This window comes from Ylistrum balloti, unplaced genomic scaffold, assembly GCF_031769215.1.
Source record: "Ylistrum balloti isolate Yb309-2 unplaced genomic scaffold, AGI_CSIRO_Ybal_v1 Utg369830, whole genome shotgun sequence".
Classification (NCBI taxonomy): Eukaryota; Metazoa; Mollusca; class Bivalvia; order Pectinida; family Pectinidae; genus Ylistrum; species Ylistrum balloti.
Genome location: NW_026781993.1, coordinates 693,017 through 765,105, shown reverse-complemented (window position 1 = coordinate 765,105; position 72,089 = coordinate 693,017). Strand labels below are relative to the sequence as shown.

Here is a 72,089-nt window from a genome sequence, read left to right as displayed (position 1 = left end):
AATTGGATTATAAGTCTATAACCATAACTCACATGTTCGTATCTTCTTGCTATTTTCGTGAATTTCATTTTCCTCGCACAGTAGTAATTTTATCTAATTTTAAGTAATTGTATAGTTCCGTAGAATTTAGTCAGCATAAACAGTCGACAGAAGGCATGTATGTGAAATAGGAACTACTCAGAAATTCTCAAAAGACTTTCTCAGAGCTCGTCGAGAAGAATTGAAGACGTCCAATTGAATTTCAGAGCAGACGATGATGCCTTCATGCTAATCGCTTTTGTGCCTGAATGCACACTTACAAGCATTTAATACACTTCACGTGACGTCATAGGAACTTAATCAAAGGGTAGAATTCGCTGAGTTCCAGACGAAACGTATTTCAAATATTAAGTCACATTTCTTTCAAACGTTGCACAGCTGTTGAAACACTCTTGAAATGTTAAGATTGGCGTGTTAATCAAAAGAAGGATTCATCAGCTTTGTGATATAATCTAATACCATACTTCCTGATAGTTGGGCATGAATGATACTCACGAGTTTATCATTTGATTTCGTTATTGAATACCTTGTTCTCATTTGAGAACGTGACATTACTTACTTAAATTAACCAATATTTAGATGGCAGGTGTCATCAATGAAGCAGAAGACGCTTACTCTTTCGAAACACCAAGTATTATTTTCCTGGCGTTTTGAGGAGCCTCCGTGTGAATCTTTCTTTTGTGCTTATTTTGACCTTGTTTTATTGAATTTGTGTTTGGATAATGATTATGATGACATGCTGGTATTTTCTTGTTGTGATTTGTTTCTGTACCAACTCAAAGTGAATATCATTAATATAATTTACATGATATATGCAGCGTTTCTTACATAAGTTCTCTATATATCTATTAATAGATATAGTCATGAAAGCAACAGATCGTAAAGCGTAGACTAACAATAAAACAGCTAAGACAATAGGTAGTAAACCTGAACCCATTGAGTCAGATTTGAAGTCGCGTGTAAATATCCAGATCTAACAAAACTCCCGCGTTACCAGAATCCCAACCTTTAATGATGCTATCTGCAGGTTGGACATCGGTAATGGGAACGAGCAAGTTCTGTCCATGTCACGCAAAATCTCTTTAGATCTATAAAAACAGATTAATCTGACAGCACACCTGTTGATTTACAATTGTAGATTTAGAATTTAACATGTATTGATTGAAATTTTACGACAGTTCTGTTCCAACGTAGTTATTTTCTTTGTAATTTGTGGGATTTCCGTTTATTTTTTAAATGGAATGTACTCCAGTCGCCATTGTTGTCCATATCGCGTTCAGGGCGAGATGTTTACGAGACTTGAATAGCAGCTGACTGGTTCCGGGAACTCACCTAAACTACATTAAGCTGAGTTATACCAAGAGAGTAAAAGAGCTTTGATCTCTGCAAAGATAACGCGAATCAATCCTGTATGCAGACACAGAGTTCCTGAATTTTATACGTACATGCAAGCCCACACAGCTAGCTAAGACATATTATTCAGTAACTACATATAAACCGGAACTAGAGAGCATTGTCTCGTTTATTCACGCGCTCTATTGCAAGAAGCATGGATTTATTTCATGATACATGGATATTTATATACAGATCCACGACTTATCAGTTTAATTATTCATATATTTTCAAAAGTACTAGTATGCCCAGAAGCAGTCCCAGAAACACGTTGTCCACAACGTATAGTATAGACATGACAGCTTAAACACAAGTAAAACACCAAGCTCTTTTATTGGATGACTTTTTATCGACGATGAAAAACAAAATTTAATGCTGCCACTGAGAATATGTTTTTGAAGAATTTGTCGTGTTTAAAATGTGAAAGGTCAGAGTGAAGTAGGTTACAAGTTTTATTATGTGTTTACGTATGTCGAAATCTGCTTAGCAGATAAAACTCACCACTTAGCACTGTGTGTGGATAGTTAATATGTACATCAACCAAACCATTGGGAAGTTGCGTTATCGTCAGAGCAATTGAAAGTAATAGTTCAGTCTTGACTGCACCTGTGATATGTGTAACTTGATCAAAATAAGTAGGTCAAAACTGATATATGTGTAAGCCACTGTTTGATACAGCGATCTTATTCCTTAATTGTCCTACATGATCTCCTGTCGGCTATTTTGTTTTATTCTGATCAGTTCCACAATCATACGAGCACAACTCATGAGTAAGTATAACCTCAAAATCAATAAAAAAAAATTCAAAATCCAAATATAAGTAAAAAACTCTCAGTGTGAAAATGCCTCTCTAACATCTTGTCTTCCTAATCAGTTTTAAAATCAAAATAGCACAATTAGGGAGTCAGGGTGACCTACATATGAAGTTTGAATAATGTCCATCCATGCCTGTCGGCCATTTTGTTCTCCTGGTCAGAAAATTAAATAGACACAAAAGGGTACCAAATGAAACCTACACATCAAATTAAAGACATATCCAATCAGTAATTCTCAAGAAATATCGATTAAGAGGATTGATTACGGGCGGATGAAGGACGACCGGACCACGGACGATTTGAAAAGGCCAGCATCTGAAGACGTTTGACTATGATGCAGTGATGTGAAGACAACGAGAAACATTTAAGGTCATCATCAGGATCTGAGTTTTCGTTTTACGATTTGAAGATTGACGTGATCGATTCTTATCATTATGCTTGATGGTTGTACAATATTACCATTACCTTTGTTCTGACTTTGGAAACATTGCATTACCAGATTATTAATACAGATATAGGACAAGAACACACTAATATTTAGAAGAGTATCACAAATATGCCCATATTATGAATCTAACTCTTGAGTACAGCTAAGTAAATCAATGACTCACAACAATGAAATCTAGGATGACAAATGAGTCACCTAAACAGGAGCTAGGATGAACAAATGACTCGCCAAAACTACGTGTTCAGCTAGGATGAATAAATGGGTCACCTAAACAGGAGCTAGGATGAACAAATGACTCGCCAAAACTACGTGTACAGCTAGGATGAATAAATGACTCGCAAAAACTAGTTAAGACGAACCAAGAACTCGTCGTATTTATAGGACAAATCAATGACTCTGTTAGACTGAGTAATGACTCACCTAAACTGTACAATCACTTCATGACTAACCTTAATTGTAAGACCATCCCATACCTCATCTAAACAATAAGACCAACTCATGATTCATCTGAAGTGTAAGACCAACTAAAGGCCAACACGATAAATAACAAGTAGACACAAAAATACAATAGGTAGTGTTGTTTTGTAAGCCGACTCCCACAACTCTAGTGTTTAAATCTCCATTGTCTTATTCACAGTTGGGTCCTATTTTTACATACTGTATGTAACTGTCAGTTGAGACCGAGGTATATCTGTTTGTATACCATATATGTACGTAACTTGTCATTCCTGTCTAAGTCTGGTAAAAAGGTTGCTTTTGATTCAAGAAAAAAAATATCGGCTCACTACTTTCGTAACAAGTGACTATTGTCATGTCCCACTAAAACTTCAAGGGACTAAATAGTTAGCTTTCGTTGTTTTTTATGTGTTTGATTTCGGGCAAGCATTGTGATACTTAATATTAGACTCTTCACAAAATTATAACATTCTCTGAGAGAAATTGATAACGATTATCAACTTCAAACTAACGTTAGTCGGCACTCGCTTTTGTGTCTACCACCCACCGCTGTTTTGATCGGAGATAGCCGAGTTCATCACGTGACCTTTCGGAGCCTCGCTTTAACCTGCCATTTTGACATGATTCCTTACTATGTATACTTATGTCATTAGCCAAAACTTAATTTGCCAGTCATGTTTCAATTCATGCTTTGTAAAATGGTCTAGAAATGAATTAATTTGAATTAATCTTAATTCAACATTGCACGCGCAAAGACACTGTTTACCCTCTCCGAACAATAATGATATGAATTAGCGTTGCGTCGCTCCTATTTTATTTTAATTTTTTGACTTTGTTAAAGAATGGTTATGGTTATTATAATCAACGTAATGTACCCAATTTTAACAGATATTTAAAAGTTATTACGCTTTTTATCACCAATTAAATGAATATCTAACCATTTAGTCCCTATAATGAGTTGTGTGCTAGTCCCTCGCAAAAATATAATTTTAGAATAAACGATCGAATGTATTGTTTTGTTTTGTTTTGTTTTTTTTTTTTTTATTTAAAAAATTTTAATCTTAAAAAACACCTGTTAATCCAGTTCCTGTCGTGTGCTGCCGTAAAACTTTATTCTTCATGACGGACACTCGGCATTTTATCTCATGAATAAATATTGTCAATCCAGCCTATATAAACCATTTGAGGAAGCAAAACAAGGTGGCCGTTATTGAGAGGGGCCTTGGCATAGATGTTCCATAGTTACACAAAACAAGGTGGCCGTTATTGAGAGGGGCCTTGGCATAGATGTTCCATAGTTACACAAAACAAGGTGGCCGTTATTGAGAGGGACCTTGGTATAGATGTTCCATAGTTACACAAAACAAGGTGACCGTTATTGAGAGGGGCCTTGGTATAGATGTTCCATAGTTACAGAAAACAAGGTGGCCGTTATTGAGAGGGGCCTTGGTATAGATGTTCCATAGTTACACAAAACAAGGTGGCCGTTATTGAGAGGGGCCTTGGTATAGATGTTCCATAGTTACACAAAACAAGCAGTAAAAAAGTATTCTTTATTGACAGGTTGCTAAATCCTATTATGTCTGGTCTTGGTTAGGTATCTGTCTTAAAAGTGTTCAAAATAAACACAAGCAAATTTAACAATTTAATACAGATTTAGAACTAGACACAATAAAGACAACTAATGAATTTAACTGCATCGTAATGCTGTCTCGTGCTTCAAGTCTTCTTCTCATCATCGATTTCGAAGGTCTAAATTTTTCAAACTTCTATCTCAAAATTGAAAAAAAACGGTAGGTTGGTTTCACTGGTAAATGTCCTTTGAAAACAATTTGAAGGTAGATGCCCTTTTTCAATGAGGTCGACATAGAAAGAGGTTAAAGTGTCTTCTCACAGAAATGTCAATTAAAAGTCACGGAGACAGGGTATCCCTTCAGGTCGACTAGAATAACGTCGAAATTTCCAATTAAGCTTACTTCTACTACCTACAAAGGCATGGTTTATAAACATTCTCAATTTTTAATGTTGTGATATTTTGAACACCATACCAGCTTTAAAGGTCATATAGATATCAAGGGTGGTTTGTCCTACTAACTGCTTTTAGCCATGCAGAATGGCTTTTGGTATTTTACCAGGTTTAAATATAGATACTTTAACAAACGAAAAATACAGGATATCGGATCAAAATATAACCTTCGATTTCTAATTTTGTTTTAATTTTGGTTTGCTTGTTTTTGTTTTCGTTTTTTTTTTTTTTTTTTTTTTTCTATGATTTGCACTGATGGCATTGTAATGTGACATTTTACTCTGGTTATAAAACATTTTCAAAATTTAATTTCCTCAGAAAAAAATACGTCACGAAGACGAACTAGTCTGGTTTAAAAAGAGCCGGCACTGGCAGTGAAATGATTTGGTGATTCCTCGATGATTAAATCAGAGAAAATGTTGTTTCTCAGTGGTGTGTAATTGTTAGCAATCTTTAGGTTTCCTCGCTGCAGCTCCAGGAGATTAGAAACCCCGCTGTAACAGGTGAATACGTCAGCTTACAAAACATGACACAAAACATGGTTTTTGTGTATGTGTTCTTTTTTCAAAAACCGCTTTAAACTATTTTACTATTCTACAAATCAATGGGAACCCTGTTCAGAAGTTTTTAAATATCACCCTTTGAAAAATTGATTTAGCTTCGCACGTGGCGAGTCTTTTTAAAGCCTGTGACTGTACATGGTTTTGCACGAGATTGCAGTATAATGAGGTTACAAAGGTCGTAATAGCATCTCTGTATCGATTGGCTAACCTCTGTGTGGTGCATACATGTAGACTGACGTGAATGGTGTATAACACCTTAAGTGAGATGATATTTACCTGGACAATGTTTGATATTAGAGAAGTGTTTGAATGCTTACTGGGGGCTAGTCTTTTTGGTATCACTGTGTAACATCTGTACAAATATGTTGTCTTATCAGACAATATTGTCACGAAGTCACGTGGTATCCGCGTTCTAGTGATATCATTATGTTGTTGTATGACAATTTCATTTTCAAGCGATTTGCTACTTTCATCTTTGGTAAGAGTCGTATAAGAGCAACATCCGATACGTGTGGGCATCGTCCTTATTTGTGATAATGCTGATACTGTATTATTTGTCAAATGTACAAGATATACAGGAAAAACATGATCAAATGGGCTTAACCATGGAAGTTATGTATATATATATATATATATAACCATTGTAAAATAATAGCCGCAATATACCGCTCAGCTAGACAGTATTTCTCCTGAGCTCGACCGTTTGAGCATCAGGCAAGTAAGCAAAGGTCCTGGGTTCGAATCCTCTGTTACATAAGCCCCCATGTAAATGCTTAGCATTGCTTTCACAAGCATAACTGTAACCCCTAGAAACTATTTCCTGGAGGGGTGTAAGCCTGGTAAAGTACTAACCGCGTTTAAACAATTAATGACTTCTATTATTCAGCAGATTGAAGGATATTGATAGAGGGTAGCTAGACATCTCGCTCCGTGAGAATGGTCCGGAGTTATTACACAGGCGAAGTATATAAGTATTATGCATACCCCAGAATAAATGTAATCGCCCAATTTAATATTCAAGGTTCAAAGTTCAACTTGACAGGTCATTTCGGTCGGTGTATAAATATATAAAATGATTATAAATAAAAGACACGCAGCAGAAGGTACTAAGTTACATATTTAACGTCCCCTGTGTCACAAAATAGAATTTATGGAGAAAAAAATGCAAACGTTTGACGTCAATACACGATCCTTTCTGTGGGATAAAAAACTTTATAAACTCAATATAACAAACCCGTTAAAGGAACACCATACGAAGCCGTATACTATGCAGCACATTTCAATATAGCAACATGAAGCGGAACAAATTCCTATAATTTCAAAACTATGAATTTGAATAATAATATCTTTGAGAACCAAATGAACCCGTTCTCGATAGAAGACGTTAAACGTTAAAATAATTCGTCTTTTATATCAAAGTTAAAGTTGCATACTCTATCACCAGACCTTGACAATTCACCGTTTCAATAACTAAAACAGTCAAATGTAATTTTTCGTTTTAATTTTTTCTTATTTTCCTGTATTTGTAGTTAACATGAGTAAGTCACTGTTCTTGACATTATTTTTGTTAATATAATTGTAATCGTGATTTGACGTCAAAAGTACGGGGCTAGAATACTTGAATAGTTCAAAGCGAAACCTCACAATATACCTCCGCCTACTAGGAAGTAAGAGCTATTGAAGGGGAGTGGGACTAAAGTGGTTGTGTAGTTCAATATGTTGGTAGTTGTTTCCTTGTCCTTCATTTTATTTGATTAAACGACCATGGGCTTCCCGCTCCAACGGTTTTCACGTAACCAGTCCTGTCAAACCAACGCTCGCTTCCTCTCACTCCCCAGAACTCCTCGTGTCTACTCCCACTGTTTCCATATTTAGAACATGTTTTTTTAACAACTTGTAATGACAGAGAATTGATTGTATTGATGACTTCGTTATTAAATGTGATCTCGATGAAAACATTGATTTAGTTTGTCATAGGCCATAGCAAAGATTTGTTAGCTTAACGATTTGTAAAGTGAGACGAATTGACAACTGTATGTTCTCAATGTCAAACTTTTACAAAGATTTGATAAGAAAATATTATTACACCGAGGACACGTGATGCTATTAAATGTGTGTCTTTCTGGCTTTAACTTCTAGAAGATTTTCATGTTGGTTATTTAGATTAAGTTGTATTAAGATGTGAGCTCATTATTCTTTCCAAAAATAGAAAATGACTGTGAAATTCGATCAAGAAAAATGAAAGTAAAAAAGATCGGCCAGAAGAATTGACTGGGTCACAATTCAAAGCATGTAAATTAGCTGGAGAGACGAGTTATTTTAAGTGGAATATAAAAAGACAGGTAAATATTTTAATGCGAGAAGGGAGAGAAGCGACGAAGCGAAGCAAACAGACCACGCGGGATTTTTACAACGTCGAATGCTCAACAAAGAACAATTTTGACAAAACAAAACCATTATGTGTTCAACACCCGAATCATCAGCATAAATACTATGGTTAATATGTGACAACGTAAATTACAGAAGAAAAGTCGGAGGTAGATTTGTATCATATTCCAACCTTCATTGCGATATCAATATTTCTTATAACGAGTAAAACGGAACGTGTTTACCCCGTGAACAGCCAAAGCAATTTATTTTATTGTAGTAATCGGTAGCTACCTTATTTATCAACAAGCGAGAGGGCCATCGCGCGCTTTTCTGAGTAGCTGGTAAAAAGTGTCATACCAAAGGACACAGCCACTTCAGTACAGATTGTTCCAACCCTCAGCTTACTGAGAAACACCGCAGTCGCACCACACACCTCGGATGAAACATACAGATATATACCTACAGCATGCCTTTAATAAGAAATGTCTATATGAAACCTCATTTCAGATTCATTGGAGGAGTAGGGTTGGGTCTTCGTTCACTAGTATATTCTGGGGACGCACGTCTAGCACGAGCCGAATCCCTACCCTAGACATGTGATCAGTACCTATCAGTCATAAATATAGTGACACATGTTCCTATTTTTTCATTCAATACAATGTCCAGTCCAACCTGACTATACAATGTAGTCTTCTGCAGACAAGAATGGTGGGTTGAAGGAAACTTTGACGTCATAAGTCACTGGGTGTCTAATTATAACTGGTTTCTACAATAAACTCTGTTATTTATATATTAAAGAGATAGACAGAATTTACTTGTCTGTTCCACGACTTACTTTAGAAATAAGCCCGTGGGTATTTGTATCACAAAGCACACCACAGGAATTCAATGTTTATGATCTTTTTTCATACTTCAGTTTGTCTTTTTTTCAGTGAAAAAATGATAGACAATTTTATTGCGTGTATTTTTACGTTATGTACGCATTAAACATTACAATCTGGTTAGTGTCATTCTTAAAAAAATAACGATCATTTTTATTTACGAAAAAAAATCTGATTTTAGTTGACGTAGGGTGAACTTGGTGTCACGTTCATTCCTGCTGCTATTTTTGAGTTTAATATGCGTCGCAGTGTAACCCCACAGTGATATATGTTTGCTAACAGAAACATAGAACGACAGTACCGAAATCCGGTATTGTGCGACAATAACATCCGGTATCACACAGACCTTACATCCGGTATAATACCATACTGATATTCGATATAGTGCTGTTACATCCTGTGTAACACGATACTGATATACTATGTATTATTATTAGTATCTTAATAAACTGACATTTGGTATAAACTACATTTATATCCGGTATGTTACTGTTCTGACACTTGGTATAACATCCCTTACAATGGACACTGACTTCCCGTATAACATTGCACTGATAATCGATGTAAGCTCACGGTATAATACTAAATTGACATTCAGTAGAATATTATACTGGCATCCGGTGTAATCATTAATCATATCCGTTATAAAACTGTTTTGACATCCGGTATAATATTATACTGACATCCGGTGTAAACTATATTCGCATCCAATATAATAATGAATTGACATTCAGTATAATATTATACTGACATCCGGTGTAAACTTTATTAGCATCCAGTATAATACTGTTTTGACATCCGGTATAATATTATACTGACATCCGGTGAAGACTATATTCGCATCCGATATGATACTGTTTTGACATTCGGTATGATATTATACTGACATCCGGTGTGAACTATATTCTCATCTGGTATAATAATGTTTTGACGTCCTGTATAATATTATACTGACATCCGGTGTAGAGTATATTCGCATCCGGTATAATATTGCTTTGACGTCCGGTATAATATTATACTGACATCCGGTGTAGATTATATTCGCATCCGATATAATACTGTTTTGACATCCGGTATGATATTATACTGACATCCGGTGTAGATTATATTCGCATCTGATATGATACTGTTTCGGCATCCGGTATAATATTATACTGACACGGTGTGAACTATATTCTCATCTGGTATAATATTGTTTTGACGTCCGGTATAATATTATACTGACATCCGGTGTAGACTATATTCGCATCCGGTATAATATTGTTTTGACGTTCGGTATAATATTATACTGACATCCGGTGTAGATTATATTCGCATCCGATATAAAAATGTTTTGACATCCGGTATAATATCATACTGACATCCAGTGTGTAGACTATAATCACGTGCGATATAATACTGTTTTGACATCCGGTATAACATCATACTGACTTCAGGTATACAAATCATTCTAAGTATTGGTACTGAATAATAGATTACGCTGGTATAACATCTTTGCTTTACGTTGTAAGACTGACAACAAGTCAGTTTGATCAAATACAGATAAAACTAGATAGCAAATCAAGCAATGAAATGATAAATAGATTAACCATCTCCCCCAACCCCTGTGTTAAAAAGTTGTTGTCAGTCATTTAAGGAACATTACTTATAACTAAGAACAAAATCGTCAGCTCCACCAGCTATAGATAAAGCCTTCGTCAATCCAAAATTTCAGACGAGAAAAACTCGGTTTATGTGTTACTTGAGATAAAATGAGATTGCAAGTCTACCATGTATAAGTGAGTTGTGTATATAGCAGATACCCGCTTGTACTCTGTGTTGTTTAACAATACAGAGGTATCACAGACCTACCTGGAACTATGCAGACGTGTAGAGCCAGTATGATGAGTAGATCCACACACACAGAGTACGATTCCATAGCTAACACACACTTAGAATATCAGAGACAATACCAGCACTGGGACGACAAACGTTAAAACAGCAAGGGTCGACAGTAAAAATCCCCTCCACGGGGACTGCGCGTGTCTGCGCGGTCACCAGGCACAAACCCGCGTGCTTTAACTCAAACTCCCTATAATGTTAGAACTTTGGTTCAATGTTTATCGAAAAAAGGAATTAGAAGGTGATAATCCGTTCTGCTTCCAATTGTGAAAACAGATCGTTTTTGCCGCATAAACACTGTGCAGCCAGTTTACCGCAGAAGTTAATATAATATGCTACCTGTCAATAATTTGCCTATGCTTACCACTAGGCCAGTACTTCTAAGGGAATGATTGAAACTTCAATTAATAGGTGTTAGGAGCAGAACGGACTTGTGTGTAGTGAACGCCTCCTCGAGACTGCCTGGAGCACGTGCTTCTCTGCCTTATACCGACATGGTACAGTATTGGAGGTGAGGGGCGTCCCGCCTTAACGGACACCTAATCAATCGTGTTAAATTTAACGTTTGGCGTTTGATCGATAACGTAGATATTATGGGATGTGATTTTTGGTTCGTTTCTATATCACAGTCACTCATGACCATGTTAGGACGATGATGGGGGCGTGGCCATGATGAACATCTCCATGTACAGTTATGTGATTGGCAGGGAGCCCTAATATCAATCGGTCCTCTTGTATCATGGTGATACATGTACGGTCCCAATCTACATGTACACGAACATTGCTGTATGCACGGCAACAGCACGCAATACGCATGTTAATAAACAACACGTAACTCTCGTGTAAATCATTGCACGTCAGACGACAATACAAAACACACGTGTTAATCATTGTATACACGACAGCAACACATACAATGTAATACACTTGTAAACAAACAACACGTGCCACCAGGTATGTCTAAAATACACGTGTTAGTTATGGTATATTGTGAAATCATTCATGTTCGTAGGGGGTTTATTTTCGTTGAAATCAAAGCAAATCTTAATCCACGAATTCACGTCCTAGAAATATTATTATTTACACAGGAATAGAAGAAGACTTATCGGGATATATTTATCCACGAAATTAAGTGTCATCGAAAAACTATTTTTTGAAAACCACAAAATTTGAGTTACACCAAAATATTCGATTTTCTACAGTATATCAGATTTATGTGTAAACTGTTTGCCAATGATATTATGTTTTTATATAAAAGAAAAGCATAACAAACGGTCCTGACGATTGAACGAGCTCAGAAAACCTGAAAATCCTAGACAGACCTGAAATACATGATTTTGTAGATGACCTTGAGATTATTGTCTTTGTGTGATAATTGCTCCCTGTTCCCACAATTTGAAGTCACATTGTATTGCAGATTTTGTATAATCACAAAACACTGGAAAATATTAAATTTTTAATGTAGTCCTAATTAAATGAAATTGTTAATCTTACGGAATGCACGGAACGAAAATGATACGAAAAAAAACAAAAAACAAAAACAAAAACGAAAAAAAGAGAACAATCAAAGTGAACCAGGAAGACATCTTTTATTTAGATTACACAACTAGAAATTGTCTTTGACAGTCCACCATTTGTCTACTGAAACGCTGAGCCGAGTTGGATCTTTGGTTTTCCTCTTTCAATGAGGAAACGGGAGGAACCAAATTCACTGTATTAAAACATTTGTCTTTTTCATTTTTTTTTTTTTTTTTTTGCTTTTTTCTAACGGTATTTTTATTTTCCGGGGCCTCTCTTAGTTAAATCTCTTAGTTAAGTTTCGCATTCTCTGTGTTAAGCGTTAATTGTTTTGCGTTCTTACCAATAAACAAAGGATACTATTCGTTAAGCTTTAGGTGATTTATCTGCATGGACAATTCGGGAATTTCTGTACACTGTTATGACGTAAAGCATCATTCAATTAAAATTTGAAATGATCACATTTAATGACACATGGCTTTGACACTATGGACATAGTCTCCATATGACCTTAGCTACAAATTCGCTGTTGTGAGGACGTCTTGCCATTGATTTCAATATAGATTCAGACTCTTGTGTTAAAACAGTGAACTCTGGAGAGTGGTCAGTAGTAGGACGAATGGACCGACCATCGTCCATGTTTGGAGATTGATACATGTATATCATGGTATAATGGCGTTCTTGTTAAGTTCGGCTGATAATTAAAAAAATCTAGATTTTAATTCAAATAAATTCAAAGAATTTAATTAACGACATGGATTGTTTTGTAAAATACGTACAACTTGTTCTATCAATTTGTAAAAATCCATGACGGACAACGCATACGAACTGATTACCATCCTCGCCCACCTTCAAAGCATTGTTATTAACTTTACATGGCTAATGAATCCTTGAGTCACGCTTACATGGAGTCAATAATAGTACGACGAAGTGACATCAATAATTCGTAAGGTTCTGTCGTTTTGAAGTACAGCAATATACATGTCACCCTCGTTTTATAACAACCCTACAGTGGTATACAACACAACCTGAGACATGAATACCTTTGTCTTATCTTGGGTAAATGTCCAGCAATGAACAACACATCTTAATTATACAAATGCACGACAAGTACGTGTCATTTCAAGAGGATACTTGTACAACCCTCGAATCTTTTAATCAACCATGGCTGTTCATCATAAAATTGTAACCAAGTCTTATCATAAAAAGTGACAGGAAATTCTAGTTTCAATGCTACCCTGTCGCTGGAGAAAGACAAAGAAAGAATGAAAGAAAGAAAGAAAGAAAGAAATCTTATATTTATCATTGTGTGGTTTTTAAAAGGAAAAAAATCTTTAAAAGAAAAACACGACAGAAATGGCGGCGGTGGTTTGCGTTGTATGCTGCTGCCAGCCACTTACGCGTTTATATTTAGCTAGAAACGTGAAGCTTTCTATACATCACCCTACACTGTACATGCTAATTAGGGCCAAACCTTATCTATAAACGATTTGTTACAATAATAAAAACACATTCAGTGATTTTCTACCAGACCGGGAATCCGATTCATCGCCATCAATATTCGTGATGCCATTGAAAAATAACATTATTGGCTTAAAATGTTTTTGGTGGATTTCGTTCAAGGATGACGTAATTAGACAAAATTACGTCTGACAAATCTTTTTTGAAATAGATATAGGTAATGTGAGGAACGCGTAACGGAAATACAAGCTGTATAGTAAGATTAAAGCCGGAAAATTTTACATTCGGCGGGATTGATAATTTTGTATTACATGTTACTGGTGCGATTCCCTGCTGAATTGACCAAATGAAAAAAAAAAAAAAAATATTGCCCATGCGTTCTTCAATGATCGATAGCATTTAAGAGAGAATGTAAAGAAAGAGTTTTAAACGACCGGGAATTAAAAAAAACATTATATAAGCCCATAATCAACTAACTCTGTATTATGTAGAGCAATGTATTTTCTAGATACTTAAAATGTCTCTGCACTTGGCAAAATACAAAATGGGGCTTTTTGTCGAAAACGTACATCATATATAATTCATGCATTTCAAGTTGTATTACCTCATATCGAGAAACCATTACGCAGAATTCTTGCTTCTGTCACAAATAATATGGTATTGACGTTTTAAGTGTTGTCCATAGTTTCTCGGATACATTATACATGAATGGGGAGGCTTTGTAAAGCACGTGGTTTGTTAGAAGATAAAACCGGTGCCAGCTATCTGGAAATCTTATCCTGTGAATTAAGTTATACGAGAGGGCTTATCTTAATTAGTTTATACTGCTTCGGGAATTAATTTCGGATTTGATTCGTTCGATACTTCATGTCTAACTTTTAAAAGATGGCATTTTTTCAGAGATGGTGTTGAGGAAAGTGGCCCTCTACTTCATTAAAGTCTCCCCACACTAGGATGATTTCTAAATTCCGTTAACATACCCACAAAAGTATCCAATTATCGTTTGATATGACATTACATTATATTATCTGTTTTGTTTTCGTGTTACATAACCCCTGGAGTATCGAGGTGGAATTTAGACAGCCGGACAGTATTGACTCCATGTTCCTGAATTTAAAGTAGCCGCGCCATATGAACCCCGGGATATCCATAGTTTGTTATATTCTAATTTAGGCATCATTTTTACTGAACTTTTCAAAACATTTGTACATGAACTATGTTGTTATGTGTTTGTCTGAATGTTCTATTTTCAGATAAAATTGTTTTATAGAACACAAAGCAAGAATCAAATAACCGGTAAATTAAGGACCTTTGCTTTCGGTCAATATGGTGTTATATTAACCTGATTCAAAAATATTAACCCAGAGCGAAACTTGATTAATATTATATTACTGGCTTTGGTATATCACATGCTTTGGGATACCCTTTCCCACACGGAAGTTACTTCCGAAGTGCTGAAATGCACGACCATATTCACGCCATTGATTAATTAGGAAGGGATTTATTTCATAGTCATTTGACATTTCCATTTAGAGATTTCTTCCGTGTTCTTTCCAAAATAAAAATCACGAGTAATCCTATGAAGAGACGGTATGGCCGTTTCCGAGTTCTTGTGACATTTTAATGAGTTTGCTTTGCTGATATTGACGTTGTTCACCCTCAAATATTTTCCAATCCGATGTTCACAGCCGACAACTTGGAATATTAGATGTACGTGCATTTCTGATTTTTTCCCTGTATCAAGGAGTAATATAGTTGCATGTGAGTGTTACCGACGGCAGACGACTTCTGTTGCGGCAGTGTTGACAAGACGTCTCTCTTGGGACTTAAAATTGTAATTCTTACTCAGTAATTTACATCACAAAAGCACTAAGCTGTTTGATTCCTCGCTTTAATGGGCTCGTTATCTCCTAGCTATACATTAACCCAATATAGCGATGTTCGTCCTCTCAGAGAATTCCTCTACATCTCGGCTCTCCCGTGTACGGTTCTAGAAGATTTACCGCCAATTCTATAGACCTTGTCATTTAACATCTTACTGTGTGTACACGGCGAAGATATATTAACGCTCTTTAAAGCTTACTGTTTAAAGTTTATCAAAAGGTCATCAGAAAATTTCCTGGGCAGTTTTGTTACATACCATATCGACGTATTATAGATCACAAAGTTTTTTACTGTCACCATCAACCAGAGACTGGATCTCAAGCCTACAGTTAAAACTCTCGTCTAGGGAATTATTTGATCGGAAAACAAACATTTCTTGTTGGTAGTATTGTTTTCTGTACCTTAGCGCACATTTTACTTTGTCATGCGCCAAATTAAATCTGACACTTCCGCGAATGTAATCTAAGTCTTCGTTATAATCATCCTGGTTTTCTTCCGGAAACAATACCGGTTATGAAGTTTGTTGTCTGTTACATAACAGGATAGGCTGATATGAGACATCAATAATTCATTATCTATTCGTAAAGTTAAATAAATCAGATACCGATCGCTTATGGGGGAGATAAACGTCATGATACACTCCCTGTTGTGGATATATATTATAGGGGAGATAATTGTCAAGATACAGTCCCTGTTGTAGATATATATTATAGGGGAGATAAGTGTCATGATACAGTCCCTGTTGTAGATATATATTATAGGGGAGATCATTGTCATGATACAGTCCCTGTTATAGATATTATAGGGGAGATAAGTGTCATGATACTGTCCCTGTTGTAGATATATATATTAGGGGAGATAAGTGTCATTTTACAGTCCCCGTTGTAGATATATAAATTAGGGGAGATAAGTGCCATGATACAGTCCCTGTTGTAGATATTATAGGGGAGATAAGTGTCATGATACAGTCCCTGTTGTAGATATATATATTAGGGGAGATAAGTATCATGATACAGTCCCTGTTGTAGATATTATAGGGAAGATGATTGTCATGATACAGTCCCTGTTGTAGATATATATATTAGGGGAGATAAGTGCCATGATACAGTCCCTGTTGTAGATATTATAGGGGAGATAAGTGCCATTTTACAGTCCCCGTTGTAGATATATATATTAGAGGAGATAAGTGCCATGATACAGTCCCTGTTGTAGATATATATTATAGGGGAGATAAGTGCCATGATACAGTCCCTGTTGTAGATATATATTATAGGGGAGATAAGTGTCATGATACTGTCCCTGTTGTAGATATATATTATAGGGGAGATAAGTGTCATGATACTGTCCCTGTTGTAGATATATATTATAGGGGAGATAAGTGTCATTTTACAGTCCCCGTTGTAGATATATATATATTAGGGGAGATAAGTGCCATGATACAGTCCCTGTTGTAGGTATATATTATAGGGGAGATAAGTGTCATTTTACAGTCCCCGTTGTAGATATATATATATTAGGGGAGATAAGTGTCATGATACTGTCCCTGTTGTAGATATATATTATAGGGGAGATAAGTGTCATGATACTGTCCCTGTTGTAGATATATATTATAGGGGAGATAAGTGTCATGATACAGTCCCTGTTGTAGATATATATTATAGGGGAGATATGTGTCATGATACAGTCCCTGTTGTAGATATATATTATAGGGGAGATAAGTGTCATTATATATTATAGGGGAGATAAGTTACAGTCCCCTGTTGTAGATATATATTATAGATATATATATATATTATAGGGGAGATAAGTGTCATGATACAGTCCCTGTTGTAGATATATATTATAGGGGAGATAAGTGTCATGATACAGTCCCTGTTGTAGATATATATTATAGGGGAGATAAGTGTCATGATACAGTCCCTGTTGTAAATATATATTATAGGGGAGATAAGTGTCATGATACAGTCCCTGTTGTAGATATTATAGGGGAGATAATTGTCATGATACAGTCCCGGTTGTAGATATATATTATAGGGGAGATAAGTGTCATGATACAGTCCCTGTTGTAGATATTATAGGGGAGATAAGTGTCATGATACAGTCCCTGTTGTAGATATAAATATTAGGGGAGATAACTGTCATGATACTGTCCCTGTTGTGTTCACGATGAGGTTCCTGTCTTAGATATTGATTACAAGGCTGATTAGGGCCAGATTTGTATATGAATAAAATTGAAGAAAAAACCTCCACTAAATATTTATTTGTCCTTTTTTTGTTGTTGTTTACTACTTTTTAAAAAAGTTTTTTAAAGAATGAGTTAAATAATTATTTCCGTAGAATACTTCAATGCGTTGTTTTTCTAAGGTTAATGACCTAATAACGCTAAATGGGTCAGATTAATTTTGATTAGACAATGAAATAGATCGGATAATATTTTGAAACATCGTTACCTACAGTTAGTAACACTGGAATAAATCAAATTAATTCTAACTCAATCTAATTATTATATTAAAGTTTTTTTCAATTTTCCTGTTAAGATAGAATTTAATTATTTATAACTATTTATAACAAATTCTAATGTTATAGATTTGACGGTTTTAATTATCTTAATTTTGTTATTATCGAATGATATGTTTAATGTCATCAAGGTCGGTTTTTTATATATATATATCGCAGCCCTTTTTCTTTACAACAAATATTAATGTATTTGTTCCAAACACGGAAGTATATATACAATGTGTTCTTTAATCTACAATCAAACCTTATGAACTCCCCAGGGGTTTCCTTGATGCATAAAGCTTTGTAATTGTGGCGGCTTGCTATGTCTACTTATATTTAGGTATTTCTATGCTTTCAACTATTGCAGTCATTTCAAGGACATCTTCCGATCTCACGCTTTGTAAGATACGTCCTTTTTGTGTTATATGCAGCTTAACTGGAGGTTCCTGCTGAAATGTAACACATCTGATTGATAAATAATAATGATAATAGGATGTTATAACCTATGTTGTAAAAAACAAATCATGTTTTTTCTGGTTCTCGCTTTCGTGGTTTTGTTTTGTTTTTTATAGGGGTTTGGTTTGCTTGGTTTTATTTCTTTTTTAGGGGGGGTGGGGGTTGTATTTTTTTTTAGGGAGGAGTGGGTTGTAGACAAGATTTTAGAGCGATATGAAAATATATGATTTCCACAATGTACTGTAATTATAAAATGTTTAACAGATTAATAACGTATCTCATTCAACATCACAGACAACATTTTTATATTGATCCTGTGCTTCGTTATGGTCGTGATCCCGATTTTTGTCACAACCTTCCAAGAATGATAGATGGTCAGCTCAATGTACTAGGGCATATCCATTGTCGGGTATCGCCTGCCCACTACAACCCCAATCGTCTGGACTGTCGGCAACATTAACTGTAGATGGTCTGTGACATGTTGGAGTATTCACAGAGAGCATTGCCGTGGCCATGGCGGATATGTGGAACAATGCACTAATGATTCCCAATACCGCATTAGTGACGAATTGAAGCCCAGTCGTGGGAGATCGCGCACATGTACGGCCATTGAATAGCGTCTTTCATGTCTTCGTCTTAAAACCATAGTGCGTCATTTCCGGTAATATCGTCTCGTGGTGTGAAATTGCCATCACGGAATACGGAGGAACACGTGGTAATTAGCACGGAGGGCGAATAGCGAATTAAAGAAAATGGTCATGATCCGTATTTATTATCACAATGAAGATTTCGTCTTTCTTGCCGTCTTTTAGTTATCAGCCCTTTAGATAGCACTAAAAAAGAAGTGTAGAAAAGTCACTTTCCTCTGAATAAGAGTGTAAGATGGAAGCTTAAAAATAAGGACTTTGAAACGCGATTTTTCTTATTATCATTATGCTTTTTTCAATTTCCATCTTGTTTCCAAATACTCGGATCCAATTTGAAGGTCGTAGAAAAAACAAATGAAGTTAAAAGCATCTTTTCCTACAAATTAAGAGATAGATACAACAGAGCCGAACAATGAAGTAAACTGTATTAAACAGCTGTTTTGTCCTTCTAGGACTTATCAGTGATGTTAAGGGTCTCTTTATAAGCCTAGGAGGCGACTGAGGAAAATTCGAAGTGATCGAAAGAAAAAGGTAAATTGGCTCCGTAATTCGATAAATTCTGTAATTTTCATACATAAAATATTTTTATCATAACGTCAAGTACACGTGTGTAATCTTCTGAACCGTGCCAATATTCGATTGGATTAAAACATGGCTTACAGGTTACCGCAAGCATCAGGGACTAAAAACACATTTTAAGTATGTGAATTGCATCGTCCTTCGTTTTTGACACGAACTACACAAAATTGCTTAATGATGTTTTAGTAGAGTACGTGCTTTCAATTTCTTTTTTCATCAAAAAATTTGTACAGCTTGCTGTAACACTGTACATCTATATATAGAGAGAGAAGGTTTTAAATTTAATTTTGATATAAATATCTTAGATACTCAGTGTATTTTACCCTGGTAACTTCAATAAATAGAGAAATAGGATTTTTTTCTTTTTCACCTTCATCATCCCCTTTTTTATTTCATGTAAGATTTGAACACTTTATATATAGAGGGTTTGAAATTTAACGTTGATCGAAACTTTAAGATATTCAGTGCGTTTTCCCCTGGTAACATCAAAAAAATAAGAAATCAATCTTTTTATTGATATTTTCATTTTTAAATTCATCATTCTCTTTTTCATATAATGTAGCTATGAAGTTTCGCAAGTTATAACTGAAAGTTATTTTGCCGACGAAATAGCCACAATAGAATATAACAGTGCTCAATACATTCACTTAAATGTTAGGTCTCCGAAGAACACACGAGGAAAACCACAATTTTCTTTAAGATTAACGTTGTAAATCAGCAATTTGAGAAGACTATATTCCTCTATATGGATATATTTTCCTAAGCACCGCTTTTTATGTAGACCAGAACTTCTTTATCAACAAATTTTCTGACCAGTTACAAATCAAACTCTCAATATTTCTTATTTCCATGCATGTAATTATTGTGATCTCAGAAACACGTGTTTGATATGTTTTTTAAGCTCTTGTGGCGCGAGAAATACACAGGTGCGAACCTCCTACGATGTGGCGACATATTGACCGATTACGTGTCCATTATATGACGACTCTTTAAGTAGTATATTTCAACGGCTACATCGATCGCTCTACTTTTGAAAATTCTTATCGATTTTTCAAAACGTTTTATTTAATAGATTTTTTCCATTTAAAAGTTATTGTCTTCTGTTGGAGCTGTGTTTATACATCAATCTAGGAAAGAAGAACATTTTTTCACTCTGTCAATATTATCATGACTAATTAATGAACTAAAGTATTTTATTCATAATTGATTTGCATTCAATAATTGAGGTTGGTAATTAGTACTGTGTTTCCGAATCAGACGATATTGTCCAAATAGAAAGGAGAATAGTTCTTCCAAACGGAGACATCCCCACCATTATTTCAGCATAATGGAATACGGAAGGCTCGATAAAGGTTTAGAAATATTATCGGACGGTCGCCGGTATGATTGTATTGTATATATTGATCATTGATCTGTACAAGCATCACATTGAGTCTGGTGTTTATTTACAAGCGTCTATGGCACGCCGAACAGTCATGGCCACGACAAGTGTCCGTTTATAGAAGGCACGACCATAGTCATTTGTTTTGTTTCTAATTACCTTCACATTAGCCGTGACAAATCGTTACGTCGCGGCTGGTAGCATTGGATCGTCTCATGTGGAGTGTTTCCATCGACTGTAAATCGTGATACTTGTTACCACGTACACTGAACCCTGACAGATCTTGGAACCAGATTCTCTTGAGAAGAATACTCTCAATTAATGCATTTTATCAAAAGTTGATACAATTGTAGAGACCCGTTCACCCTTTTCAACTGGAGAGGAAACGTGCCACATTTCACCCTGTCATTGGTACATACAAATCTAAGATGATATCATAACATTTCTACATCTATAAGATTATAAGTGGTAGCCAAGTTAGAAAAAAATCGTACAATTTTTTGTGAATTTAGCGCTCATTTTTACTTAAACATTATTTTAGTTGTATAAGTAGACCACACTGTATGGTTCGTAATATTCGCGATTGTCATGTTATGAAGGTAGCGAAAATGGCAATACTCAAGAAACAATTTTACCAAAAAAATCATTTTGCAACACACCTGAGCCCACTCCCTATTAATATCTTGGGTCGGACTTCTCGCTTATATTCTGTGAGGTATCCGGATCTTTCACTCTGGATTAAGTGGCTATTCACGAGGCGATAAACTCGGACAACAATAATGTTATTTCCGCGATACCCTTGACTGCGAGTGAAATATTCTACTTTAACTGAACATAATATATTGTTATACAAAAACTGGAGCAAATCAAACTGTTATAATAAACCAAGTTAGAGGAAAATCCACGTAGAAGAATCGTGAGTCGGTGATTTCTAATTGTACCTATGGCATAACATTTCCGAATACGTGATCGTGGTAAAAAGAATTGATCGTGGTAAAAAAAAATCACTTGATCGTGATAAAAAAATCACTTAATTGTGGTAAAAATACGGGATCGTGGTAAAAGTTACTTGATCATTGTAAAAAATTACGTGATTGTGATAAAAATACGTGATCGTGAAAGAAAAATACTTGGTCGTGGTAAAAATTAATTGATCATGGTAAAACTGTGATGAAATTAATGAATGGATTTATCCAAAGACTACAACAAAACTAATGTATTTATCTACTGAATAGTTCGATTACTATGTTAACGATATTAGTGAATAAAGCCTCCTATCAAAGCCATCACCCGATGGGTTAAATATAAACTGTATTATTATATCATCAAGGGCAAATTTTGTAATATAAGTATATATCCGGTATTATGTAGAACTTGATTGCATCTCAAAGAATTCGGACTACCAATTGTAAAGCCAAAAACAGGATCTGAGGAGACACTAAACAATCTACATCGTGCTTAATGTCTCTGTTGCAATCAAATTTAATAAACTCCGCAAAGCAAAGCAATTTATACTGCGTCTCCCAAAAAACTGCTGAGTGGATAATAGAAAAATATCAAAAGTTGTTAACTCTTTTAACAGAAGAAGGTGCTGGGAGAATTTTGTTTTTAGTTGCAAGACTTACTTTACATAAAGAGCTTATTCAAAATTTAGAATCTGCAGGAAAAAGAATACTTGATATATTTATCATTGGCAACGTAATACCATAAATGAAAGCGGTCGGAAGTGTCACGGCCGTTTTAGAAATTGAAAACCATTATACTTTCAACGAATCTTTGTCATAGTTTTAATTCATTTAATGTTGGTCCAGATTTAGGAATATCTAAGCCCTCAATATATCCGCAGTTTTAAAGTTACATGTCCTGACTCGCCATCAATAACGCGTAGTAGATTTAACATGTCAATCTACGACAATGAGCTGTATACCAGCAGTATACCCTGTGTCTGACCGCATTCGTTGTGTGCTCAATAACATTACAATTGTTTTGATGATTAATTAAAGCTTTAATTTTCGATATATAATGGTAATGATTCTTTAAGTAATGGTATTTCGCACTGAATTTCCTTTCTGTGTTATCCAGCACCATTATTCTAATACAGGGTCTATTGTACAAAAAGAGACAAAAATAACACATTTCAATAAAAAGGTAATAAAACATAAATTTTATACAGTAGAGCCAAACAACTACTTACTACATTAAGAAACTGCACGTATTGCGAATTTAGAAGGTTCTATTAACGTCGGCCTCTTTTGTACATTTTTTGAGATAGTAAGAGGTATACACTGCCGGTGGTCTTTTCGTCTTCGAGATGTGCCAAGACCCGCATGCCACGTTTTAATTAATTTCAATAGTGGCACATTTTCGAATATACTCGTGTATTTGACGCTGGTCTGAAATTATAAAATATGAGAAAATCACCAAATGTTTTTTTAATTATGGTGTCAATGCATCTCAGTTAAGGTGATGTTCACTTGTGTATACAATCTTCTAGCATTCGTTAGTAACGTGGAAATGTTTAAACTTCGAAATGTATCTTTGTAATTGTATAGCGTTGAGCATCAGACAGGAACCAGTAAATACTATTCTGCATAACTTTGATATGCCTTTCTTGGTGGTTGATTTATTTGGCGAGCATATATCTTTCACCATCATGAGAACACCTTAACCAAGGAATTAATTATGATATTTTCTTTCAACAAAACTAACATATGAAGCTTTCCACGAAGCTGTATGATATGCGTGATGATTTCTATTTCCCTGTTGTGAATTTTCCATTTCTGGATAGCAACAAACATGCATCACTAAAGTATGGTGTTTACGTGTTGCGATTAATTCTATATTTGAGGACATGTATGTAATATCATAGATAAATATTTTATTTTTTTGTGTGGTATGAAGCTGGATGTGTTTGATGCTCATTAGTTTGCCTGTTGTTTCCGTTGTTGTATATCTTGTTCTTATTTGAGAACGTGACATTTCTTACTTGATAGACCGAGGAAAACATGGCGGGTGTCGTCGATGAAGCAGAAGACACTCTATTCTCCTTGTACTTTTTCAGGAATCTCCGTGTTCCTGTTTTGCCCTAGTTTTATTGACATTGAGTTTGTTCTACGATTTGTTGACATGTTATATATATATATATATATATTTTCTTTCTTCTTTTGTTTTTTTTTTTAGATAAAGGTCATGACTCTTACAAGTGTTAAAATAAAAAGAAAATGATGACGAAGGAAATGGTAACTCCCAGACAACATGAACATGTCATTCGCTGAAATGTTTCGCATGATGTTTTCACTGTCAGCTGACCTTTTTACGGAAAGATTACTTTACAATCCAAAGAACATTCAGGAAACAAAAAAGAGAAAATGAAAATGTCACAAGAATCGTATTTAATCAGTTCGTAAATTTTTGTTCATTCAATATCCACAAAAAAGGGAAAGAAGACACGTGGATTCTCAAATGACCCAACCAACGTGTATGAGGAGACTGATGATGGGAAATATAACGGATTATCTTACGGCAGGATTTTTTTTACAAATATTGAAGGTGGATTTCCTTTTGAAACTTATAAATGAACCATATTGGGAAAAGAAAACTTAACTTAACTTAAGAGAAGTTTTGAAACAGTAAATGTAAATGTAACAGAATAGATGGATATACAAAGAAAAAAGGAGGTGTTCTGAGACGGTGTCTTTGCTTCATCGAAAACACTGGCTATATTTTAGTCACATTATACGATCATGCAGCGGAATATAGATGTAGATAAGATGGCTTTTTAATAGAAAACATTTGGGAATCCACCATAGAACTGAAGGCAAGGCCCTCAATTCATTGCCTCTTACCACATGCTGTGAGATACCGTAAGTCTTTTCCCATCTCCTGCATGATCTGTCATGTTCTCAAAATGAGAAATTTGTCAGAACAAACGAAACAACATCAGTAAAAAAATCCAGTCAAAAATAAAAGACGGAAGGAGAGAGGTGAAACCTGACACAAATATTTAGAAAATATAATTGCTTTCCTATCACAATAAACATCCGTCATTTTGGCTCCTCTGTCATATTCAGCAGACCAGATCAGTCGCCAGATATCTAAGAAATATTGCAAAAGTCTTTTGTCATAACAAGCACTTAAATTACAAACCTAGATATTAGGCCATATATTTACTGACTAATTTATTTTCACTTAAATCATGCTTTGTTATTGTTCAAAATATCAACCATATAAAAACTAAAAATTCCATTCATTCTCTCCCTAAAATTACAAGAATCAGCATGAATAATTGGAATTCAGTTCATTAAAACCAAATATGTGATGAGCATTTTCATGTAAATTTGAAAGTATTTTCTTCTCGAGTTCATATAATTGTATCAGAATGGTTAGTTTTGCCCTGTGTCTAGAAAATAAGACTTAAAACGTTGATCTCTTACATGTTACTATAATCTATTAATCTTGAGAACTTTGAATTCATTATGAAAAAAAAATGAGATTGAAAAAACAAAGAAACGAACAAACCAAAACCACATTTCACGCAGTCCATTGAAGGAAAAACGAATGCTATCAGATTTATAAGAGAGTAGTAGTGTGACTAAAATGACATTTGAAAAGCTACATTAAGGAAAATGGGACAGTCACAAAATATCCCAAAATAATATGACCGCCAAAATATACATGTTTGCATAATGAACTAGATAATACTATGCGTAAACTCACGGATATTATAATCTCTTAACCTTTCCCAAGACCATTAACAGCCTGTAGTGAAATACCAAGAACGGTCCCTGCAATATGAATACTGATGGTAACACATTTTCTCTAAAATACCACATGGAAGTAACATATCGTATCATTAGTTAGCGTCGAAACTCAGTCTACTAAACATCCGGGTATGTGGTATTTTTGCCGTGGGTGTTGTCTATCTCTTGCGCTGTACATCTTATCCAAATTACTGTGCATAGCTTACGACGAGCCTTCCGCAAGATGTTCGATGATTTAGCCACCAATTACTCAGTATGACCTCGTCTCGAAGTGCCATTGCCTGCTCATAATATTGATGATATAAACAAAACCAACAACAACAAAAACAAACAAAAATATCAACGCTTACTCTTCTGGAACACCTAGTCTTATTCGTCTTGTATTTTGCAGGGGTTTCTGTGTAAATATTTTTATTTTTTTTTGTTAATATTTTATCATTGTTTTATTGAATTTGAGTTTGTATTATGATTATGTTGACATGTTGGTACTTTCTTGTTTTTGCTTTTTATCACAAGCAATTACATAAAAACACGTTATTGATCTTCTTGTTCCATATACACATGATATAAAAAAGAAAGTAAGAAATGTTATTGATGTTATTGAACATGACGTTTTCTATAACATCTGTCACAAAGATGTATCTGCTGAGAATTTCCCACGCGAGAGAGTACTTACTCTTTGTCGGAGAAATCAGCGGGCTAGATATCAATCCCATGTTTACTATATCCATCATTTGTTCAAATTTCATCTGATATGATGTTGGAATTTAATCGCGTTTGTCACTTAAGATAGATATTGAGGCTGTACAAAAGTTCCTGTGGTGTTGTGTATAAAATCTAGAGTGTTGAAGTGATTATTTATCTTTATTCATTTTTTTTCTTCGGAAACCTAGAATAAGATAAAGGTTGTAGGTATCTTCCTTATTTTTCTTCTTCTTTTTATGAAAACTCACCTTATTGTCTTGCAATTTCCAGTTGTATTTATGCATCAATTTTAAGTCAGATTTATTTCACCATTTCAAATCTATTGGTATTTATTATTTGAGACTATGACGTTTAAGTTCGGATCTTACGTCTCATGCGTTCAAATATTCATTTTGTTACGGGATATTTACGCTAAATTTTTGTATGCCAACTTTGGATTTACCAGTTTAATTTCGTTGTCTTGAAAATACAAATTTAGACTCTGTAGGGCCAAATAGTAAATTAAACTGCAACATAAAGTTTTTTTCCTTTCTTCTAGAACTCATCAGCGATGGTAAGATCCTAAATTATTTTAAAGATAATTTAAATGAGAAATGTCTTTCCCGCGGAGGAAAATCAAACTTTTGCGGATAAATTGGCTCCTTTGGCTGTCGTTCTTCCGTGCTGTATGGAACTAAACGGCTCGCATTTCAATTACGCCTTCGCAGCAACATTATGTCTTTGTATAGTGCAAGACTATTGAATATATTTATTATCTTTAAATAATGGGTATTGTTATATCTGGGAAAGAACCAGATGGCAACGGATCCTAGGGACCCTCGTTGGCGCAACTCTCAGCATTTGGATGTAACAAAGACATTTTTTAAAATGAGGAATATTAGATTTTTGCTTAACAGAATCCTCGCATGGATTATAATTGGAAGTCAATTCTTGTTGACATAATGGTGTTTAATTCATGCTTGATTCTCATTTTACTTGATGATGGATCCTTTTCATGTGTTAATACTATTATTTTTATTATTTTTCAGTCGTTCTGGTTGAATGAAATGTATTCCTTAAAAAATACCGACATGTCAATAAATCGTAATAAAAACTCAAATTCAATAAAACTAAAGCAAAATATGAACAAAGGAAAGATTTACACGGAGTCTCCTGAAAAAGTTCAAGGAGAATAAGATCAGGTGTTCCGGAAGAGTAAGCGTCTTTTGCTTCATCAGACATGTAAACCTTTGTCAAGTCAAGTAAGTAATGTCACGTTCTCAAATGAGAACAAGGTATACAACAAGGGAAGAACAAATTTACGAGCATCAAATCCGTCCAGTTTTATATCTAAATAAAATGAGATCACTGTGACGATGGTAGAACATCCCAATAATTTTTACCAATCCGCATCTTTTGTCACTAAGTGTCGCTAGTCAGTTGACCTCTTGTACGAAAATCTTGATAGTGGGAAAATTCACAATAGGGAAATTGAAATCAACGCGCTGATCTTACTGCGTAGTGGAAAGCTGTTCATGTTAACTGAGATATGCGGCTGTTGTAGAAGAGTCTAAGGTGTCTTTGATTTCCATTTATGATGGATATATATGATTGACGTGGTCAATAAATTCCTTGTTATGTAAAAAAAAAAAGACGTCATCAATATAACTGAAAGTTAGATCAAACGAATTTGCAAGGTTTTTATGAGCTGATTTTAAACCTCTTCTATAAATTCAGCCTTGTATGAAAACAAAACAAGTCCGCCAACAGAGGTGTGAGTTAGTTCCCTATATCCAACAGTCTGAAAATGCAATTACCTTGAAAAACAAGGATTTGCGTAAAAGTTAAACTACAGCATTAAAATAGCTGATATAGTATTATTTCACTTCATTTCCTGAATAAGATCATGATCGAAATTTCTAAATATCTTACCTACTTTAAAATGTTTGACGCAGTTAGGTATAATTGAGTTTGTTCCTCTAGAGCTCTTTTTGACTCACACATCTATTTAGCAACATTCCTTGGAAAAAGTGTAACAAATTTAAATAAGTTCCCTCAACGTCTTAATATTTTAATCGTATTGTTTTTATCAACAGCTTGGGTATATGTATTTAGATATGTAACCGCTGTCAAACATTTTTCGATAGCTAAACAGTTTTGAGCTACATTATGCTTGAAAACACTGTCCTGAACAACTATTTTTTAGATGTTTCTTTTCCAATTATTCCGATTTCAATGTGTGAACGAAAAGGTCAAAGACTGAACGTGTATTTTTCATGTGCGTTACAAAATAGGCTTTCCTAAAGCATTTTCAATTCTAGGTATCTATTTTCCACGATGATTGTACCTAAGAAGTGACGGAGGACATTAATCTGATCGAAAAAGGTGTTATTTTTACAGGGATCGTCAATAAACAATCCAAACGAAAATAACAAACAGCAAACAAGAATAAGTTAGTGACATTTTATTCTTTTATTAAGGAGAAATAATTGCTCTCTACAAACACAATGATTGTTTTACTACTTTAACACAAACTTATTATAACTTTATAAAAACCGGTTAATTTGCAGTATTATACGTCCATGGCCGTTGATACTTTACACAAAACGCTGTATTATTCTGCTCTTGTTTAATTAATGAGTCTTTTAATTGTGATGAAAATATTATGAGTTAAATTATATGTACCTCTCGCTAGATAAAAAAAATCGAAGGCGCACAGCAAATCGATGTAAGAACGCTTCAGTCATTAAGATGGAGGATATATTTGTACTCCAGGCAATACAGAGCATCCAATAAGATGCTCTTTGAGCCTAAAGTCGTATGTTATACCAAAAGCATTACAGAAATATATAGCTGTGTTTCAATTTATAGTACGCTGTCCTGAAGCACCAAATTCTATCCTTCCTTTTGACATCCTGTTGGCCCAAGGTGATTTACTGTCGGTGTATCTATCATACAACATGTACAATGAAGTTTATGTCAAAGCTTCTTTTTCAGGGGAGAATCGTTAAATTGTCATCGCAATCATGACATAAAGACAAAGTTATCGTCCTTCTTTGACAGGTGTGGTAATGCTCCCTGTAGTTTTACTGTTTCCACTTCCGTTCTTGCTGCACATCCAACCACTTTGATTGACTTTATGTACTAAAGACAAAAAAAATCAAATAATTCTTTTTTTGATCTAAAAGAGAAAGTTGCAAACTAGGACAGATTGATGATCTACGGTTTTAAAACGATGATTAATTGAGATGGACTATCTGCGTAAGTTTATTTTTTGTTTGTGTTTTATTTGCGTTTGACCTTGTTTTATTGGATTTTTTTGTATTATGAGAAACTGCAAATTGTAACATTAGTTATATAATGCTTAGTTAATATAAAGAACGTGTTAAAAAAATTAACGAAGAATGCCTAATTATATCTTTATAAGTAGATCTATTATTCTACTATTCGTTGGTGGGATTGTTACTTTCAACAATTAATTAATATACACTTTACGATTTTTGAATTGCAACCATGTCCATGCTGTCTACAAATCAGGCTTGTTACTAGGACAACATCATTGATATTATGACTACATTAATTTAGAAAATACGAATGAAAAGCTGATTGCATAACAGAACTTGAAATTAATATTATTTTCAAGCCAATTGCCAACTCCCAAAAACATTACTCAGGTTAATCTAAGCCAGGTTTTCTAATGATACAAGTAAATATGTTTGTTATAGCCATATTTTCCAGTGGAAATGAACAGACCATCTTGTAACTCGGGCATGTAATCTACATTCATGCCTACATAATCTATATGTGTAAATTTATTGTATGGATCACAATATGCTAAATATTCCATTCGTTAAATTAAATCAACATTTTGTATTGAAATCATTAAAACAATGTTAACAAAGTACCGGTATTGACGATAATCAAAAGGAAAATCATTAAAAATGTTGCGTAAATATATCTTAATTTTGACTCTGTTTGCCGTTACTACACAAGATTTAAGGCTTAAATCAGTAGAACTGTGTCCATTATAAGTATTTTATTTATGTAAAAAAATGTAATTAAGTAATTTAATCAACACAGTTTTGAGACTTAGGAATTAAATGGTTTTATTTACCTATCGTGCGAATTGTAATATATCTCAAGTATTTCTGAACTATTCTGATACCCTTTGTCGGAAAATAGATATATAGCAGACATCAAAAAATAACCAGGGCACCCTTTCTTAACTAGGTCAACCTCAGGAAATGAAGCCTGGACCCACAGTATCTACTTTTTAATTCAAAAACCAATTTCTGAGCCAATGATATAATAATAGGATGAAAAAATACACAGTACTCACGTCTTTGTGAAACGACACCTATTTCCCAAAACATGCATCTCTTTCTAGCAAACGAGGAAAAATGTGTTGAAACTGTTTTGTAATGCTATACGTTTGAGCTAAATATCACATCACCAACTGTATCGAATGATGAGGGCTTTATTGTTAAGTCTTTTAACCATACTGTTTCCGTTTCATTTAATTGTCTGTAATGTAGGTGGAATTATCAGGAGGAAAACCGATAAGAGGCGTTCCGAATGTGATCTATCCTCCTGAGGGTTCCGAAGGGAGAAATAAAATCTCGCTGAAGTATCGTATACTTGGGGGATCGTACACTGTATGTACCTCTATGGTCTGCTAAATAGATGTCCTGTGTTTATTTATCAGTAACTATAAAGACGTCAGGACCAGACCAGTTTGACAAAAGGGTACAGATAGGCCTTAGGTATCTGCGTTTCAAAAATCCAACTAACGCCAGTTTGTTCATAAATGTGTCAAAATTGTGACCGGTTTTTGGTACAGCCAACTCCACAGTGTGTCGTATAAAAAGAGACGTAAAAGCTATGAAGATAGTATCGACAAGACTGGTCGTAGGTTTAAGTCCAACTCCGAAAGCTTTGAAGGAACACTATGCTTCCAATACAACTCATTGTATAGGACAGTTATATTACATCAATATATCAGAATAACAATCAAAATTTGACATTTTGGATTGGATGCGAGCCTCACTCGTGTCACTCTATGATTTCATTACACGAACGCACCCTCACTTTCTCTTGGTCTCTCAGACGCTTGATTCATTTGCTATGATTGATAGTCTGCTATTATTAAAACCTTCCAACCTCTCATTGTCAACGAGACGTTTTATTATTATTATTATCTAAACAGGTCTGACTGTCTTGGACTAAGCTAGTGAAAAGAGATTGCATTAAAAAATGAAAAAAAGTTCACCGTGAAAATATCTTCAAAATAAAACATATTTTATATCAAAATTGAATGCAAGTATAGGACAGAAAAGAGGCGACGCAACTATATCATACATACACATGGTTTGTCGGGGATGAAATATACGATATTTTATTTATATACAATATAGAATAGGAAAAGTGTCACAATGACATGTATTTAGGACTTATCAGTGAAAGGTCAGATTGTGAATCATCTACTTTAATATTTACTCGACTATGCTGTACTACAAAAAGAGCTGAATCCCACAGACAGGCAGTGTATTCGTTTAGTTATGACATTCTCTTGTCCTAGTTTCGAAGAGAACACGAAATGAAATCAGGGAAATGTCATTTATTTAAAATAACTCTCTCCTTATTTACATGGCGCTGTTAGTTTTGACGAGATTTTTTTTCATTTCGGATAACATACCACGTAATGAATTACATTAGTGCGCCTAATCTTGTTAGTTTATCAACAAACTTGTATCTTCCATAATTATGAATCAGTTGTACGAAAAATTTGGACAACTCAAAATGTGTTATTTTTTTCACGACTTCCATCATTGTTCATGATGATGATGATGATGATGATGATGATGATGATGATGATGATGATGATGATGATAAATGAACTTAAAAGGCATTTTCATGCATTTCGTTCAAGAAATTTAATACATGTATACTATAGCACGCATTTATAGTGTAATACCAAACTAGTGCCTATTGCTATTTCGCTTTCCAGAGCAAATATTAAGAATGGAGATCTCAAACATTGTGTCAGTAGATTAAATTAAACAAGTTCCATGTGATTGAAAGTTGAGATGAGTTTGATTTTAGTATTTGTCACATAATCCACCGTTATCTGGTGAGTTGTCATATTACTATTACTATATATCCTGGCGCGTTTTCAATTTCCTTCGCCGGTCAGGTATTAATAATGTTGTCATGATGCAGAAAATTACGATACGCCATGACTGAAAATTGCGCAAACAAAATGGCTGCAACTGTTTGATTTTCCCCTACACGTTTTGATATTAAATCCTGTCAAAATGGAACTTTTCTGAGCTATGTGATAAAGGTAATTTAAATCTGTGTTCATTGCCAATGATTTTATGAAATGAATCTCAGAATTTTTGGGGTGTTTTTTTTTTTTTTTTGTTTTTTTTTTTTTTTTTTTTTTTTTTTTTTTTTTTTTTGTTTTTTTTTTTTTTTTTTGCTGTTTTTTTTTTTTATCATTATTATTATTATTGTTATAATTTTTGAGAGTGTTCATTTAAGACCCTGTACATTTCCACTCTTTGCGTTTGGATAGTAAGACTAATTATGATATTGACACACCTAGGGAACTAATTGTGCCCCTCTTCTGGCTATTTTTGTTTCATTCGAAGCTTAATTTATCGAAGACCTTATCAAAACCGATCACAAAGACCTTACAAAATCCTTCATATATTGATGACGTATTGTCTCTAAATAATCCGATGATTTATTGACCACGCCCATACACCCACCAGAACTGGAAATCAAGTACACAACAGACTCTTCCACATCAGTTCCCAATCTTGATCTTTCCCTACAACTTTCCACCAAGCTGTATGATAAGTTTCCCTGTTGTAAATTTCCATTCCTGGATAGCGACATCCCTTACTCCCCAACCTTTGATGTTTACATGTGATTTGATATCTAAGAGCTTTCCCCAAATATCAAAATTTTCGAGGAAGATGCCGTCAACTGATGGATAAACTAACTACACAGGGATATAAAAACGCCAGTTTATGAAAATTGTGGTATTCATATTGATCTCACTGATAAATCTTCTAAATGTTGTACGATATGAAGCTGGACGTGTTTAATGCTCAGTAGTTTGACCGTTGGTTCCGTTGTTGTCGACCTTGTTCTCATTTGAGAACGTGAAATTTCTTGAATTTACATGGCGGGTGACGTCATTAAAGCAGAAGATGCTTACTCTTCCGGATCACCTGGTTTTGATTTCTTGTACTTTTTTAGAAGTCTCCATATCAATTTTTCTATATTACGATTATGTTCACAGGCTACAGACATTGAATAAGGTTTTATTTTCCAAACATTTGATACATATATGTGAACGAGCTGGTTGTTCAGCATTCAATGTTAGTGTTCATAAAGTGTTAAACCATCCAAGTATTAATCAGTTCAAAGACTTTTATAAATCTACGACATATAACTATAGTATTTTAATGGCAGAATAGAATCATACGTATCATAACGACATTATAAGAGAAGGGGAAAGTCGGCATATTTTTCAACATTCTAAGGACCAGAAATCTCAATAGCACAAACATGACCTTTGCGAGAAATGTTATATATTTCCAGTGAGTGTTTGCAATGTGCAGAATTCTTCTCTTGCAAAAACACATAGTGTATACTTTGCACTTATATATTTCCCTTTAATCGAAATATTTTCACCCTATAAAGTTTCTTTCTGCATTCAGTGACAGTCATGTGCATCGTAAATACATTTTATGTTCCTCGTCAACGTAATGCGCGGATCTTATTTAGATTAGGAACAGTAGAGCTAAACAGTGACTGCGGTTTGTCACACCACTCGTCTCCAAACAGAAACACTAAGTACATGTATTCAAATAGATATATTTATGTCATAACGTTGGTGGTTAGCTCATTATTAATTTACCGACAAAATCGTTTATACTTTGTACTAATATTGTGTACTGTAAATATTTCATATGTGAAAAGGTGTGAGTGGATATCATCCTGACTCGTTATTGATTGTAACCAGTACTTATACAGTCACATAGCAATACCTGTGTAGTGAAGAGTCCCCAGCGATACAACTGGAACAACATAATTATATTTCTCCAAACGTTAATATAAATGATAACATTAAAGAAAACAAATATCTTGGTCTCAAATAAGTCTAATCGGATAAGTAAATAGTGACACACAGCATGAGAATTACGAACAGTGGTGTCATTTATCCCATCGATATAACAGGAAAAGTTACAATACAAACTTGTTTATTCATAGCTTAGATTTTTGTATATCCTGATTAGAAAGGCAGACCGTCATTCATTATATCAAATAATTCCGTCTACCCCGCCATTGTTACATCTCTGTTATTGATTACAAGCAGAGTATAAAATTGGCCAGTTAATTCATTATCTGATTCTGTTCTAATTAATTCTAACTTTGTGTATATATAAATGATACGCTATTTACTACTAAGTTTGAAATTCCGGGGTTTGGTCGATATCAAAGAGGTTTTTGCTGTCTAAATGTTTAAAAGAAAAAGTTTCATCATGTGCTTATATATGTTTTCGTTCTTTTTCGTGAGAAAAACATTATCAACCTGCCTCTATTTTTTCTGGAAAAGCTTAACTAAGAACGATTTTATTTTATTCAACACAATTTCTTTTAATTATTTAAATCTAAAAATGTTCAAAAAAGTGAGAGGAAACATTTTAGAAGATTTGAAATCTTGGATGAAAGGGTATTTAATATTTATATATTTGCTTTTTAGAACGCTGATCACGTGCACTGGTCACATGATTTTTTTAAGTTGACCTGTTACATTACCATGACCTTGTCAGAGAAATAAAATCTACATGTCGTTGAATTTAATAGTAACCTTCGAAATACATATAATATATGTATGAAGGTATGTTTTTTGACACATGCAAACAGCAAGGAACCCAACAAGCTTGAAATATGGTAAAGACATCCGTAAAAACAGCGTTATACAGTCGAACTTATCTGGAACTCAGCGGAACCACGAAAACCTTCACGATAACCAAGTATTCGATGTAAGTGAGTTCGGTTGTTATGTGTAAAGTTTGGCAGTGACCGATGAAATCAGTAGTATTAAACGGAGGTCTTCGAGTTTTCTGAGTTCGAGATAACGTGGTTTGACCGTATATGATTTTTTAACTAAAAGGTGCCAGTGGGCTAAAATTCTAGTGATTTCTGAAAGTGACATTTAAGCTTGGATAAGAATGATATATCTAACGCCATAATACAGTGTAAAGATTCTACATTAAGTTTGTCTGTTTCATTTATGCCCAAATGATGTATATATTTATGCATGACATGGTGCTTGTTTTATTGAATTTTTGTTTTGTAACTTCTGTGATATTATGATATATTTCTTTCGTGATGATAATACATAAGAGAGCTACTGTTTCATGTTTCTTCCTATACGACAAAAATAAATATCATCTTGTATCTTCTATTATTCAGTATTTTATGATCGGATGCTTATTGTAAATAACAACAATAATATGATATTCTCCTGCTTGTCTTTCTCACTTCCTGTAGTCATGATATACTTTTAAAAAATAAGCTTTACACAAAAAAAAGTAACTTGTTTCCTGTCAACTGGCAATCATAATAAAAAAATAAGTATCTTTGGAAACCAAACAGTTCGATCACCGTAATAAGGGAGATAACCCTTCGTAGAAATCTGTTACAGTGACGATTCTATTTCTTGCCCGGTTTAGGCATTACATCACTTAAGTCAATAACGGTAATTAATAACAAGCGATTGGTTTAATTCAGTTCGCGATATTATATTCCAATTAGGCGAAGCAATTTGTAAAATATGTTGCGCACTTGTGTGTCTTGAAGAAATCTTTGTATTGAAAGATTTTTTATTCACTTCTGTGTCTTTAGCACACTCTGTATTGAATGACGTAAGTCACTTACTTCTCTTTTGTAAAATTTTGTTGTGAAAGGAATCCTTTGATAAAGCAAGACTTAACACAACAGTAAATGATATATATATATATATAGCATATGTATCTAGTCTATTTAATAAAGACGGAATTATTTTCTAATCGTCATTTTACCTTATTTTGTATTGTTTCCGGGCCAATAGACCAGGCAACAAGGCATTTATGCTTATGTCCTGCTTATGTGTAGATTTATTTCGTATTTGATAGTAAACACTTTCGGCATTTGTGCCTGGTCACTGATTGAAACATGCAAATGTGTCTATCACAATTGTATTACAGTATCACACTTGTCATATCGACACAATTTCACATAACACGATCTGCCAATATTTTATTTTGATATCGTATCATTTTACAATGATCTACCCATTATCCGGTAAATTTTCCTATCTAATATTTTTAAATAATGTAACTATTGAGTCATATACCCTGGAACGTTTTTCATTGACCGCGCCAGTCAGAAATCGATTATGATGTCATGGTATGCACAATGGCCTTATGTCATGAGTTGAAAACGGTGCAATGGCTGCCTTCTTTTACATTTTGTCCTCTTTACGCTCTTGCCTTTTACCTAACTGTTGTGGGTTCGATTCTTGGAACGCATGTTAAAAGGTAGGATGTCTCCTGTCTGTCCACGTGGGGTTTCCCCGGGTTATCCGGTATCCTCTCAAAGTGAGACCCCTCGCGCGGTTACATCCGGGACAACAAGAGTGATAAGTATAAGTTTCAGTTACTTGTTTCGCAATTTATTTCAAGTAAAAAAAAATATACTGGTAAACAACAAAACGTCATCAATTCATTAAGTCGGTCATGTCATCAGCTAATATTCAACTATTCTATAAACTGAATTATATTTCAAACTTAAGTTGCCATCAGCAATCTACATCTATTGAATCATTGCTTCTAATTAGTTACTCTAAAGTATGGCGTGGGAGACGCTTTCCTGTGTTTACACATCACATATACATGTATCATGATAGTGTGTACACACACAATTGCCCAGCGACAATCCGGCGTTTTCATTTCAATATCAACAACACTTGTTAAATATAGATGTTATATGTGTAACATACGTTGTCGAATAACATAGAGGCCAAAGGTAATGTGCATCGTTTAAACAAACACAAAAATGACATAAAGGAAATCTTGCATTAAAATCATATAGACTTAAAGTAGCATTGCTGTATAGCAGCAGATTGACAACATTAAACACAGCAGGGAGATTTCTACGGTACTGGATTCTTATCTGTTACAAGTTGGTTTTAGCAGAATGGCTACAAGTTCACATGGAACTCTGTACTAAATTTCGTAAAAGTAAAAGATTTGTAAGGTAACTGAAATTCATTTGAAGCATTGAGCCATTACAGTGATAGTAAAAGGACGGAACAATTTCAATGTGATAATTGAAATCCACGGACTTTTTCGTGTTAGTGAGTGATGAGTTGTGCTTAACTTCATCAGGAAGAGTTTTCATAAGTCAACAGACAAAATAAAACAGAGCCTTTATGTCATTTAGTGTAGAATCTTATCTGACAGTTTATTAGCATTTCTAGTATCATGAGAATGAATATGAGAATGACGAGCGGGGAGTACACTAGTAAAGTTGGAGGGACACTGACCATGAACAATGAAGCTGTTATATTGTGTTTTATTGTGGCTTATCAATTTAGTAGCCCCAGTTACAATCTCTGCTTCGAGTTGACATTATCTTACAGTTGGATTGGCCTGTAGTTATATTGCGAAGTAATACGAAGTCACGGTTAAAAGTGAACCTGTAAATTTGAAAAAAAAATCTTCGTCTTGATTTTTTGTTATTGTCTGCAGATGATATAACGTGTAATCTTCTGATCATCAGAAAGAAAGCTGAGATACACAGGAGAATTGTGGAACTTTTTTGTTGTGTTTCACTGTAAAAATTGCATAAAGAATAATTTCAAATACATACCTTAAACTCTAAACTTTACTTTTATCGATATATATTAAGATATCGAATAATTTTTTTTTCACATTATGTATTTAAACATCTCCATTCAGGTGCCAACAACAAAAACATACATGTTTATAAATATAACACCGTGACTACAAATAAACATAATAATTCAAACAACATATTAGGCTTATTGTGAGCATAGTCTTCAGACCGGGTAGTATGTTTAAGAAGAGAACTAATTTTCAAAATAGATAAATTTGAAGACATCGATCATTCAGCCCTAAATTTAGCTATTGACAACTATCGACTTAAAAAATGTGTAAGATGTTCATTAATATACATGCTGATACCAACAATAAAATAATGTAAAATCATTGAAGACGAATGACTATACAGTGGCTAATTATCTACTGATATACAGCAGTTTTATAATAGATATATCATCAATATCATCTATGATTTAAACAATTATAGATGGCAAATACAGAATACAATAGCCCATTATACTCTGTGTCAATAAGTAAATCAGATATCACTATAGTAATTAATGAAGGCCAATGGTTCCTCAAAAATTCAGATATCATATCCATAGTGTTGGTGTAGAATGCGTAAACGAAAATATTATATTTATTCACATAGAAAAGCAAATGATGAAAGACAGTATTGATAATCCTTCTGCCCTTATGAAAGACTTTTTACTTTAAGGAGTGGAACTATAGATGTTATTGTGCGGAATTAATTGATGGATAATTAAGATGGTAAGAATGACACATTAACTAAAACCACTGTGTTGCTGTCAATTAATTTTTGAACCTAAACAGTTATTGCTAACTTGATTTTTTTCCACCAATAAAGCAATGTCTGCTCTTTGTGTGAGCTTACATGAGAACGGCTTCGTAAATAAATATCACCAATCATTATGATTACTTGACACAGAAATTTCTGGAAATCTGATTGAGTATTATTCATCATTCCTTTTGTCCTGAGAGGTATGCTTTTGTCTGCAGCTTTCGACAGATTTTCAGTTTGAGGGTATCCCAGAAGACGATAAAATGCCCACAAGCTTTTTCTGTTTTCGTTAGATCGAGCTTGTTTATTTGGTATCTCCAGTGGTGTGCGATTTTCTTGGAGCTTTTAGTCTTTTCAGCAAGACGGTATGTTCATCTGCATCAAAAGTATAACCTGCAAAGTCATACACCGTTTTTAGTGTTTCTAACGGATGTGTCACCAAATCCTCTTAAAACGGCGTGTGCAATCTCCCAGGGTAGACTTTTTTACCTTTCGCGATTCCATAAAATCGTTTGTCATTTTGTTACATAATGATATGGCGCCTCCTGGAACAGGAGTCCATTTCAGCTGACTCCTCGTGTTTATAATGGCTCGTGGATCTCTCAGAATATCAACTATCTTTAGGTTCGGTAACTTGTCCAAAAGCTTTGATTCAAGGCTAACGCTAAGCCGTGGTATTTTAATTACTATAGAACCAAACTTTGGACACAGATGGAAAAAAACTTCTCCAAGCACTTTCCAACATTGCTATTAGACAGACAATTTCTATCTATGACTTTCGCTGAGGCAAAATATTTCTTAGCTTGCCAAATTCGGATGATATAGTTACAGCGTCACATCTAAAGACCACTTGAACTATTTTTAGCATTTGTCATTATTGTGTCCTTTCTGTGAATAAGATTCAACATATACAGGTATATCTATTTCATCTACACACCACTGTAGAAAGATAATCAGAAAAAATAGTATTAGCCAATGGTAATAATATCTTTAACGTGCCCTTTGATACAATGTATGTAGTAATCTTCACAAGAGATACCGATCACTACAGTATCAATAGCTTTCCCACACCTACACAGAAAAATAAAATCAGCAAGCATTTCAATTGTGTGAACTTGACGTTTAAGTGTGTACGTTTATATACAGCGGATATAACGCTTTCGAAAATTGACTGTTCTGTCCGTGTTAGTATAACAAGAGTTATGTTCTTTCTCTGTACAGTGTTTAACGTCCGTCCTTGACACAAGCAGGGTCGTATTAGGACATGTGTCAATGCGCAAAGAATGGAAAATAAAGTATGAGACGACAGAACAAAATAACAAAGAATTGATGCGTCATTAAATTGTCACAAAACAAATGTATATGCTACAGGCATTAATAACAGACATCCCATGAATAAAATATAAACTCTGATTCTGCCAACCGACAGGTGTCATAATACATGCCACACTCATATCCCGGCTTGAAGTATCCGAAAGTCGACAATTTGTGGAGGGGTTCGTATATGTAGAAGCTATCATTCCGTGAGCCAAGATGTGATCCGACCTCTCAAATAGCCAATCAGTAGTATGTCATGTGATCTTTTTGTGGTACTATCCGGTTCATTAAGGCTATAAATCAACCTGAAATGTAACTTGTATGTCTGTATCAATGACCACAATAACGGTGTCGCTGAGCCAAGCACCCTGTTACAATGAAGTAACAGTATTTTTCCATAACATATCGATCTTTTTTCTTTAATGTCAATAACCCAAACAAATTGAACAGACACAACGGCATGGTATTCAAAACCATCTGTAAAGTATAAGAATCGGGGCCCGCATTTCAAACTTTGGCCCCTAACAGATCAACATCTCTGACAAGTCCTAAAGGGACGAAACAGCTGTATGGAGGAATTCAATTCGTTATTTCCCTCTACTTTATCTAATTATAAATCATTGAAGGATGCTATTAGCTTGTGTGTCTTTTATATAATCTACAGGTGGTAAACACTACTGGTTCTCGTAATCCGCCTGTTCTGTCTTAATTCATTCGAACAGTGGTACGATTCAGAATATATGTACTTGACTTTATTTAAATTTCGAAATGAATCAAAATTGGGACTAATGCATCTCCACATCTAGATCTTGACCTTTTATTTATCTACTTATTTTGATATCTCTCCGTCGCCTCATAGGTTTCAATCATTAAGCCCTTAGCTTTACTGACATGTCCCAGAAGGACGAAATAGCTGTATGATGCAGCATGACTGACGAGTCCTAGAAGGACGAAACAGTTGTATGATGTAGCATGACTGACGAGTCCTAGAAGGACGAAATAGTTGTATGATGTAGCATGACTGACGAGTCCTAGAAGGACGAAACAGTTGTATGATGTAGCATGACTGACGAGTCCTAGAAGGACGAAACAGTTGTATGATGTAGCATGACTGACGCGTCTTAGAAGGACGAAACAGCTGTACAATGTAGTTAAATTCATTGTTTGGCTCTACTGTATATAATCCTTAATTTGTAATGAAATGTGCTATAGATGTATTCACTTTTATACAATGATGAGCAGTACAAAAGGACAACACACAACAACAGTCAATGTATTAGCTAAAGGTAAAGAGGTGTTAGGTGGTGCAAAAGTCCTACGAGTGTTTAGGATAGGAAAACATCAGGGCAAAAGCAAAGTAGCAAAATTTAATGCACAATGAGTTAATAGTTTGAGTTATTGTAAATCGAAGTTAAACAGTAATCGTTACAATTAAACTGCATTATGATTAACATATTTTAAAGATGATATCAAGACATACATAATGTATAGTGTGGAAAAAACTGTGATGGTTAAATAACAAATGTTGACTGTGTAATAATAGGTATCGGGATATACTTCAGCGGCACGATCTGAGTTGTAGTTATATTTAGTTATGCTGTAACAGAATATAATGAAACCCGAAAACGAGGTCAAAACCGTAAAAAAATAATAAATGGTCAGATTTCGTTACTTTTTATGCGTTTTATTTCGGGCAGGCATTGTAATACGTAAAATTAGACTCTTCACAAAATTATAAAACTTTCTGACAGAAATTGATAACGATATCATCTTCAAACTAACGCTAGTCGACATTCGCTCTTTTGTCTACCACCTATCGTTGTTTTGATCGGAGGTAGCCGAGGTCATCACGTGATCTTTCGGAGCCTCATTTTAATCCGCTGTTTTGATATGATTTTTTACTAAGTATACTAATGTTATCAGCCCAAACTTAATTTGCCAGCCATGTTTCAGTTCTTAGTTTGTAAAATGACCTCTTGTTTCACGCTATACGCGTGACAGAGCGAATAAATGAAGTTGAATTATTCTGAATGCGCAAAGACACTGTTTACACTATCTGCACGATGAAGATATGAATAAGTGTTGGGTCGATCCTATTTTATTTAAATTTTGGACGTTGTTGATAAAATTGTTATGCAAACTTTAACATATCATAATTAAAAAGTGCACAACTTTTAACCGATATTTAAATGTTATAAGGCTTTTCATCTGTTATGAAATGAATATCTAACCATCTAGTCCCTTTAATCACATAAATAGAATAACATTTAAATTATAATATTAATCCGTGATAGCTACCAGTTATCATACTTTATTTTATCCGAGTATAAGTAGGAGGAGTGGGTGTAAGATAGCATTTAGCTTGTCATCCCGCCAATAAACATTGCTCATCAAACACCTGTTGTAAAAAACTCACTCTCGATATAAGAACGCCAACCGTGCTATGTTAATAGTCGAACTGTCTGCTTTCCCCGCGATCGTGGCTGACGTTTTATACAATACAATTGAAATGTGCAGAAAGCTACAAGATCTTTTATATTGCGACGTATTTTTCACCTCGTTCCATGTTATGAGGTACGACGTGACAAGAGACTTCTGGTTTTAATTGGGTTGACGTTATATATATAACAGACCCAGTTGCTCAAAGCTCTGTTACAGTTATCGCGTGGTTACGGATCATTAACAAATATGGATTAAACGAAATTTGGAGCATTTAAAAAAATCATTTCACAGAAAAAATATGTTAAGACATCAACATCACAAGCGCATCAATAGATGTTCATTACACTATATAGTAAGCCGCCCTCAGAGTCAGATGCACTTAGAGTCAGTCGCACTCAGAGTCAGCCGCACTCAGTCACATTCAGAGTCAGCCGTACTCAGAGTCAGCCGCACTCAGAGTCAGCGGCACTCAGAGTCAGCGGCACTCAGAGTCAGTGGCACTCAGAGTCAGCCGCACTCAGAGTCAGTGGCATTCAGAGTCAGTGGCACTCAGAGTCAGCTGTACTCAGAGTCAGTGGCACTCAGAGTCAGTGGCATTCAGAGTCAGCCGCACTCAGAGTCCGTCGCATTCAGAGTCAGCCGCACTCAGAGTCAGTGGCACTCAGAGTCAGTGGCACTCAGAGTCAGTGGCACTCAGAGTCAGTGGCACTCAGAGTCAACCGTATTCAGTCAGCCGCATTCAGAGTCAGTCGCATTCAGAGTCAGTCACACTCAGTGTCAGTCGCACAGCCTACGGCCAATTTCAGCAGGAAATGTAATGTAAACATTATTAATTATTATGGAGTAGACAGATATATATGATTCCTGAGAGATATATCACTATCCTATCATCTCTCGAAGCATTCACTTTTAGTACATACTCATGTAGGAAACTTATAAAGAGATTTCTATCAATGATATACTAAAGCAACGTATCTAACAACAGTGAGGTTTAGATCGACCAGAAGAGTTTATGCATGTTGGACACTGTTTGCTTTTATTTAATTTTGATCCTGAATGAAATAAATTAATATATATTATACAACTGATTATCATGGAATAGACAGATATATCCGATACGAATACATTTTACAGTCATGAAACTCATTGGTATACTTGTAGGAAATTGAATTCGATTACAATACATATAAAACATATATATTATGTATGTATATAAACGTGATTATTTGTTTTGTTGTTTTAGCTATCGCTCATAAACGTAGCTACGTTTTATAGAATTATAGACCAGAAGTCCAATAACACAACCAGTAGAAGACCGAGGTGTTTCGATAATATCCTGTCACCTTCATCATTTCTTTATGAAGGAGACAGTGTAGTTATCGAAATGCCACACTTAAATCTTCTACTTGTGTTATAAGAACGTCTCATCTATTGACATTATCAACATGAGAGTAACCGGATTTCATTTAATGTTAATATGCAGTTAACAGCAGTGAGGATTAAATCGACCTGAAGAGTAAATGCATGTTAAAAACTGTTTGGTTTTATCTAATATTTATCTTGAATAAAAATGATAGATAAATAGGTAAGCGAAATAAATAAAAATAGATAAATTTAGCTCCAACTTTGCGACCGACCTATGATCAATATTAATATCGTTTTAATATACGAGTTATCTCCCTTCGGCTGTCTTGGCTCTAAATCAAAGTATTCCGACTAAGAGATATTTTATAATGTTTCGTTAAAATCCGCCTATTGTTGAATGGTATTATATGCTGTACACGTCATTGAACATAAAATACAAAAGTTTGATGTATGGTTGGAAATTCAGCATTGAAAATAAGTATTTCTGAGTATGGATTCAAATAGCAGCACCGTTTAGTAAATTCCAGGAACATAACACGACACAAGCAGTAAAAAACAGTTTTACTCGCGGGGACGTTTCATGTTACCAATTATGGAATACAACATTTTTCATTTCACTGAATCAATGATTTTTCAAAATTTATTAAAATAAAAAAAAACAATTTGAAACTATCAAGTATGTGAAGTTTACAAACTAGACATGTCTTTAATAATCATACATCACTACTTACAAATTTGCATTTCAGGATAATTTCATATTTGATCGTTCATGATGATCTACACTTACATCGTTGAAACCAATATAGCATGATAAATTACAGTGTTTCATATAAGAAAAACACCGTTTGCAAAGGATTAAATTTAATAAACCACTTTTCTACCCATTTTTTATCTTAAACTAAGTCGTTATCGGTTTTGTGTTTCAATGGCCAAAAGGAAAGTTCCACAATAAGGAGGTGTCATATTCAAATGACTTTAAAGGATTACAAAGTTTATGAATATATAAAAAAAAAACATTTACTTGACCTAATACTGATATTTAAGTATTTTACTTAATAATCAGAAAACATTTGTTAACCCAAAACCCCAGTCCCTACCCCCACCCTTCTTTCATCACACTGACTGTGACTCTTGCGTCACAGTGACTGTGCCTCTTGCATCACAGTGACTGTGACTCTTTCATCACACTGACTGTGACTCTTGTATCACATTGACTGTGACTATTGCATCACAGTGACTGTGACTCTTGTATCACACTGACTGTGACTATTGCATCGCAGTGACTGTGACTCTTGTATCACACTGACTGTGACTCTTGCGTCACAGTGACTGTGACTCTTGTATCACACTGACTGTGACTATTGCATCGCAGTGACTGTGACTATTGCATCACAGTGACTATGACTCTTGTATCACATTGACTGTGACTATTGCATCACAGTGACTGTGACTCTTGTATCACATTGACTGTGACTATTGCATCACAGTGACTGTGACTCTTGTATCACATTGACTGTGACTATTGCATCACAGTGACTGTGACTCTTGTATCACACTGACTGTGACTATTGCATCGCAGTGACTGTGACTATTGCATCACAGTGACTGTGACTCTTGTATCACATTGACTGTGACTATTGCATCACAGTGACTGTGACTCTTGTATCACATTGACTGTGACTATTGCATCACAGTGACTGTGACTCTTGTATCACACTGACTGTGACTATTGCATCACATTGACTGTGACTCGTGTGTTTCATCTTGTATCCTCTTGTAATTTATTCATTGAAGTTAAGAGACTTGGTTTGTTTTACAAATGATGATAATAACGTCATCTTTTAAGACTGTATTATGTTTATTTTAACTATTGGATGATAAACACCCAACGTTGTAATCCTTATGTAAGGATCGGATGTTTATATATTTGTAACCAACGTAATGTATGTATAATTTGCCATACATCAACTCCAGATATTTGAAAACATTTTTTATGATATGTACAATGTGTTTTATCATCAGCAGAAACATTTCGGTGGAGAGATTTTATCACTACTGTTTAGTTGTCTAATTTCGCGGGACTAATATTTCGCGATTATCCACGACCTGGCAAGTTCATTGATAATAAATTTTATGCAAATCTATCAAGTGGTTACCGGTGTGAATTTAATTTGGCGCTTTAGTTCTATGACCGCGAATATAGAGAAATTAAACATCCCGCAAATATTACCCACTGTACAGTATATATATACAATATACAACTGCATGGTATCAAACCTAACGCATGAAGTTTAATAAAGAGTGTATGATAAAATTTATGATGTTTTTATTCTAATTGGTTGATTGAATAAACATATAACACATAAATACACAATTGGATAAATAATCCGAATGATTGAGGAAACTGCTAGACCATTTCTTCATTGTACAATGTTAAAAATTTCATTGCATACTTTACGTATATTCTATATTTCATTAAAACAGGCGCCAGTCTTCTCTAAGATAGGTATATAAAATAATTCAGCAGTACACATAAGAAAATACCAATTCTGAAGGCGGTATATAATATTTCAGAACCGTTCTTTTTATCTAAATTTGAATTGTACACTAGGTCATGTTTTTTACTCCAGTAGCTGAAACATTATAACAGAAAGACCGGAAACAAACATTTATAATGAATTACTTCTGCTTTTTCTGATAGACTTGTAACTGCAATAGAAACATTGTTGTGCCTATAAAGAGTCCTATAAACCGGGTTTCTGGTTACAGCAGTCTGAATCTATTTTATTGTTAACTATTGTATCAGTGTAATAACTGTTATCTTTTATATCAGTGTAATAACTGTTATCTTTTATATCAGTGTAAAAACTGTTATCTTTTATATCAGTGTAAAACTGCTATCTTTTATATCAGTGTAAAACTGTTATCTTTTATATCAGTGTAATAACTGTAAATCTTTTATATCAGTGTATATCAACTGCTATCTTTTATATCAGTGTAAAACTGTTATCTTTTATATCAGTGTAATAACTGTTATCTTTTATATCAGTGTAATAACTGTTATCTTTTATATCAGTGTAAAAGCTGCTATCTTTTATATCAGTGTAATAACTGTTATCTTTTATATCAGTGTAAAGCTGCTATCTTTTATATCAGTGTAAAACTGCTATCTTTTATATCAGTTATCTTTTATATCAGTGTAATAACTTTTATCTTTTATATCAGTGTAAAAACTGTTATCTTTTATATCAGTGTAAAAACTGCTATCTTTTATATCAGTGTAAAGCTGCTATCTTTTATATCAGTTAAAACTGTTATCTTTTATCAGTGTAAAACTGTTATCTTTTATATCAGTGTAAAAATCTTTTATATCAGTTAAAAACTTTTATATCAGTGTAAAACTTTTATATCAGTGTAAAAACTGTTATCTTTTATATCAGTGTAATAACTGTTATCTTTTATATCAGTGTAAAACTGTTATCTTTTATATCAGTTTTATCTTTTATATCAGTGTAAAAATCTTTTATATCAGTGTAAAACTGTTATCTTTTATATCAGTGTAAAACTGTTATCTTTTATATCAGTGTATCAGTGTAAAATATCAGTGTAAAACTGTTATCTTTTATATCAGTGTAAAACTGTTATCTTTTATATCAGTGTAAAAACTTTTTTCTTTTATATCTTTGTAAAAACTGCTATCTTTTATATCAGTGTAATAACTGCTATCTTTTATATCAGTGTAAAACTGCTATCTTTTATATCAGTGTAATAACTGTTATCTTTTATATCAGTGTAAAAACTGTTATCTTTTATATCAGTGTAATAACTGTTATCTTTTATATCAGTGTAATAACTGTTATCTTTTATATCAGTGTAAAACTGCTATCTTTTATATCAGTGTAATAACTTTTATCTTTTATATCAGTGTAAAAACTGTTATCTTTTATATCTTTTATATCAGTGTAAAAACTGCTATCTTTTATATCAGTGTAAAACTGCTATCTTTTATATCAGTGTAAAACTGATATCTTTTATATCAGTGTAAAACTGTTATCTTTTATATCAGTGTAATAACTGTTATCTTTTATATCAGTGTAAAAGCTGCTATCTTTTATATCAGTGTATTAACATCCGTTGAATAAGTAATGTTATTGCCACATATATCTAATATAATGGTTTAATTTGATACGTCATAACCTCATGGTCCACACATATTCTGACGTCATCAAAAGATGAGGTATGGAGTGAGAGTGCCCAAATATCATTCTGATAAAAAGTTGTTTAGATAATGCCGGCTAAAGTTTCAAAATAATATGAGTTTTTTTTATACTTTTAGGAATGAATCATCGACGTGAACACGTTTCTCATTTGAATAGAAAAAAAGTGCCAGCACACAGTATATAATCACAACGAAGGATGCAAAAATAATAGTTAACAAGGATTGTAGTCACAGACTGCCAGATGAGAGATTTTCCTTATCGGAAGTTGAACAATAATTCTATGTTGTGTCAATACAGGTAAAGAAAAGGTGGGTCAATAGTCTGAGACACGTGTGTTCCAACATCATAGACATCAAAAGTAGGTTATACCATCGTAAGAGATTAGAAGACCGTTTTGACAGGACATTGTGTGGCACCATCGATAACGACCAACTACTCAAGGTTTACCTTGAAGCCTACACTTCACCGGAAAGAAGCTATGATGGCGATTAACGTATCGTATATAGGAGTAGGTATGGCTGTCGTTTCGGTAAGTGTTACTCAAGGTATATTGTTCTGCTTACCTGAATACATTTACATTATATTGAGAGATATAATTCATTACAGGGTTTGATATATTTTAATTATGTTTTATTGAATTCTATAATTAAATGTACTTTGTTTATTGGGAAATCGGTGAAACTGATTACATGTCAATCTGAATGGTGTCCATTTTAGTTCAATACATGATGTTGATTTGGTATTTGCATGGCTAAGTTGTAATTTAAGATCGATTTTAGGTGATAACAGCTATGACTCCTGTGCCAGTATCACCGTACCAATGTGAAAGTGACAGCGATTGTAATCCTGATCAGTGCTGCTCCAAGATTCCTAGGATTATGGCCGTGAGCAGACGACAGCTAGCTCCGATCCCAGATCTTCAGTACATAGTCAGATGTATGTGCTGAATCGGAAATTTAGATAATGAACAAAATCCGTCATTATATAACTATTTGAATAACACACCTTTCCTTCCAATCTACTCATATACTGGAAATGATATTGATAAAACCTACAGTCCCGTTTAATATATACACACCAGGAATATTGAAAAATGTCGATATTTTCCAAGAGTGCGGAGCGCGAGATCAAATATCGGCATGTTCTGTCTAAATGAATGAACTATATATACTTATAGCGTTTTTACTGGTGACAAATAGGAATTTCTCAGTTTGCTAATTTGTAGTGGTACTTTCGTAGTTTTGACTAACCAGTACCACGCTGTCTAGTTTCTGCATTGAAATCCTACGTTTTTCCCATTCGGACGCAAATGAAGCGTAGGTTGGACACTTGCAGAATAAGACGGATTAAATCTATAATTTCACGAACCATTATATATCCTCTATATGTATGATATTCGATAAAAAAACTATCAGAAATCCACAAACTATAAAACATGCTAAGTATGTCTCACGCGAAGGTTTATTCCCATTTCAAATTTGTTATTCAACTTCATTATTACGTTTCCACTGGAATCTGTTTGAAATTGCATGGTGCCCCTTACATATAACGCATATTGCTGATATATTTTATTTTTGTATTCGTCATGGCAAAATGTAGGTAGGTCAATAAAATGCGAAGTATGACATCAACTTTTGACCTGAAGACTTGATATCGATCATTCTCCTTCACTTTTCGACTTGAAATGTTCAAAACCCATTTAACAAAATGCTACCTATCTGTGTTATTTTGATTCAATAACAATGACCGCCATTCAATAATACAGAAAATAACTGGAGACAATGTACGCACAGACTCGCAAATCTAACACTATACCTGTAACAAGTGAACAATAAACTGACTTAAACCAGTTTTTTCCAGCGAGACTTCAAAACTAAAAATTCAAAGATGAAATCCAAATCAATCATGGAAAAGAAAGGCTGCCTGTTGCCTTCTTAATCCCCAAGGTTTGCTGTAACCTGCATGCCACGTTTTATTTCATTCGAATATTGGCTCAGTTCAGAAGGCACACATGAACTTGAAGTTCTTTTGAAATTGTTAAATATATAAGAAAAAATAATGTATTTTGACATTTCATGATTTTCCTCGGTCGCCTTTTAAACTTAGAAAATACTATCACTTCACAGAGGTGCGAAACAGCTGTGTTTTGCAGTTTATTTTATCATTTGGCCCACTATATCATATTACAAATCTATATTGAAAGGGGATTTTTTTTATATAATATTCGTTTTTGTCTAGATTCTAAAACCTTAAAAGGAAGTTTCGCGTCTAGTAACATTTTGACGTGATCGATGACTGAATTATAAGTCTGAAGGTCGAATCGTGATCAGAAAAGGCGCTTAACACAGCCATCCTACCTTCACTGTATCATTCGTCTTTGGATAGGTCAACAGTGTCATTTCTGATATCTACAGTAACTGTTACTGACTCTATTTATCAGCAGTTAAGAAATTGTTGGTTAACACTTCATAACTGCCAACAGGAGATCGGAAAATTTAAAATTCCTACAAAAAATAAAAGTTGAATAAATTAAGCATTGAACTATTTTTATGTCATTCATGAGCTCATGAATGCCATCTGAAAAAGGCAAATTACATGAAGGGCGTTAGTGCTTCATGATTAATATTGCCTTTGTCAAGTTGAAAATTCATAAACCCATGCTTTATCACTTCATGATGAATTGTATTTGTCCAGTTGGCATTCATAAGCTCATGAAGGTCAACTGAAAACAGTTCAATACATAAATATTTCAGTTAACAATATTCATTATACCTACCTCGGCAATGAGTAGCATTGCTTAAGTTCAGTGGCCATTATTGCTCAAGCTTTCATTACAGCGTCTTGCAAGCCGTACATACCAACCAACGGATCATGTGTAAATGTGATCAAAGTTAATGGTGACTGCGGCTGCGCACCAGACCATACCTGTAAACACTTTCCGGAGCTAGATCAACTTAACCCTTTCCCTGGAAAACGTGACTTCTTTCCAGGGAATCCCCTGTCATATCAATGTGTTATGAAGACCGTTTGATGTAAAGATTATAGATTTTATCAAGACAACATATGTTTGTATTGTTTTCTTCTCACGCATACATGATTATATTGAAGGGTATGTACTAACGTTATCCAGTATCTTTTTAAGAAAGCAAACGTTATGTACCTAGTCGAAGAACATTTACAACTGTATCACTCGAAACAACATTAAAAAATATCAACATGGCAACATTATTATAATCCAAAATCAAATTCCATGATGATATGAACAAAAGAAAGATATACACGGAGATTCCTGAAAAAGTACAAGGATAATAAGACCAGGTGTTCCGGAAGAGTAAGCGTTTTCTGCTTCACCGAAGGCACCCGCCATGCAAACCTTGGTCAATCCAAGTGAGTACTGTCACGTTCTAAAATGAGAACAATGTATACAAAACGGAACATACAGGAAAAACTAAAGAGCACCCACCACGTTCAGCTTGATATCACACACACACACACACACACACGCACACACACACACACAATCACACACACGCACAATCACACACACACACAATCACACACACACACACACACACATACAATCACACACACACACACCCAATCACACCCAATCACACACATGCACACACACAAAGAATATTTTTCAATGAGATCACTTCATGGTGAATTGTTTTTGTCCAGTTGACATACATAAGCCTAGGATTTTCAATTCATAGTGAATTAATTATACTTGCGTTCAAAGTGTAAAGAATACAGCCAAGTAGCTTATCTATATTGAATACGGATAACATAAGTTTGATGAAAATATCAGATGTATGTATATTTATGTTAAAAATCAAGAAAAATACCAGCATATTAAATTAATCATAATCCAAACTCAAATTCAATAAATCTAAGGCAAAATACATGAATGCACAAAAGAAAGATTTACACGAAGTACAAGATAATAATACCAGGTGTTCCAGAATGTAAAGCGTCTTCTGCTTCATCAACGCTATGCAAACCTTGGACAATTCAAGTAAATAATGTCACGTTCCCAAATGAGAACAATGTATACAACAACGGAGCCAACAGGCACACTAATGAACATCAAACACGCCCAGCTGCATATCCCAAAAAGAAATAGAATATTTCTCAATTAGATCACGATGACGACTGTAAAACGTGACCATAATTTTCATCAACTTGCATTTTTTTAATTCTGTGTTACGAGTTTGTTGGTCAGTTGACGGCTTTTTGCCCTGAAAATCTTGAACACACTTTTACAGAAAAAAAAACTTTACCAAAGTCTTTGCATGTTTTCTATTAGAAATGAAGTAAAATCATTTTGTGGAGATCACGTAACACGTTTTCTTCTAACTTGAACATACATGTGATGCATACCAATCCATGTTTTGAACGGTTCATATCTTGTTGACGTTACCGCCTCCATCTCGTTTTCGATAGCAACACCATTCGGCAATTCTCGGACAAGCTTTAACACTTTTTTTTTTTAAAAATGTCCGAAATCTACTGTCCGAAACAAGCAGCACGTTTTTGATAGGACGTTAAAAAACACTTGCCCCAGATAACCAGAACGACGATTAAAGGGGACTCCGTCAGATCCACGTGTCACGAGGTATAAAGAATACAAAGAAAAATAAAAATCTTTATTTCAATTAGGTTAAGGCCAATAGTGTCAACAGTGGTACCAAAACACACGTGTAACAAGTAGCTATATCTCATTAGGACATTTAAAAAAAAACATTGGCCGAATTTCATACCTAGTTAGATTCTTTATACAAGACTACAGGAATATAAGTCGTCCACTTTTTTAAACTATACATAAACTTGTGATCATGTAAAAGTACTAACGTCCCATAGTGTTTGACTTGTCATTGTACTACGGTGGTTTATGCCTGACATTTCGCCTTTTCTTTTTTTTTGGTTTTTGTTTTTGTTTTGTTTTTGTTTTTTGTTTTTATATTTTGTTTTTGTTTTTGTTTTTTGTTTTTTTTTTTTTGTTTCCGCGAAAAGATTTTCGTCTTTTTTTATTTATCTATTTTTTTCCCCTTTTTTGGCGAGTTTTCGTCTTTTCGAATTTTCGCTATGGCGAGGTTTCGTCTTTTCGAATTTTCGCTTTGGCGGGTTTTCGTCTTTCCGTTATTTCGTTTTTTCCGCCCGGCGTTGTTTCGTGGGAAATAAAGCGAAAAGACGAAATGTCAGGTATTAGTCACCATATTTGTGTTTATGGAAGGATTGGTTCTCTCAAGGACAACGACCAGCTTGATCATGTGACCACACACACCTTCACTCACCGCCGCCTAGGTAAAGATCTTATAAGTACAACGTCTTCAAATGATAAGGCTATTTTCGCTCCGTCAATTTGGCAGACATGACGAACGTCCTCGTTGTCCTTTTTGCTCTTACAGTGGTAACTTATGTGAGTACAATTCTTAATCTTTGTTTGCTTCTGCTAATGTGAAAATATATTTTCTTTTTTTAAGGCAAATCACTGATTTATAAGTATTTCAAAATGTAAAATATAAAAATGCTATAGAGGTTCTTTGTTCGATGAGTACAGAGGATCACAGAGTGACCACACACAACTATATGTACCATGAATTCTGAAATCATCAGGTCTACATCACTTTGATTGATATAATATAATATGGCGGGTTATTTCATCAGAAACGTCCCAGTAAGGTTTTTTTTATAAGGAACGTCTCAGTAAGGACTATCTTATAAGGAACGTCTCAGTAAGGATTATCTTATAAGGAACGTCTCAGTAAGGATTATCTTATAAGGAACGTCTCAGTAAGGACTATCTTATAAGGAACGTCTCAGTAAGGACTATTTTATAAGGAACGTCTCAGTAAGGATTATCTTATAAGGAACGTCTCAGTAAGGATTATCTTATAAGGAACGTCTCAGTAAGGATTATCTTATAAGGAACGTTAATAAGGAACGTCTCAGTAAGGATTATCTTATAAGGAACGTCTCAGTAAGGATTATCTTATAAGGAACGTCTCAGTAAGGATTATCTTATAAGGAACGTCTCAGTAAGGATTATCTTATAAGGAACGTCTCAGTAAGGATTATCTTAGAAGGAACGTCTCAGTAAGGACTATCTTATAAGGAACGTTTCAGTAAGGACTATTTTATAAGGAACGTCTCAGTAAGGATTATCTTATAAGGAACGTCTTATTAAGGGATTTTTTACAAGGAACGTCTCAGTAAGGATTATCTTATAAGGAACGTCTCGGCAAGGAAATCTATAGTCAATTGAGTCAGGAGATATCGTTCATAAAATCAATCTCAATGTGTGTAATCTATGTCATGCGCGATGTAAAATTTCTTCAGCATCATTGAAAGGTATACCATATAACGCATATGTAAATATGGACCCTGTAAGACAATCCTTTAAGTAGAAATTTCAAATATAGCGTACATGTCGATGTAATAGCATTTGTTTTGGCAAGGTATAGGCATGACGTATTTCTGTTAGATTTGACCACTCTTCAAAATCAAAAATTAAATTTATGAAAAAATAGAGTTTGTTATTACAGGCGATATGTCAATATATAAAGATCACGGTGATAGCTAGTGCAGATAATGTAAAATGGAGAACGAACAGATCTAGTTTCATATCACACAGGAAAATTTGATATCTCTAGCATATCTCAAAACTCTTGTCGCCATTTATCACAGAAATCTTGCTTTTACCTACTACAACGCTGTTTGAGAGAATCAAATCATACTGGGCTTTAAATACAACAAATTCAAGAACGGAATGCTGTCTCACTCAGACAGACAGTTTTTCAGGTTCGTTACGTTAGGAGCAGGTATGTTTATATAAACGTTATATAACTTAAGCAGAAAGGACATTAAAAGAATTTATTATGATAATGAAAATGTTGGAAGTACATATTTTTCATCCAGGTGCGACAAGTGTACAATTTCCGAATTTGCTCTTTGTTGATGATAAATTAACCTTTCGTATCCACAGGCTGCCCTGGGCACTCCTACCCCAGATCCGTTTCAATGTAAGGAACACAACGACTGCAGTGCTACACAGTGCTGTTCCAAAATACCACGATATTTTGTGGTGAGCAAGAAAAGACAGTTGTCTCCCCCTATCAGCATGTATGTCAGTGGTACGTTTATTTCACGTTTACAACCATATACCATTCACTATATCATAATTTACTAAGGTCTTCACTTTGCACTGCTTTGAAAGCCGTTCAGTATTTATATAACTTAACGTTATTACATCTGTGTTTATTGTAGCCTCCTGTCAGCCATACCTTCAAGTGAATGAATCCTGTTACAACGTTATGAAAGCGAACGGTGACTGCGGCTGCGCACCGGAACTTATTTGTAAATACTTCCCCGAATTAGACACATTCAACCATATCTTTCAAATGCCATTACCTGAACTACTATCAACCGTAGCCCCAAGCAAGCGGCTGGCAATCCCTGCTAGTCCAGAGGCATACAAGTGTGTATCCAAATCACATCAATAAACTCGTCACAGTCATTGTTTGTTCTGTTATCATGGAATCTGCACCAAAGCAAAATCTATTATATACAGAATCACGTGCACAGAACTTGTCTGATGAACAACCACAAGCTGTAACCGTACATAATAAAAAGGGGTAGGTATATATGATACCAATAGTCTGATATTACATTGTTTATCACATTAACTATTTACATTCTAAATAAGTAAAATATATCCAGAAAGTTGAACGAGGTGTCCCGATATCGTACATAAATAATATTTCAATAGTGGTGCCAGATTTACATTAAGAATTAAATATATTAATCAAATTAAATATATTACGTAAAAGGTATCTTATTAAGGATTAAATACAATAGGAAGATAACGTAAGCTTCACAAAGATAACAAAAATAACGGACGTGGAGAAGAATGACTGACAAGTTCACGGTTTATTGGACAATAATCCATGATGACACATAACACTTAAAACATACATTAAATAAACTTATCACACTGAAAGATTCACGAGCATTACTCAGCAACAGAAATTCCATCTTGAGTCATTTCCCGGAAGAGGTCTCGTGGAATACTACAAACACCGCCATATTGCAGACGTGACGTCAAGTTATCAGTGTAAGAAAGTTGTGTCAACTTTGCAGATTTCGACCAGACTGGAAGATGGTTGCACAGAGTCCAGAATGCGGCTGTACTTATCATGCTAGTAAAGATTTTTATGAATATTTGTATATCATGTGACGATGAATTTATCTGTATAGATTGTGTTTTAGATAATTACAAAAGCCACGACCTAGGGATGTTCCAAAGATGGAAGGTAACTTTAAGGGCAACGATGGAAAGAGTAAGGAAAGAAATTATCAATATAGTGAAATGATCCCCGATATCCAACGCAAAGGGGAAGAGATAACAATTAAATCAACCGTCTCACTCATAGATTCTTGATATTTTGTAGATATTGTGAAGACATGAATATAGACATTACAGAGAAGAACAAGGCAGTTAAATTTCTGAAATAGGAAAGTAGACAACAATTTGACAGATGTCAGCAAGTACTGACTTCAGGTAGAAATATTGACGTCATTACAGAAGCGAAATAACTCAAGAGTAACTCACCTGCAAAACCATTTGTTGGACCTTACAGGCAACAGTCTTCAAGCCTTCAAGTCTTCAAGTATTAATTGAATTGCAATATGCTCTAACTTTCCTCGGATACTCATTTTTTGTTTAGTCTTTTTTTTTTTTTCTAGCGTATAAGTATTTTACATTATAATGAAGAATTTACGTATTTTTTCACTTATCCGTACATATGGATTATCTTCAACATTCAAACGGTGAAGGAATGTTAAAATTGCGGGACACGAGAATTACTTATCTCCCAAACGTTAACTGCAGAATCACATGAACTCAGACTTTAAAAAGTTGAAAAGTTTTATTAGTGATAGATATGTAAGAGTTGTTCCCCTTCGTATCGCATTTTGTCAATAGATCGTTGATAATATTGACCAACAACGGGAGCCCTTTCTTATCATCTTTGTTATCCTGTCTATTTGCTGTAAAAAAAAAAAAAAAAATTTTAAATGGACTCAGATTATAAGATGAAAACTGAATCAGTGACGTCAATCTACGAGATATCTTAGAAAGTAATTTGTGCTTTAAAGGCAGCAGACAGAAAACAAAGAATCAAAGGAACGCTTCACTTCCTGGTTAAACCAGTCATGGTTATTGGGTCAGAAAGACAGAAATATTTAATAACACATATTAATTATACATTAATGTACATGGGATTATAGTACAGCCGAAAAAGTTGGTAGATTCTTTACCATCTCATACACTACGTTCGTCAGTGCTAATACGCTCCACACTGGTCGTTTGTCTTATAAAAGTGACTGTGTAGTCATCGAAACGTCACACCCACATTGATTGTGTTATTAGAACTTCTATTCTATTGATATTACCAACCCGACGGATAATAGGATATTTCCCTAGTTTCAGGGTAAGACTGTCCTTCTTTCAAACTATAGAATGATCCTTTTTCTACCCCTTTTCTCCAACATGCTAAACAGATATGAATAATGAAACAAATATTTGCAGAAAATTAATCAGGCAAATAAGGACACTGTTTTTTTTTTTTTTTTTTATCTTAACCGACTTTTTATTTACATGAGGCATTGTACAAAGACAATCGTAATGATAAATTGTAGTCATTATGCAATTAAAATAATTAGAATAAACAAATATGATAATATACCGTCTTAAAATTATTTCAAACCTATCTTAACCTGTCAATATCAATCAGTCACGTCTCTCACGTCTCCAGCCTCAAATTTACAACTTCCGGTTAATCACGTGTTTATGTTCGTTTCGTGCATACTGTCTTACCCTGATAAGATAGAGATATTTTTACCTCATCGGGAGTATGGATGTTTCTGTCCGAAAGGGTAGAAAATGTTCCGAAATATAGCTAATAATGTTATGCGAATAGGAGATTGTTACTTTTAACAGTTACCATTTCTGTAAACATGTGACTAAGAAGCAGGGTCAGTGACAAGCTCGGTTGTATATCTATCTCTATGCTATTGTGTCCTATTCAGAATAACAGAATACCAACAGGTAAACAATTTCGTAACAAGAGGCACATAGGGCTTTTATCGCTCATCTTGCTTCACTTGGCTGAGTTTGCTTCATGAAAGCTAAAGGGAAAGGAAATCCAAATATCCATGCACACAACCTTTAAGGGGTCAGCCAAACTGTTCCTGTAGGAGCAGGATTTTTTTTTTATTTTCCTGTGAAAGAATTTGCTCTATTTCCATTATTTGGCCCCACCCATCGCGTTCAAGGAACCGAGACTAACTGTTTACGCAAAATTGATTTCTATTTGCCGAAGAATGCATCAGACCAAAGTCGGAAAAATTCAATCATTCCCACAGGAGGAGTAGGATTTTACAGAATTGACTCTATTTTCCCTTCTGGACTATATCCCTCTTGCCCCAAGGGCCTAGACCCACTGCTTATACAAAATTGATTTTCTTTCAACAATGCGACTAAATAGTGGGCCGCTGTAGAATCGGTGATATATTTCGTGTCGTCAACTTTGTACATTGAGACATTGAAAAGTGCAAATCCTAACCCCATTACAACTGTTACTGGGATATATATGTTTTCTTGCATTCCTTACTATCCAATTTTTTCTTCTTCGGTTTGTTTTTACTGTTGGAGGCCCTCTTGACCCTTATATGACCCTAAATTTTGCAAGGCGAGACGTACAGCCTGTATCAATGATACATTTTGATGTTCCTTTCTATGGCGGGTTCCGCTTAGAAATGAGGCCGTGACATTGTCTTTCGTCCCAAATCATGAATATATCTGTTTAGCATATTGTTTCAAATGTCACAATATAAATGCATGGTTAAGGACATAGCGTTCATTACTGACATCCCGTCATGATTTCATGTCTGTACATTTATTCATTGGTACATACATATATAGAATTGTAAATTGGCATGTAGTTGTACAATGGCTACATGCAGGTCAAGTTTTATTTACTCTGGAAAAATGATGTTTTCTAAAATTTCGGTCATTGAATCTTATTTTTTTAATGAAAATATCACCAAAATGGTAAGATAAATATTTGAGAGCTTTGTCTTATCCAGGTGCAAAAACAAACATAGATAAAAAACAAAACAAGATTTAGATTTAAACATATTTATTTTGTCAAATAAGTACAAATGGGATTTGGGCACAAGTTTGCTAATTTATATTAAGCCCTTACCCGAAAAATAAAACAATACACATATTCACAAGATGGCATTTTCCATATATATATATATATATACAGGAGAGAGGGTGAGAGAGAGAGAGAGAGAGAGAGAGAGAGAGAGAGAGAGAGAGAGAGAGAGAGAGAGGGCAGGGACAGACAGAGAAGGGGGTAATTAAATACACACATAACTACGTTTTAACATATACAAATATTCATACTTATACTTAGAATGAGAACATTCGGAAGGATCGTTACTTAATACAAAATTAAGACTTTTATACTTAATTAAAGCAGTTTTCAACTTATCTTGAGAGAGAGAATGTGGCAATATAGATATAGAAGAAGGGGATTAGTTAGGACAGAAAGGGAGTGCACGTTATACAATGTTCAGAATCTATAAGTTTCTACAATAAATTGTTGTGTTTTTGTTGTTATTAACACGTTTTTTTGAACGGATAATTCAGTATTACCATGTAGTAAAAGCTGCAGGTCAAGTGGAATAAAATAATTCAGTTCGCGGTAGAGAGTAATTCTCTGACCCGCATAATTATTGCAGACAAAGAAGAAGTGAAATGTATCTTCAATCGGATGTTCACATTGACAGTGACGAAAATCTATTAAATTGGCATGGAATAAGTGATCGTGTAGTGTACTAGAGTTATTTCTCAGTCTGGTATGTAAGATATTACTTTTTCGGTCACCAATTAGATAATATATAGGGACTTTTACTGCATTTTGCCTACGAAGATTATTTTTAAAAACTGTATATGATACACTGTGTCTAATAACGAGATTTAAATGATTCCTGAGTCGGACTGTAGAAGGACAATGCTGTTGACTAAAGTCGATAATTGGGCAAAGAATAATTTTCGGAAAATCGGAGATTATATCGGTGGCGGGAGGGGGTGTCTGATACACACGGGGGTAGTAGAGAGGGAAGATAGTAAGGTGTAAGATTATTATGAATTTTATAGAATAATTGTAATTTCCGTCTAGTTCTTCGTTCGGATAGAGTTTCAAAGCCAGATTCAAGATACAAAGAATTTCTACTAGAGTACGAAGGCAAACCAGTAATGGTCCTCGCAGCCTCTAGCTGAAGTTTTTCTTATTTGTCTGCGTCACCGAGAGTACACCCATCCCATACCTCACAACAGTATTCTAGTATAGGCAGAATATATGATCTGAACATTTTACTTAAAGTTTTCCTATTTAATATGTATTTCAATTTACGTAAGACACCCAATTGTTTTGATACCTTTTTGCAAATATTTTCAATGTGAGTACTCCACTTACAATTTTCATTCAAGATTACTCCCAGGTGTTTATAACTGTCAACGAAATCAACACTTACATTATTAAATTTCAAGTCAATAACATGCTCAAGAAAAGATGCAGAGAGAACTTTGATTTTGTTTAAGATTCTTTCGCAACAGATTTCTCAATTTATTTCAAATTCTTTATCATAAATCATGAATTTTTGTACCTTTTGACTATGATCTAGATTTCTATTAATGACGAGTAAGTCTCTTCACCAACCCATTACACTAAAACGTTCCGAACTTTGCCTTCGTCAGCATCAGTGACATTTATATCACATAATTAGTCCTGCTTGATTTCGGACTGCCAATATCACATTAACTACCCCGTCTAAAGTTGGCTGATAAACAGTTGTTATGTCGCTAGTCTTAAGAGAACCTTAGTCTTACAATGCGATCATATACCCTTTAAAGAAATGAGATTTTTTGTGATATAAAATCAAACGGTAATGAAATAATGAATATTTCAAATACAGTGTAAAAATGGTTGTGGAATAATTCATACACAATTGTTCATACTATTTAACGACTAGCCTAAGGAACAGTTTTACCAAAATCATAGGTAAGCCAAGTGATATCTGCTAATTGTTTCTTTGAAAATCAATAAAAGAGATAGCGTATTATTCTCATATCAGACTCTCTCCAAGCGCAAAACGGAAGTTTGGCATTTTTTGAAACATCTTTATTTTATAACGCAAACAAGCAAGACTACGTCTGTCTTTCTATAGATAAATACCAATAATTCATTGGAATTTTCTAACTGGTGTATTCCAAATAAGACAAATGAAACTAGGGCAAAATATGAACAAAAACAGATTTACTCGGAGACTCCGGAAAAAGTACCAGGAGAATATGACCAGGTGTTTTGGAAGAGTAAGCGTTTTCTGATTCATCGAACACACCTGTCTTGTTAATTCTGGTCAATCTAAGGAGGTATTGTCACGTTCTCAAATGAGAACAAAGTATATACAAGGATCAAAAGGCAAACTAACGAACAAGCACGTCCAGCTTCGCATCGCACAAAGCAATGAAATATTTCTCAATGAGATCACTATGACGGCCGTAAATCTTCCCCGTCATTTTCATCAACCTGCATCTTATGTACAATACATCAGTGATTCAGTGATTTTAAACATACAAATCCAGACCTTACAACACTAATTTATTGTAGATTAAGAAATGTAGCGAAAGGCAAACGAAATCCTTGGAAACCAAATATTTTCCAGGGCCTAATTCATCGTGGTTTTTCATTTACAAATGGCAACATTTCGTGGACATATGGAATAGCTGAATAAGAATATACATAAAATCGATTGAAATAAATTTACCATGAAAATTAATCATCATACAGTGGATAAAATGGAAGACTGGAGCTAAAATGATTGATTGATTGATTGATTGATTGATTGATTGATTGATTGATTGATTGATCGGAAACGTCACTCTTTATCTAATATTATATATTATGTAAATGTTAGCATGTAAATCAGATTATAGATATATTACAATTCCAAGGAAACTGTTGAAATACTATGATTATATGACCCGATGACACTGTTACGATGTACTGAAAGTTCATCAAATATAAAATGAAAATAATGGCCTATTAATTTCAAAACAAAAATGAACTTCCTCATATCTTTACAAATATTTACATGAACACCTTCAAATAGATTATTTCGATTCAGACACACTGTTTTCTGATTGATTTAATAATCATTCTATTACAGAAAGTTCGTACAATAGGATTGGACACAAGTTTTACCAACTTATAAAGCCCTCTCCATTACATAGTTTATACACCAATACAAACAACAAGCAATGTAACAATATATATAATAATAATTTTTTTATTGAAATATAAGGGAAGGACTGAACAGAAGGAAGGAGGGAAGGTAAGGAGGGAAGAGGGGAGTATATAGTACAAAGGAGGAAAGGTGGGGAATGTAGATGACTAGCCAAATCGCTCAGATACATCGATAAATTTTGGAACAGCTCTAGCTAATAGCGATTTTTCAGCTGAATTTAGCCTTGCGTCTCCGTTTAAAAGAACGTTTATCGAAATATCACCCGGATACCACGACAGTTCCGTAAATAGGGTGTTACGAATTTGTATATAGTTGGTACAGTGAAGTAAGTAATGAAATGACTCTTCGGAAGGATGTCCACAGGAGCAAGATGCATAGTTTGTGAGATTGGCTCCGAATAGGTCATAATTGAGTGAGCTTGCTCTATTTCTCAAACGACAATAAAGAATATTTAATTTCCGAGGGCCATATGATAAATAGCACGATTTAAGCTTGTTGGTGCTTCTTGTACATAGTTTGGTTTTAAACAAATTCAGTGAACCAACAGTTTTTAAGACTCGTCTAATCCATTCCAGAGATCAGTTGTAGAAGGAAAAAATGAGTCACACATAAATTGAAGACAGTAAGTTGGCTGTCGTAACTGATCTGCGTTTCTTAAGTTATACCTAGTGAGACTGCCAATATGTTCAGGAAGAAAATCAGTGAGGAAAGATGGTGCAGCCCTGTTAATTATAGTATAAAAATGGATAACTTTCGATGTTGACGTCTTAATTTAAGTTCTTACCAACCGTTTCTCTTAATAGTAAGTCAGATCTAGTATATATGGGTAAACCAGTCACAATTCGGGCTGCCTCTAATTGGATTTTATTCGTTATTTGATGACACAATAACCCCACAACTATCCCATACTTCGCAAACGTATTCTTATAATTCTAATAAAATGCGAAATACATTTTTTCTGTGTAAAGTAATACGTAATATCTGTAACCAAATACACATGATTGATTTACTTCGAGTTAATTGTCATCCAAGACACGTGTTGAAGACTAGCGTTATTGAAATAGTTTTGTTCTTCCCTTCCCTTCTGTATATCCGTGCGTTTGGTTCCTAACATTACAGAACATCAAAACAGCTACATTTACGTTTTGTGACATTTTATCACTACTTTCACCTATTTAAAAAGATTTTTGTTTATAAGTAAAGGATACACCTTTTTCTGAAAAGACGACATTGACGACAAATCCTTCACTCATTTACAGTCTGCAGTCCAGAATATACATATTCTGACAAATTTTAACCACAGAAATTGTTCTGAGTGTGCAATTCTTGACAATTTCTCTGATTCGAATAGAAGAGACCACAAACTACATTCTCAAATAAACATTACTATTGTATGAGTATCTACACAACGTTGGGTGTTTTTATACAATAACACCGACATTTACAAAAGATAGACATACATTTCTGTCTAAATTTTCTTCCAACTACGACATAGATCACAAAATTTATGCTAGAGTTTAGCAGATACATAAAATTTATAATAACACGGGGATCGACAATTTCTTCTCCCACTGAGGTTACTGGCAGTCTGAATTGGTTTATCATTCCTAATGTTTGTACGATTGTAAACACTAAAACGATGATGGCGATAGATTTAGTGAGGTTTACCTCCTCGCTCATCTCTCTACCCAATCGAGCACGCCGCTTCCGCATTTGTTTAATTTCTTTTACAATTAAGATATTTAAAACTAGTAATACAGTTAACGGGAATATGAAATAAACAAAGGCGTACATCTTCAACCTGTATATATACCTGTAAAAAATACTTGCTGCAAATGCTGTGTATACATATATGTAGCATTGCTGTGTTGAGTTCTCACTGTGACACATTACTTGGCGTTCTTCAAAAATAAAGACACATGGTATATTGTATAACACCGACAACAGGGCGATTATACAAATAACTACTAACACGTTTCGTTTGCTATGTAAGTACATATTTTTAAAAGGATAACATATTGCCATATACCTCTCCGCTGAAACACAGACAATGATATATACATTGAACATTTGAGCCGCCATCATGAAATAATAGCTTATTACCCGTCCTTGAGGCCAGAATGACCTTCCTTCCGAATCCTTGTAAATAAACCCAGGTACCATTACCGTAGCAGAGGTAATAAATATTATGTCTGAAACAAGTAAAACACGAAGGATTATGTTTCGTGATGATGCCACTTCCTTGCTCCAGAGGACAATTGCCGTCAGGATGTTCCCAACGTATCCTATGACAATCACGATAGGAAATAATGTTCCGTACACAAAAAACATTAGTTTGTAAGGAAAATGTGTTACAGTTAAATATGTATCAAAAGTGCTATTGTTTGTCTCGGATTTTGATTCCGAAATATTCCAGGAAACGGATAAGTTATTTTCAAAACCCATAATTATCTTAAGATATATCTGTCTAAAAACTAACTGATAGTTTCAAAGAATAGGTCTCAACAAGTTTTCTTGCATCCGTGTCTCAACAAGTACAGTTACACACGTGTCTCAACAAGTACAGTTACACACGTGTCTCAACAAGTATAGTTCCACTCGTGACTCAACAAGTATAGTTACACACGTGTCTCAACAAGTACAGTTACACATGTGTCTCAACAAGTATAGTTACACAAGTGACTCAACGAGAATAGTTCCATCTGTGTCGCAACATGTATAGTTACATCCGAATCTCAACATGTATAGTTACATCAGTGTCTCAACAAGTATACACTCGTGTCTCAACAGGTATAGTTCCATCTGTGTCTGAACAAGTATAGTTACACACGTGTCTCAACAAGTACAGTTACGCATGTGTCTCAACAAGTATAGTTACACAAGTGACTCAACGAGAATAGTTCCATCTGTGTCGCAACAAGTATAGTTATATCCGTGTCTCAACATGTATAGTTACATCCGTGTCTCAACAAATATAGTTACATCTGTGTCTCAACAAGTATACAACCGTGTTTCAACAGGTATAGTTCCATCTGTGTCTGAACAAGTATAGTTACACACGTGTCTCAACAAGTACAGTTACACATGTGTCTCAACAAGTATAGTTACACAAGTGACTCAACGAGAATAGTTCCATCTGTGTCGCAACAAGTATAGATATATCCGTGTCTCAACAAATCTACTTCCATCCGTGTCTCAACCAATCTAGTTCCATCTGTGTCTCAACATTGCTGTGTAGACATCACTGGTCTTACAAAATTTATTCATAGCCAAATCATCGTCTGTTAATGTGTTATATATTGCTTTTGATCTTAGACCAATGATATGAGCATAGATTCATATCGATTTTATTTTAGCCAATAAGAATCTGATGTCCCAAGTAATGCAATCCGAGCTGCGTTCTCTCCGTAAACTTTTATCTGGATCGACTGTTATAATTAGTTTGAACATATTTCCCCCATAGTGTATAAAGTATCATGTTGTCAATTTCATGACAGGCGATAATTGCGTTTGTTTTCAAATGGCAGGCTAAATTTGTGTTTGTCGTTAATCTAACAACACGTAAGATTTGTGGTTTTGTCATTTTCATGGCTTGCTGTTGATTTTTTGGCGAGCTAAATTTGTGCTTGTTGTTAATTTAATGGCGGGCTAAATTTGTGCTTGTTGTTAAATTAATGGCGGGCTTAAATTTGTGCTTGTTGTTAAATTAATGGCGGGCTAAATTGTGCTTGTTGTTAAATTAATGCGGGCTAAATTTGTGCTTGTTGTTAAATTAATGGCGGGCTTAATTTGTGCTTGTTAAATTAAAGGCGGGCTAAATTGTGCTTGTTGTTAAATTAATGCGGGCTAAATTTGTGCTAGTTGTTAAATTAATGGCGGGCTTAATTTGTGCTTGTTGTTAAATTAATGCGGGCTAAATTTGTGCTTGTTGTCAAATTAATGGCGAGCTAAATTTGTGTTTGTTGTTAAATTAAAAAGAAGGCTACAGTTGTGCTGGTTTTCAACCCGATGAGAGACTTCATTTGTCGTATTTGTAACTTGTAAATCTATTGACAGAGTAAATCTGTGAGATTTGTGTTTGCTTTCAAACCAAAGTGGAGCTGATATTGTGAGATAAGAGTGGTTGTTTTTGTCGACCATTTTTGGCCTGAACATTGTGAAAATTATGCTTATTGTCACCAAGTGTTTGTGATTGAAAAAAAAACATTTGAATTTGTTGTCAAACAAATGCTAAAGCTGTACTTGTTGCTTGGGAGCTCTATGTAGAGCAATATTGGTACTATTACAGTGATACAATTAGAGAAATAACATTTATTTTATAATGTTGAAATAAAATAGAATTGGTAAGGTTACATGGTAGTAATATCAGACAATGGTAGCCTTGAACACAGAATATCCTGCAATTCAGTTTTTGTCCGGAAGTATTTGTTTGACATTTTGAATGGCTGTTCTGTATGACGAATAGAAAATCAAATGTAATATTCATATCACAGGACATCTGATATTGGAACCTACATATAGAGGCATCTAACGGATGGCATTTAATGTAGGAATCCTGATAAGGTCTCCACTTCATTTTACAAACCCATGGTCTGCTACTGGTCCGTGCTATGGATTTATCGACTTTTTTAGCTTCATTACATAATTTGGATGCAAACTGTCAGAGTAAAAACGTACGCCCCGCTTTTAAAAGACCTTATGTTTGTAATATGTTCTGTTAAATCTTACCATAATGACGATTTTCATTTCAAAAGAATATCTCTATGATTAATAATTATGAAAAACATACCACTGTTGAATATATACAAAAGCGTAGCATTGCGATGCCTACTTCTTGAAATATTCGTATGGTTTTTTTTGAGGATTGAAGAGTGTGTTATGTAGCTATATATTCAATTACAAGTGTTCAATTGAAGTTATCCTTCGATTGTCTAAACAAAATAGAAAGTTTATTATTTTTACAGTTTTTCTGCGTTAAAATATGGTTTCGTTTTTATCGACACAAAAATGACGGAAATAGATACGAAAACAACGATAACATTCAATTTGCCGTCCTAACAACTACCATGGAACCGCCCCTTGTTTCAGCGTTTCTGATACCACAGCAACAGTTTTTTTTTCATATTTCACATGTATTCACATATCATTTGCTAAAAAACAACAAAAAAAACTTTAACCAATCCATTAGGACCCCGCAATAGAGAAACCTCAAACCTGTGACAGAAGGATGATATTTTAAACGGATATAATAACATCACTACGCGCGTGCGAGACTATTATCATCCATTGAAACGAGAATTACAAAGGTTATAACGTCTAATACAACGGTAAGTGAATTATTGAAAAATGTCATGCGTATATCATGCAATAAGTCTTATTTTCCAGTTATTTATATGTTTCTGAAATTACCCAAACTCTTTATCGCAGTGCAAGCTTACAATTCATGTATCTCTACTGGGGTAGTTTTCCTAGTGATTGTACAAAAGACACACAACCGAGTAGCACATTTTAACACAACTTTAGAGTAGCATACAGTAGAGCCAAACAACGAATCAAACTGCATCATACAGCTGTTTATTCCTTCTGATCAGTAATGTTGAGAGCCTAAATTTGGAAGCGAATGAGGCGATTGAGGAAAACTCAAAGTGATCGGAAGAAAATTTAAAATCTCGATGGGAAGGTCCACTAGCCCTATCATTCAATAAATTATTCATACTTTTCGTGTATCTGATGATTTAAGAACAACGTCGAGTATATTCTAAACCGTGTCACCATTTGAAAGAATTAAAACGTGGCATGCAGCTTATAGCAAACCTCGGAGTCTAAAAGTCCGCCAGCAGTGTCTACCACCAGAAATCTCGGTGATAGTACAAAGGACACACAAGTGAAAAGTACCACGTGATAGAACAGTAGAGTTAAATACAGCAGAGTAAAACAAGGAACAAAACTGCATTTCAAATTATTATTTTCCCGTTTTCAGATATTCTCTAAGAATAATTCAAAACGTTCTATATTAGATGTCTTAATGGCATGTTGTTTTAAGCAATTCAAAAATGTCTGTTACGTGAAAGCTGTGTTGTTTAAGCTTTCGTAAGATAGTTGTGTTGTATACTTAAAGTTATAATTTGTTTTAAACTTGGGGTTTCATTCAGTGTAAGTCAGGGGCCTGAACCGACGTTTGAACGTTTTACTGAAAGCAGGAAAAAAGGAACCACGGACGTCTTTCTTTGGGAGAGAACCATAATACAGAGGAGGTTTTAATGAGGCGAGAAATCAGAAAAAACAAAGGTTTTGATGAGGCGAGAAATCAGAAAAAACAAAGGTTTTAATGAGGCGAGAAATCAGAAAACAAAGGTTTTAATGAGGCGGGAAATCAGAAAACAAAGGTTTTAATGAGGCGGGAAATCAGAAAACAAAGGTTTTCATGAGGCGGGAAATCAGAAAACAAAGGTTTTAATGAGGCGGGAAATCAGAAAACAAAGGTTTTGATGAGGCGGGAAATCAGAAAACAAAGGTTTGATAAGGCGGGAAATCAGAAAACAAAGGTTTGATAAGGCGGGAAATCAGAAAACAAAGGTTTGATGAGGCGGGAAATCAGAAAACAAAGGTTTGATAAGGCGGGAAATCAGAAAACAAAGGTTTTCATGAGGCGGGAAATCAGAAAACAAAGGTTTTAATGAGGCGGGAAATCAGAAAACAAAGGTTTTGATGAGGCGGGAAATCAGAAAACAAAGGTTTGATAAGGCGGGAAATCAGAAAACAAAGGTTTGATAAGGCGGGAAATCAGAAAACAAAGGTTTTCATGAGGCGGGAAATCAGAAAACAAAGGTTTGATAAGGCGGGAAATCAGAAAACAAAGGTTTTCATGAGGCGGGAAATCAGAAAACAAAGGTTTTAATGAGGCGGGAAATCAGAAAACAAAGGTTTTGATGAGGCGGGAAATCAGAAAACAAAGGTTTGATAAGGCGGGAAATCAGAAAACAAAGGTTTGATAAGGCGGGAAATCAGAAAACAAAGGTTTTGATGAGGCGGGAAATCAGAAAACAAAGGTTTTAATGAGGCGGGAAATCAGAAAACAAAGGTTTTGATGAGGCGGGAAATCAGAAAACAAAGGTTTTGATGAGGCGGGAAATCAGAAAACAAAGGTTTAATGAGGCGAGAAATCAGAAAAAAAGGTTTGATGAGGCGCGAAACCAGAGGGAAAACAAGATTTTGATGAGATAGTAACCAAGAGGAGAAAGGAGGTTTTATTGAGACACGAAATCGGAGTACGAAGAAGGTTGGAATGGGGCAAGAAACCAGAGTACAAATGAGGTTTTAAAAAGGCGTAAAATCAGAGGACCAAGAGGTTTAATCAGGCAGGAATCCGGAGTACAAAGAAGGAATAAATAGGGCGGGAACTCAGAGGACAGGGGAGGTTTTGATTAAATAGAAAACTGAGGTTTTGATGAAGCGAGAAACCACAGTTCAATGACGGTTTAATGCGACTGGAAACCAGAGTACAAGGATATTTTAATGAAGCTGGAAATCAGAGTACATAAGTCCCTTTACTGATAGTCATTTTAAAAAAGATGGCTGCATGAATTAAGAATTGTTACATAGTTTGGTGTATGGAAATTTGATAACAGTAATTAGAGATAATTGATTGTTTTTGATATCGGACCTTTGTGACGATACACCATATGAGAGTTCATGAACCTATCCTAGTTCCCTGTCGTGGCGATACACCATATGAAAGTCCATGAACCTATCCTAGTTCCCTGTCGTGGAGATACACCATATGAAAGTCCATGAACCTATCCTAGTTCCCTGTCGTGGCGATAACACCATATGAAAGTCTATGAACCTATCCTAGTTCCCTGTCGTGGAGGTACACCATATGAAAGACCATGAACCTATCCTAGTTCCCTGTCGTGGAGGTAAACCATATGAAAGTCCATGAACCTATCCTAGCTCCCTGTCATGGCGATACACCATATGAAAGACCATGAACCTATTCTTGCTCCCTGTCGTGGCGATACACCATATGAAAGACCATGAACCTATCCTAGTTCCCTGTCGTGGCGATACACCATATGAAAGACTACGAACCTATCCTAGTTCCCTGTCGTGGAGATACACCATATGAAAGTCCATGAACCTATCCCAGTTCCCTGTCGTGGAGGTACACCATATTAGAGTCCATGAACCTATCCTAGTTCCCTGTCGTGGCGATACACCATATGAAAGTCCATGAACCTATCCTAGTTCCCTGTCGTGGTGATACACCATATGAAAGACCATGAACCTATCCTTGTTCCCTGTCGTGGCGATACACCATATGAAAGACCATGAACCTATCCTAGTTCCCTGTCGTGGCGATACACCATATGAAAGTCCATGAACCTATCCTAGTTCCCTGTCGTGGAGATACACCATATGAAAGTCAATGAACCTATCCTAGTTCCCTGTCGTGGAGGTACACCATATGAAAGTCCATGAACCTATCCTAGTTCCCTGTCGTGGCGATACACCATATGAAAGTCCATGAACCTATCCTAGTTCCCTGTCGTGGCGATACACCATATGAAAGTCCATGAACCTATCCTTGTTCCCTGTCGTGGAGGTACACGATATGAAAGTCCATGAACCTATCCTAGTTCCCTGTCGTGGAGGTAAACCATATGAAAGTCCATGAACCTATCCTAGTTCCCTGTCGTGGAGGTAAACCATATGAAAGTCCATGAACCTATCCTAGTTCCCTGTCGTGGAGGTACACCATATGAAAGTCCATGAACCTATCCCAGTTCCCTGTCGTGGAGGTACACCATATGAAAGTCCATGAACCTATCCTAGTTCCCTGTCGTGGCGATACACCATATGAAAGTCCATGTACCTATCCTTGTTCCCTGTCGTGGAGGTACACCATATGAAAG

The 72,089-nt window shown here is 34.7% G+C and overlaps 2 protein-coding genes and 1 pseudogene across 2 annotated transcripts; 2 read left to right on the top strand and 1 right to left on the bottom strand.

The window, feature by feature from the left end:
- Positions 1-29,764: 29,764 nt before the first annotated feature.
- On the bottom strand, positions 29,765-42,466 carry LOC132545191 (carbohydrate sulfotransferase 1-like; annotated as a pseudogene).
- Positions 42,467-49,273: 6,807 nt separating this feature from the next.
- On the top strand, positions 49,274-51,823 carry LOC132545123 (uncharacterized). The gene is made up of 3 exons (XM_060208794.1): positions 49,274-49,321; positions 49,572-49,728; positions 51,630-51,823. The coding sequence occupies exons 1-3, from the start codon at positions 49,274-49,276 to the stop codon at positions 51,821-51,823; spliced, it is 399 nt and encodes a 132-aa protein (XP_060064777.1).
- Positions 51,824-54,166: 2,343 nt separating this feature from the next.
- Positions 54,167-56,297, top strand: LOC132545190 (uncharacterized). Its single transcript, XM_060208867.1, has 3 exons — positions 54,167-54,214; positions 55,781-55,928; positions 56,062-56,297. Exons 1-3 carry the CDS (start codon positions 54,167-54,169, stop codon positions 56,295-56,297), a joined length of 432 nt encoding a protein of 143 aa, XP_060064850.1.
- The last annotated feature ends 15,792 nt before the right edge of the window (positions 56,298-72,089 follow it).

What these genes read in the sequence shown, in the direction of transcription:
- LOC132545123 (XM_060208794.1), top strand. Translation starts at nt 49,274, where the DNA reads ATGGCGATTAACGTATCGTATATAGGAGTAGGTATGGCTGTCGTTTCG. An exon ending in TAGGTATGGCTGTCGTTTCG is followed by an intron (nt 49,322 to 49,571) that starts GTAAGTGTTACT and finishes GATCGATTTTAG; the next exon opens with GTGATAACAGCTATGACTCC. An exon ending in TCTTCAGTACATAGTCAGAT is followed by an intron (nt 49,729 to 51,629) that starts GTATGTGCTGAA and finishes CTTTCATTACAG; the next exon opens with CGTCTTGCAAGCCGTACATA.
- LOC132545190 (XM_060208867.1), top strand. Translation starts at nt 54,167, where the DNA reads ATGACGAACGTCCTCGTTGTCCTTTTTGCTCTTACAGTGGTAACTTAT. An exon ending in CTCTTACAGTGGTAACTTAT is followed by an intron (nt 54,215 to 55,780) that starts GTGAGTACAATT and finishes TCGTATCCACAG; the next exon opens with GCTGCCCTGGGCACTCCTAC. An exon ending in TATCAGCATGTATGTCAGTG is followed by an intron (nt 55,929 to 56,061) that starts GTACGTTTATTT and finishes TGTTTATTGTAG; the next exon opens with CCTCCTGTCAGCCATACCTT.